At 48.3% G+C, this 72,089-nt stretch overlaps 1 protein-coding gene across 18 annotated transcripts; it reads left to right on the top strand.

Moving 5' to 3' along the window:
- Positions 1 to 3,096: 3,096 nt before the first annotated feature.
- Positions 3,097 to 52,381, top strand: LOC100281541 (light-mediated development protein DET1). 18 transcript variants are annotated; one of them, XR_004851224.1, is made up of 12 exons: positions 3,111 to 3,324; positions 4,330 to 4,754; positions 4,871 to 5,099; positions 24,944 to 25,039; positions 25,375 to 25,440; positions 33,091 to 33,147; positions 33,250 to 33,330; positions 33,407 to 33,571; positions 35,475 to 35,557; positions 50,835 to 50,931; positions 51,245 to 51,386; positions 51,498 to 51,934. XR_004851224.1 is itself a non-coding variant. In XM_008653191.3 (12 exons), exons 1-11 carry the CDS (start codon positions 3,157 to 3,159, stop codon positions 51,379 to 51,381), a joined length of 1,617 nt encoding a protein of 538 aa, XP_008651413.1. In that variant the 5' UTR covers positions 3,111 to 3,156; the 3' UTR covers positions 51,382 to 51,386; positions 52,051 to 52,381. The 18 variants fall into 18 exon arrangements, 15 of the variants coding, with proteins under 15 accessions (XP_008651418.1, XP_035816468.1, XP_008651416.1 ...); XM_008653191.3 differs by lacking the exon at positions 51,498 to 51,934 and adding an exon at positions 52,051 to 52,381 and having other exon boundaries at positions 35,475 to 35,570; XM_035960571.1 differs by having other exon boundaries at positions 33,097 to 33,147; positions 35,475 to 35,570.
- Positions 52,382 to 72,089: the final 19,708 nt, after the last annotated feature.

Consider the following 72,089-nt stretch of genomic DNA (forward strand, 5'->3'; position numbering starts at 1 on the left):
TCTCTTACTAACATCATTAATGCCCCCTCTTCTCGAAGACATTCTTTACATAAAACCATTTCTTAGTCTAGAAGTTAAGCCATTTGCTTCAATAGCCCAGGGTAGAGAAATGAACATCCTTCCAATACTGGAAATTGTAATAGTCGAAGTTGTTGTGTATTATCTCTTTCCCTGTTGCCTTCGTCTGATAATGAAGTTCATGTATTAGGCAAAAACATTCCGCACTTGGCTCAGCGCCTTGGCTTCATATTGCACAGGTAAAAAGCTCAAGCCCCATTATCGCATTGGGTGTCAACTGATGAAGGTATATCTGATACTTTTTCAGCACTTTGATAACCATTTTGTGTAATGGGAACCAAAGCCTAACCTTAAAGAAGCTTTGAAACGCCACAAGTTCATTGTTCTGCGGCTTAGGAATAGTGTCTTCCTCCCCGAGCATAATCATATCAATGTTATCAATATACTCCAACATTTTCATCACCTCAACTTGTCCTTTCTTTATCATTGATTTCCTGAAGCAAACATGGCTTGGCTTTGATGGTCGGATGTCACTATCATCTTCTTTTAAATTTGAATTCTTCACTATCCTCATTGGACTCCTATACTGCAAGATCGGCTAAAATAACTTCAATGTTACCTTCTTCGGCTAGGGCAGGAGCCTCAATCGCGGTAACTAGGGCACCACTCTCAATGATGGGGACTTCTTCCATTTTCTCAGCGACATCCGAAGATGTCACGATTGCCAGTGGAACACTCGATTTGTCTTCCACTATTAGGAGCTTCGGAGGCATATAAATTGGTGGCAGGAGCAGTAAATGTCGTGCAACACTGTCACGAACATGCCCCGTTATATAGGTAGAGGACACATGATTCGAGGAGTCAAGTAATGCTCAATCGCTGCAAGTGGGGCTTCCGTACCATCCGACCAGGAAAACGTATTTCTAAAAGTTTGTTTCAGATAACAAGCTCTAGGAAGGTGTTTCTCGGACCTTCGGCGCGAGACTTCCGTTTATTCCACAGTCTGAGTCTGTTGTAGAAAATGAACTAATACTGCGAGGGCTACTGTTGGGGTCTGCTCGAGCTGAAGGTCCTCAAAAGTATTAAATACCAATCTTCTTTGAGTTTATTTCAAGAACAATGAAGTAGTCATTGTCCAACTGATATCCATGTATATGAGACGAAGGAAAAAAACTTCGACGTTGTAGCACAAGTGAGGCGCGAAACTTACAACCAAACAGACGAAGGAAGACTCTATAAGCGTGCACAACATAACTCCAGTGAAAAAGGCGGTGTTACCTTATCAAATTTTGTAGTTTACATGTATAGGGTTGGAGGCCATAATTGTAATTCCATACGAAGTTGCATGTTATGCTGCCCTGTAAATAGGGAACAATGCTCATACACCTTTTCACCTTTTTTGACGTCTTGCACATTTGTGCAAACCTAAATTGCTCCTCATCTGAAGCTATGGGGCGCTAGCACCTTCGATCGACCTTTGAACATTTCGAAGGTACATTTGTAATCATCTGTAATCAAAAGGAAAATAATTAAAAGGGATGAACTTACGATATGTTATCATGATCCTCTTTCCTAACGACATGTTATACATTCACGTATGTTTGAACCTTCTACAGTGCTTTGCTCTTTATGTTTGGTGCCATTTATTTTCCAAGGACAATTAAGACTAGACTTGCAAAAACACTTATTCCTCTTTTTATCTGACTTCTCTGTCCCTAAAGTAAACTCCTCATTGATGGCAAATTGTCGTACTGCCATCTTGAACTCCTCCATTGTTGGATAGATTGTACCAATATCCATTATAGGGTGGTCCTTATCATACGAAATAACCATCTCACTTGGTAGAACATCACTAGTACAAATGCAATCAACATCATTATCAACCCCATGTTCAACATATTCAGATTCATTTGTAGTCCCCTCTTCTCTTAAACCTAAAAGTGCATACATCTGATTTTCGCTCAAATGTGCAATTCGACCTTCGTCATCATGTGTTTCCACTATATGTAAGCTATTCCAATCAACTCTTGGCATATTTTCCACAGGTTCAACATTGGACCTAAACAAATTTAACCTTTCATGTAATACATAACAATTGTGAAACGCTCTACATAACCTATTGATCATATACATAATATAAACATTAAAAAATGACATAGCAAAAAACAACGCTAACAATAACAATCACCTTTGGACAGGAAGTACAGGGAGATTGTATTGTACTGTCGGAGAAGAAATATTGGGGAGCAAAGATCTAACGAGAGCACCCGTAGTGGGCGACGATCCAGCATCCATGGGCGTAGTCACGTTCTCAGATACGACATCCGTGGTCGTCACAGGGAGAGCTGACGAGGTCGCACTGTCCAGCGTGACCTCCGCCACACCGGTGCTCGGCACAGCATCCATGGCTATGACAGGGAGATCGAGCGAGGCAACCCTAGCCAGTGCGGCCTCCGCCACACCAGCCATTGCTATCATAGGGAGATTAGGCGAGGCGGCCCTAGTGAGCGCGACTTCGGCTAGCACATCCTCGCCGAGCGCGACTGCCGGCGCGGCCATGGCGAACGGCGCGGCATTAGCGACCCTAGTGAGCGCGACTTCGGCTAGCAGCTCCTCGCCGAGCTTGGCGGATGGCGCAGCCTTGGCTGACGGCACGACCTTGGCGGACGGCGCAGCTTCCCTGGCAGCGGACGGCGCGACGAGGGCGTCCCTGGCGGCGGACGACGCGGCGAGGAGAAGCGGGAAGTCGATTCTGGATGGAGGTCCCTGGCCGACGGCTGTAGCGTGTGCGGGAGGAGAAGCAGGATCCATGGCGATTGGGGAAGAGAAGAGGGAAGTCAGTATGGAGGTCGAATCTGTTAGTTCGTTTATGGATCTCCAAATAATAAATATGTATAATTAATAAATGGTAAAACTGTCTTGTTAGGGAAAAAAATACATGAGATCAGATTATAAAAGAAAGGATATATGTTGAATGATAGTATAATCAATTAGAGAAGGTTTGTAGTATTTTTTTACGAATTAAATCTTTCGGATGTTATTATTGCGAAGCGTACTGTTTAGAATCCTAAATATGCAATTGTCTTGAGCCCCAGAGGCCACGAACTCCACGAGCTCTCCGCCCAGAGCTTCTGTTCGATGCCCCCTCCTTCACCACCCGCCTCGCAAGTGCGCACGTGCGATGCTGGCGCCGCGCAGTCGCCCACGCGCGGGACGGTGAGTGAGATGGCGCGATACTTCCGCAGCAGCAACCTCGCCTCTAGGGTCTTCGAGCGTCAGCTCATCTCCCCGCGCCCTGGCGCTACCGTACGTTTCCTTCTCTAACCTCTTCTCTTGCTCCTTGTTTTGTTCTTGTCGTTTCTGGTAGGGTTGTGCGATTGTGTCACGTGCGGCGGATGCGTCGAGGAGACAGGGGCGGCCGAAGTATGGCTGGCTTCCTCTCTTGGAGCGGGGCAACAGCGGTTCAGCCCCTGGAGAAGGGTAGCTAATTTTCTATTCGGATTTTGCAGCAGTTTTGTGCGATTAGCATTTGTTGTGCCTTTGTGGCGTGCTAGGGTATGCTGCGTTGATATCTATACCGTAGGACAGCGAAGCTTCAGATGACAGGACATATATACCTAGTAATTTAGTTAACTATTGGCTATTGCCGTCATGCTTGGAAAGAACGATAAGTGCTGGACAATAACTAAACCAAACCTGGCCTTCTCAGTGCTGTTTCTAGGCCATGCTACAAATGGGCATGGATTAGTTTGGATAATGTCACTTTAAACCATGCTAATTCATAATTATTCAGATCAGGCACCTTGAGAACAATTATCATACAGTTTTTCCTCATCATGATACAGGGTGGTATAAAATGTTGGAGCTCCCACATTGAGTACTTCTGCTACCTTTTTTCAATTCTAGTATATGAAAACTGAGAATATACAATTCTACCTTTTTTGAATAAATATTGAACAATCAACTGTTTAGTTTGAAACTTAATTTTTTTCAAAATATTCTTCTCCATTTTTCTTCTAAAATTTTGTGTTCTTTATCTAAGTCAGATGATGAGAAGTGAATGAACATGAATCTGGGATTGATGTAATGTATCTCATATGTTTTTTTACTTCTGCACAATTCACACTTGTTTCTGTATAGTTGGGAAATGTTTTTCATATAGATGCTTGCTTTCATGAATGATTTAACTTTTAACAACATATAATTAGGCTTGGTAGCATGCTCTTTAATGTTGAACTCAAATTCTAACCGATTCCCAGTAACTTAAGCAGATCTAAGTTGTGTTTTATTGTTCTTACATACCATTTACAGGTTAACACTATTAGACAGTTCTATGAAAATTTGGTCCCAAGCTATACTATATATGACATAGATTGCCCAGATTATTCGTTTCGCAAGTTCACTGATGATGGGAAATATTTTGTGGCCTTTAGCCGAAACCATCAAGATTTGATTGTATACCGTCCAATCTGGTTGACATATTCATGCAATGAAGAATGTGATCCTCATGAGCTTCCGCCAAAGGCAAAGAAGTTTGACAGCTTCTTTAAGCAGCTTTATTCAATTCCTCTTGCATCTGGCAATGAGTATATTTGCAAGGACTTTTTCCTGTACATGGAATGCCATCGATTTGGTTTATTTGCAACATCTACTGCACAAAGTAACGAATCAACTGCCACTGAGGGTGCAATACATGGGGTGCCATTAATTGAGAAAATAACTTTCCATCTTGTGAGGTACAAATCTTGTCTCTTGAGGAATGCATTTTTTGGGGGTTCTAAGTTACAATATATTTTGTATCCGTTGTTTCCATCGTTTGGGTGGATTAGGACATTTGTATTTGTGTTACCAGGCTAGAAGATGGTGTGATACTTGATGAAAAGGCTTTCTGCAATGATTTTATCAATCTGGCACATAGTATTGGTGCTTACATGTATGAGGACCTTCTTTGTATTGTTTCTTTGCGATACCAAACAATACATATCCTACAGATACGAGATTCAGGCAACCTTGTTGAGGTACGCAGCATTGGTGCATTCTGCCGGGAAGATGATGAGCTATTTCTTCACTCACATGTTCAGGTATATGCAAATCTTAGTACTGTGACTTTCTTGGATTTTACGTACTTGAGATTAGGTTTACATTTTTTGGGTGTACACTTGTGTCGGCGTTTCGAGACAGGGGGGTCCCTAAGCCGACGAGTGAGTGTGCTGCGTGCCCCAGCCCAGATGGGTCGAGCGCGTGGGCGAGCGCGAAGGGGGGAGAGGCGAGGCGGCCGGAGCCGAGCGTGAGAGAGGTGGAAGTCCCGCGGCCTTCGTGTTCGTCCCGCGCCCAGGTCAGGTGCGCTTGCAGTAGGGGGGTTACAAGCGTCCACGCGGGTGAGGGAAGCGAGCGGCCCCAAGAGAGCGCCTGTCCCATCCTCGGTCCCGCGCGGCCAACCTTCTCTGAGAAGGCCCTGGTCCTTCCTTTTATAGTCGTAAGGAGAGGATCCAGGTGTACAATGGGGATGTAGCAGAGTGCTACGTGTCTAGCGGAGGGAGAGCTAGCGCCCTAGGTACATGCCGATGTGGCAGCCGGAGAGATCTGGGCATCCTGCTGGCGTGATGTCGTGGCTATCGGAGGTGCGGCGGAGCCTGATGGAGGGACAGCTGTTGGGGCGGTCGAGTCCCTGCTGACGTTGTCCTGCTTCCGTAAGAGAGCTGGGGGCCGCCATCGTCATAGAGCTTGTGGAGCGCCATCATTGCCCCTCTGGCGGAGCTGGCCGGACGAGACGCCGGTCTTGTTCTCCGTGACCCGAGTCGATTCGGGGTAGGATGATGATGGCGCCTCCTGTTGACGTGGCGGTCTGTGCTCTAGGCAGGGCGACGTGGGGTTTCCTCCGAAGCCGAGGTTGAGTCTGCCTTCTGTTGCCGTGGCCGAGCCCGAGCCAGGGGGTCGGGCGAGGCGGAAGTCGTCCGGCCGAGGCCAGGGCGGAGTCCGAGCCCTGGGGTCGGGCGAGGCGGAGTTTCGTCGTCTTCCGGGTCTTAGCCCGAGTCCGAGCCCTGGGGTCGGGCGGAGCGGAGTTCGCCGTCTTCCGGGTCTTAGCCCGAGTCCGAGCCCTGGGGTCGGGCGGAGCGGAGTTCGCCGTCTTCCGGGTCTTAGCCCGAGTCCGAGCCCTGGGGTCGGGCGGAGCGTAGTTCGCCGTGGCGCCTTTGGCAAGGCCTAATTGCCTGTCAGACTCACTCTGTCGAGTGGCACTGCAGTCGGAGTGGCGCAGACGGCGCTGTCCTTCTGTCAGACTGGCCAGTGGAGCGGTGGAGTGACGGCGGTCACCTCGGCTCTGCCGGGGGCGCGTGTCAGGATAGAGGTGTCAGGCCACCTTTGCGTTAAATGCCCCTGCAATTTGGTCAGTCGGTGCGGTGATTTAGTCAAGGTTGCTTCTGAGCGAAGCCAAGGCCTTGGGCGAGCCGGTGATGTGCCCGCCATAAAAAGGGGGCCTCGGGCGAGACGGAAGTCTCTCGAGGTCGGCTGCCTTTGGCCGAGGTTAGGCTCGGGTGAAGCGTGATCGAGTCACTCGTGTGGACTGATCCCTGACTTAATCGTGCCCATCAGGCCTTTGCAGCTTTATGCTGATGGGGGTTACCAGCTGAGAATTAGGCGTCTTGAGGGTACCCCTAATTATGGTCCCCGACAGTAGCCCCCGAGCCTCGAAGGGAGTGTTAGCACTCGCTTGGAGGCTTTTGTCGCACTTTTTTGCAAGGGGACCAGCCTTTCTCGGTTGCATTTCGTTCCGGCGGGTGCGCGCGAGCGCACCCGCCGGGTGTAGCCCCCGAGGCCTCGGAGGAGTGGTTACACTCCTTCGAGGTCTTAATGCTTTGCTTTACGCTTCGGCTGGTCTGGTCGTTCCCTCATGCGAACTGGCCGTAGCCCGGGTGCACGGTCGGGGCCCAAGCTCTCGGGCTGGTATGTTGACGCTGTCAACGATTTGGCCGGAGCCGGTTTTTGCGAGAGCAGCCCCCGAGCCTCTGCACAGGGCGAGAGGACGATCAGGGACAGACTCGGCTTTTTATATACGCCCCTACGTCGCCTTTCCGCAAGGAGGAGGGGGGGAGTGCGCCATGTTACCCTCGATGGGCACCGAACATGGTGTCTCCGGTGAGCTGCAAGCGGGTAATCCGAGTGGACGTCCGTGCCCCGTTCGTTGGGGGTTGGCTAGGGGCCCAGAGGCACGCCCAAAAGTACCTGCGGGTGATTTGCCGGACCCGGTCCCCTGGCGACGGGGTCCGAGGGCTCGATGCCTCCCTCCGATGGGATTCCGTTACAAGATCGTTCCCGCTGGTCTCGGAAATGTCCTAGGGTACCTCGGGAGCGCAGCCCGAGCCTCGGTTATGTATCGAACGTACCCCTGGTCATCCCTCGCTCGGTGTCTGAGGCGACTGTGAACCCTTCGGGGGCCAGCCTTCGAACCCCTGATCAGTAATGGGCGCGGAGCCCGAGTAGCCTGAGGCGGCCATGGAGCCCTTCGGAGGGCTGGCCTTCGAACCCCTGACCAGTAGTGGGTGTCGGGCCCACGCGATCTGAGGCGGCCGTTGAACCCTCGGGGGGCCAGCCTTCGAACCCCTGATCAGTAATGGGGGGCTCGGAGCCCGGTTCCTTCGCGGAGAAGGATCCCTTTCGGGGCATCCCCCTTCCCCGGTCCCTGTTGCAAGAGATAGAGAAAGAGGAAAACGGAAAAGGATACGAAATCGGACGACGTGGCGTACCTTTTCTGACGCGGTTATTAAGGCGAAGGTGAAGCGTCGCGCGCTCCTCCTGCCAGAAGCGCCGCGTGTCCCGCCGCGGAGTTAATGCGACGGGGCGAGTGGTTGGCGGGGCGGCCGTTGCGCGCGTGCGATCTGTTCGAGGAATGGGTCACGGGTGCACCGTCTTCACGCCGTGAGAGGAGGCTCTCTTGCTGTCTCAGGATGGGACGTGAGCCTGGCTGACGACGCGATCGCTGCGCCCGCCCTTTGGTGGATCGAGGCCGGGGGTAGCGATATCAGTATGAACAGAGGCGGAGTTGGCTCGAGAATGGGGAACCTGGTTGGCCGGAGCCTAGCCGTGTTGTCCGTCAGCGGAGCCGACGCCAAAGTCGATCAGTCGAGGCCTCGGATCGGGCTAGCGCCCTTGGAAGCCGGTTGCCCGAGGCCCCAGGGGTAACCGGTTGAGCCGCCTGCTCGGGCCGGATTCCCGGAGGAGCCCCTGGACCTCGGCGCCGCCCGAGGCTGGGTCGGGCTTTGTTGTAGACGTCGTCGATGCCGAGGGTGCTACGGCTCCCTTCGGCGTGAAGACCCGAGCCTGCAGGATCAGATCGTCTTGTAGCGTGTGCTTTCTGCGGCCGCCGAGGCCAGAAGAACACGCCCTCGCCGCGCTTGCGAAGCTGCGTCTTTTTTCCTCTTGTTTCGAGCATCTGGACTCTGTCGGTAACAGGGATGTTTGTGTGAGCGAGAGTTGCTTTTCGCGGAAGGGACGAGTGAGGTATCCGTATCCCAGAGGCGTGGGAATCCCTCGGCTCGGTCGGCCTTGCCGCTTACGCGTACTTTCACCCGTCCATGAGGCCCTGTCCCCGACTTAGTCGAGAAAGCTTGAAGGACTGCTTCGGCAGGAAAGCTTCCGAACGTGATGACTCGTTCGGTCCACGAAGTCGCTTTACCCGAGCGCAAGTTACTTATCGCAGAAGGGGACGAGTGAGGTATCCGTATCTCGGAGGCGTAGGAGTCCCTCGGCTCGGTCAGCCTTGGCTGCTTACGTGTACCTCGTCGTTTCCAGGATCCGCTTTCCGAAGTAGTCAAGAAGCACGGAAGAAATCCTGCTAAAAAGAGGTCCTTTTTCGAGGAAAAAATTCGACGCAGAGGGGGTCTCCCCCCTTTTAGCCCCCGAGGGAGGGTCGGGCCTTGCCGAGGCTAGGCCGACCCTTCCTTGACAACTAAACTTTGCGTAGGTGCGAGGTATATGAACAACTTGAAAACATCTTAAGGGTAGAAGCGACGTAGCTGTTTGATGTTCCAAGCGTTGCCGTAGATCTCGCCTTGATTGCTGGCCAGCTTGTATGTTCCGGGCTTCAGAACTTTGGCGATGACGAATGGCCCTTCCCAGGGGGGCGTGAGCTTGTGCCTCCCTCGGGCGTCTTGTCGCAGCCGAAGCACCAGGTCGCCCACCTGGAGTTCTCGGGACCGGACCCCTCGGGCGTGGTGTCGTCGCAGGGACTGTTGATGCCGCGCCGAGTGTAGCAAAGCCCTGTCCCGAGCTTCCTCCAGCTGGTCCAGCGATTCCTCTCGGCTAGCTTGGTTGCTTTGTTCGGTGTAGGCCCTTGCCCTCGGGGAGCCGTATTCCAGGTCAGTGGGCAAGATAGCTTCAGCCCCGTAGACCAGGAAAAACGGCGTGAAGCCCGTGGCACGACTCGGCGTCGTCCTTAGGCTCCAGACCACCGAGGGGAGTTCCTTCATCCATCGCCTGCCGAACTTGTTGAGGTCGTTGTAGATCCGAGGCTTGAGCCCTTGTAGAATCATGCCGTTGGCACGCTCTACTTGCCCATTCGACATGGGATGAGCCACGGCGGCCCAGTCCACCCGGATATGGTGATCCTCGCAAAAATCCAAGAATTTTTTGCCGGTGAACTGGGTGCCGTTGTCGGTGATGATGGAGTTCGGGACCCCGAAGCGATGGATGATGTTGGTGAAGAATGCCACCGCCTGCTCGGACCTGATGCTGTTCAGGGGTCGGACCTCGATCCACTTGGAGAATTTGTCGATGGCGACCAGCAGGTGCGTGTAGCCCCCGGGCGCCTTCTGCAAGGGACCGACGAGGTCCAGACCCCACACAGCGAAGGGCCAGGTGATGGGTATTGTCTGCAGAGCCTGAGCGGGCAGGTGTGTCCGCTTCGCATAGAATTGGCACCCTTCGCAGGTGCGGACAATTCTAGTGGCGTCAGCCACCGCCGTTGGCCAGTAGAAGCCTTGTCGGAAAGCATTCCCAACAAGGGCTCGGGGTGCTGCGTGGTGGCCGCAAGCCCCCGAGTGTACTTCTTGCAGCAGTTCCCGACCTTCGGCGATGGAGATGCATCGCTGGAGGATGCCCGAGGGGCTGCGATGGTAGAGCTCCTCTTCGTCGCCCAGCAAGACGAATGACTTGGCGCGTCGCGCTACCCGCCGAGCCTCGACTTGGTCGAGGGGTAGCTCTCCTCGACGGAGATATTGCAGGTACGGGGCCTGCCAATCTTGGTCTGGCGTGGCCCCGCTCTGCCCTTCCTCGACGTTCAATGCCCCGCCCTCGGGGGCCGAGGGTACCTCGGGCCGGGCCGAGGTTGGCTCGGGCTGAGCCGAGGGTACCTCGGGCTGAGCCGAGGGTACCTCGGGCTCGGGCGCGTCGTCGAGCTTGACGGAGGGTTGATGCAGATCCCGGGAGAAGACGTCCGGGGGGACGGTCGTTCGTCCCGAGGCTATCTTCGCCAGCTCGTCTGCGGTTTCGTTGTAGCGCCGAGTGATGTGGTTGAGCTCGAGCCCGGAGAACTTGTCTTCCAGGCGCCGGACCTCGTCGCAGTAGGCCTCCATCTTTGGGTCGCGGCAGTGGGAGTTCTTCATGACTTGGTCGATGACGAGCTGCGAATCACCGCGGGCGTCGAGGCGTCTGACCCCTAGCTCGATGGCGATCCGCAATCCGTTGACCAGAGCTTCGTACTCGGCCACATTGTTGGACGCCGGGAAGTGGAGGCGCAGCACGTAGCGCAAGTGCTTTCCGAGGGGCGAGATGAAGAGCAGGCCCGCACCGGCCCCCGTCTTCATCAGCGACCGTCGAAAAACATGGTCCAGAGCCCCGGTTGGATCGGAGTCGTTGGTAGTTGGGTATCGACCCATTCAGCCACGAAATCCGCCAACACTTGGGACTTGATGGCCTTCCGAGGGGCGAACGAGATCGTTTCGCCCATGATCTCCACTGCCCACTTTGCGATCCTGCCCGAGGCCTCTCGGCACTGGATGATCTCCCCCAGGGGGAAGGATGACACCACAGTTACCGGATGGGACTCGAAGTAGTGTCGTAGCTTCCGCCTCGTCAGGATCACAGCATACAGCAGCTTTTGAACTTGTGGGTAGCGGATCTTAGTCTCGGACAGCACTTCGCTGATGAAGTAGACCGGCCTCTGAACGGGCAATGTATGCCCTTCCTCCTGCCTTTCGACCACAATCGCGGCGCTAACCACCTGAGTGGTCGCGGCGACGTAGACCAAGAGGGTTTCTCCGTCCGCCGGCGGCACCAAGACTGGCGCCTTTGTAAGGAGCGCCTTCAGGTTGCCGAGGGCTTCCTCGGCCTCAGGGGTCCAAACGAAACACTCGGCCTTCCTTAAGAGGCGGTACAGAGGCAGACCTCTTTCGCCGAGGCGTGAGATGAAGCGGCTCAGGGCCGCGAGGCATCCCATGACCCTCTGTACCCCTTTTAAGTCCTTGATGGGCCCCATGCTGGTGATGGCCGCAATCTTCTCCGGGTTGGCCTCGATGCCTCGCTCAGAGACGATGAACCCTAGGAGCATGCCTCGGGGCACCCCGAAGACACACTTCTCAGGATTAAGCTTGACTCCTTTCGCCTTGAGACACCGGAATGTCACTTCAAGGTCGGAGAGGAGGTTGGGAGCCTTCCGTGTCTTGACCACGATGTCATCGACGTAGGCCTCGACTGTGCGACCGATGTGTTCGCCGAACACATGGTTCATGCACCGCTGGTACGTCGCGCCTGCATTCCTCAGGCCGAACGGCATGGTGACGTAGCAGTACATGCCGAACGGCGTGATGAAAGAAGTCGCGAGCTGGTCGGACTCTTTCATCCGGATCTGGTGATACCCCGAGTAGGCATCGAGGAAGGACAGGGTTTCGCACCCAGCAGTGGAATCCACGATTTGGTCGATGCGAGGCAGAGGGTAGGGAACCTTCGGACATGCTTTGTTGAGACCAGTGTAGTCTACACACATCCGCCATTTCCCCCCTTTCTTCCTCACAAGCACAGGGTTGGCAAGCCATTCGGGATGGAATACCTCTTTGATGAACCCTGCCGCCATTAGCTTGTGGATCTCTTCGCCAATCGCTCTGCGCTTCTCCTCGTCGAATCGGCGCAGAGGCTGCCTGACGGGTCGGGCTTCGGCCCGAATATCCAGCGAGTGCTCGGCGACATCCCTCGGTATGCCGGGCATGTCCGAGGGACTCCACGCAAAGACGTCGGCGTTTGCGCGGAGAAAGTCGACGAGCACTGCTTCCTATTTGGGGTCGAGCCCGGAACCGATCCGGATCTGCTTGGTGGTGTCGCCGCTGGGGTCGAGGGGGACGACCTTGACCGTCTCCGCTGGCTCGAAGTTGCCGGCATGGCGCTTCACGTCTGGGACCTCCCTGGAGAGGTTCTCCAGGTCGGCGATGAGGGCCTCGGACTCGGCGAGGGCCTCAGCGTACTCCACGCACTCCACGTCGCATTCGAACGCGTGTTTGTACGTGGGGCCGACAGTGATGACCCCGTTGGGGCCCGGCATCTTGAGCTTCAGGTAGGTGTAGTTGGGGACGGCCATGAACTTCGCGTAGCATGGCCTCCCTAGCACGGCGTGGTAGGTTCCTCGGAACCCGACCACTTCGAACGTCAGGGTCTCCTTTCGGAAGTTGGAGGGTGTCCCGAAGCAGACTGGGAGGTCGAGTCGCCCGAGGGGCTGGACGCGCTTCCCAGGGATGATCCCGTGGAAGGGCGCAGCGCCTGCTCGGACGGAGGACGGATCGACGCGCAGAAGCTTGAGGGTCTCGGCGTAGATGATGTTGAGGCAGCTGCCCCCGTCCATCAGGACCTTGGTGAGCCTGACATCGCCGACAACGGGGTCGACGACGAGCGGGTATTTCCCCGGGCTCGGCACATGGTCGGGGTGGTCGGCCCGGTCGAAAGTGATGGGCTTGTCGGACCAGTCTAGGTAGACTGGCGCCGCCACCTTCACCGAGCAGACCTCCCGGCGCTCTTGCTTGCGGTGCCGAGCCGAGGTATTCGCCGCATGCCCTCCATAGATCATGAAGCAGTCGCGGACCTCGGGGAACCCCCCTGCTGGGTGATCTTCGTTCTTGTCGTCGTCGTGGGCCCTGCCACCCTCGGCGGGTGGCCCGGCCCTGTGGAAATGACGCCGAAGCATAACGCACTCCTCGAGGGTGTGCTTGACGGGCCCCTGATGGTAGGGGCACGGCTCCTTGAGCATCTTGTCGAAGAGGTTTGCACCTCCGGGGGGCTTCCGAGGGTTCTTATACTCGGCGGCGGCGACAAGGTCCGCGTCTGCGGCGTCGCGTTTCGATTGCGACTTCTTCTTGCCTTTCTTCTCGGCGCCGCGCGGAGCAGACGCCTCGGGGGCTTCTTCCGATGGGCGGCCCTGGGGCTGCTTGTCCTTTCGGAAGATAGCCTCGACCGCCTCCTGGCCAGAGGCGAACTTGGTGGCGATGTCCATCAGCTCGCTCGCCCTGGTGGGGGTTTTGCGACCCAGCTTGCTCACCAGGTCGCGGCAAGTGGTGCCGGCGAGGAACGCGCCGATGACATCCGAGTCGGTGATGTTGGGCAGCTCGGTGCGCTGCTTCGAGAATCGCCGGATGTAGTCCCGGAGCGACTCCCCCGGCTGTTGCCGGCAGCTTCGAAGGTCCCAGGAGTTCCCGGGGCGCACGTATGTGCCCTGGAAATTGCCAGCGAAGGCTTGGACCAAGTCGTCCCTGTTGGAAATCTGCCCCGGAGGCAGGTGCTCCAACCAGGCGCGAGCAGTGTCGGAGAGGAACAGGGGGAGGTTGCGGATGACGAGGTTGTCGTCGTCCGTTCCGCCCAGTTGGCAGGCAAGGCGGTAATCCGCGAGCCACAGTTCCGGTCTCGTTTCCCCCGAGTACTTTGTGATAGTAGTCGGGGGTCGGAACCGGGTCGGGAATGGCGCCCGTCGGATGGCCCGACTGAAAGCCTGCGGACCGGGTGGCTCGGGCGAAGGACTCCGATCCTCCCCGCTGTCGTAGCGTCCCCCACGCCTGGGGTGGTAGCCTCGGCGCACCCTTTCGTCGAGGTGAGCCCGACGGTCGCGTCGATGGTGCTCGTTGCCGAGGTGGCCCGGGGCCGCAGGCGCGGTGTTGCGCGTGCGCCCGGTGTAGACCGAGGCTTCCCGCATGAATCGGGAAGTCGCGGCATGAGGTTCCGAGGGATATCCTTGCCTCCGGGATGCAGTGCTCTCGGCCCGCCGGGCCGCAGCGCCTTCCAGGAGATTCTTGAGTCCTCCCTGGATTCGCCGACCCTCGGTGGTTGACGGCTCCGGCATCGCGCGGATGAGCATTGCTGCAGTTGCCAGGTTCTGACCGACCCCGCTGGATGCGGGCGGCGGCCTGATCCTGACGTCGTTGGCGACGCGGTGCTGGAGACCTTGGGGCAGATGACGTATTTCTCCGGCCAGGGGTTGGCCCACCCATGCCTGTCCGACGTCTCGACGGATCGGCTCAAGCGCTCCTGTTCCCTCGTTGAGCCTGGCCTGCGCCTCGCGGACTTGCTCGAGTTGTGGGTCGTAACCCCCCGCCGGAGCGGGGACCACAGCTAGCTCCCGTGGGACGTCGGCGCGAGGCACCGGCCTAGGGAGATCACCATCCTCCGGCATGCCAAGGTGGTTGCCTTCGGTGGGATCCCCTAGCTCGACGTGGAAACATTCGCGGCTTGGGCCGCAGCTCTCGTCGCCAAGGCTGCGGCTTCCATCGGAATAGTCGGACAGACAGTAGTCACATGCGGTCATGAAGTCCCGCACGGCACTGGGGTTGCCAAGTCCGGAGAAATCCCAACCGATGCTGGGATCGTCATCTTCCTCGGACCCAGAGGGCCCGTAGGTCGAGACGTCCGTCAGTCGGTCCCAAGGCGACCGCATACAGAACCTCAGTGGGGTTGCACTCGCCTCAATGAGGGCGCCCGCCAAAACGAGGTCGTTTGGCGGGTTGAGGCCGAGTCGAAATGACGCAAGATGGGAGTTAGTCGTTACCTTTTGGTCGACGAGGAGCGACGTAGTCACATCGGGGACTGGTTGCGCCGTCATCTCTGGTTCGAGGGCGACGTCCTGCAGGCTTTCCGCGAGCGCGCCGGCGTCGTCTTCTTGCTCGGGGTCATCGTGCCGCGGGGGGACGGCGCTTGCCTCCGTCTTGAACGCGAGGTCGATGTCCGGCGTGCCTTCCGTCGGGGCGTCGGGGGCGTCGATTCGCTCGACGGCCGGCGAAGCGTGGCCTCCCGTCTGGCCTTGACGGCCCCGCCTCCTCCTCCGTTGGCGGGGGAGAGAACGGAGCGAGCCCGAATGTTGCTCTTCCACCACGCGGGGTAGACGTCGTCGATTCCGCCGCCGGCGGGCGGGTTGTCGGCCGCCATTGTCGTAGTCGCGCGGCGGTGGAAGAAGTGTCATGTCGTAGCTGCCGTCGAAGGACATGAACTCAAGAGTCCCGAAACGAAGCACCGTCCCGGGCCGGAGAGGTTGCCGGAGACTGCCCATCTGGAGCTTGACGGGAAGCTGTTCGTCAGCACGCAGCAGGCCCCTACCTGGCGCGCCAACTGTCGGCGTTTCGAGACAGGGGGGTCCCTAAGCCGACGAGTGAGTGTGCTGCGTGCCCCAGCCCAGATGGGTCGAGCGCGTGGGCGAGCGCGAAGGGGGGAGAGGCGAGGCGGCCGGAGCCGAGCGTGAGAGAGGTGGAAGTCCCGCGGCCTTCGTGTTCGTCCCGCGCCCAGGTCAGGTGCGCTTGCAGTAGGGGGGTTACAAGCGTCCACGCGGGTGAGGGAAGCGAGCGGCCCCAAGAGAGCGCCTGTCCCGTCCTCGGTCCCGCGCGGCCAACCTTCTCTGAGAAGGCCCTGGTCCTTCCTTTTATAGTCGTAAGGAGAGGATCCAGGTGTACAATGGGGATGTAGCAGAGTGCTACGTGTCTAGCGGAGGGAGAGCTAGCGCCCTAGGTACATGCCGATGTGGCAGCCGGAGAGATCTGGGCATCCTGCTGGCGTGATGTCGTGGCTATCGGAGGTGCGGCGGAGCCTGATGGAGGGACAGCTGTTGGGGCGGTCGAGTCCCTGCTGACGTTGTCCTGCTTCCGTAAGAGAGCTGGGGGCCGCCATCGTCATAGAGCTTGTGGAGCGCCATCATTGCCCCTCTGGCGGAGCTGGCCGGACGAGACGCCGGTCTTGTTCTCCGTGACCCGAGTCGATTCGGGGTAGGATGATGATGGCGCCTCCTGTTGACGTGGCGGTCTGTGCTCTAGGCAGGGCGACGTGGGGTTTCCTCCGAAGCCGAGGTTGAGTCTGCCTTCTGTTGCCGTGGCCGAGCCCGAGCCAGGGGGTCGGGCGAGGCGGAAGTCGTCCGGCCGAGGCCAGGGCGGAGTCCGAGCCCTGGGGTCGGGCGAGGCGGAGTTTCGTCGTCTTCCGGGTCTTAGCCCGAGTCCGAGCCCTGGGGTCGGGCGGAGCGGAGTTCGCCGTCTTCCGGGTCTTAGCCCGAGTCCGAGCCCTGGGGTCGGGCGGAGCGGAGTTCGCCGTCTTCCGGGTCTTAGCCCGAGTCCGAGCCCTGGGGTCGGGCGGAGCGTAGTTCGCCGTGGCGCCTTTGGCAAGGCCTAATTGCCTGTCAGACTCACTCTGTCGAGTGGCACTGCAGTCGGAGTGGCGCAGACGGCGCTGTCCTTCTGTCAGACTGGCCAGTGGAGCGGTGGAGTGACGGCGGTCACCTCGGCTCTGCCGGGGGCGCGTGTCAGGATAGAGGTGTCAGGCCACCTTTGCGTTAAATGCCCCTGCAATTTGGTCAGTCGGTGCGGTGATTTAGTCAAGGTTGCTTCTGAGCGAAGCCAAGGCCTTGGGCGAGCCGGTGATGTGCCCGCCATAAAAAGGGGGCCTCGGGCGAGACGGAAGTCTCTCGAGGTCGGCTGCCTTTGGCCGAGGTTAGGCTCGGGTGAAGCGTGATCGAGTCACTCGTGTGGACTGATCCCTGACTTAATCGTGCCCATCAGGCCTTTGCAGCTTTATGCTGATGGGGGTTACCAGCTGAGAATTAGGCGTCTTGAGGGTACCCCTAATTATGGTCCCCGACAACTTGTAAATTGCACACATTGAAGTATTGAACAGTCTGTACATATTCTTTGTGCCTGTTTGCTTACACCCAGCTTGTATAAGCTCAACTGGTCAACAAATACCCTAGCTTATAAGCTCGTTTATATTTTCTAGGCACCTAGCTTATATAATCCAATAAGCTGCCCTCATTAGTTTATTTCAATTCAAGCCTCCCACACCTCCAATAAGTCAGCTTATATTTTGGTTGTCAAATAGCTCAGCTTATACAATCCAGCTTATAGCCATGAAATCAATCTTTTGCCACTTATATAATCTTGTAACTGTAAGCCATATTATACAATCTGGCCTGGGAAACAAACAGGGCCTTATTAATATGTTGATTGGGACATGTCTACATCATGTTGCATGGTCATCACCCATTAAATATCCACCCTAATATATCATTTATGTGACTGTTGTTTTAATACTGACCCACATTATAAATGTGGATTACATCAAGGAGTGTATGTGCTGGTACCTGCCCTAGTCTATGTATTAACCATGTAGCTGGTGATTGTTCATGATGTCTGTGGGTACTGGGTAGGCGTGTATGTTTTTCCTCTGAAGTATCACAAGAACACTGAATTTGGATTATTTATTTATATTTGAGATACTCAAAAAGGATGCTGTAACACAGCACCCGTTTATGTTAACTTTGAGGTTACTAGGTTAGAAGAAATAATCAAAGAATTCTAAGTGCCACTCCAGATTTGATGTTTTTTTCTTGAATACGCAGGAGGTCTGCGTATTTTTATATTAAGAAGAAAAAGGGGTTGAGCCCCATAACACAAGCAGCAGTTTTACAGACGCACACCACCATTTACAGACTCACACACCTAAGACAACTCCTCTAGATGGAAGAAAGAGAGAGTTTTAGCGCCAGCCAAACGCCAGCACATCATCTCCTCCCTAGCTGCCGAAAGGGCGACCTCAACACTCGGGCTACAACCATCAAATACACACCTATTCCTGTGTTTCCAGATCGACCACACACCCAATATGACCAGCGAATTGAAACCATTCGACAAAGGTTTGCCCACCACCTCGGCACTCTTCTCCCACCAAGAGTCAAAGCAGTCATCACCTGTAGAGGGACAGAGCACCTGGAAGTCCCCTGACCGAAGGAAAAGGAACCAAAACTGCTTCGCAAAGCTGCACTCGACCAATAAGTGATTAATAGTCTCATCAGCTTGGTCACAAAGCGGACAGCAGTCGGGATGATCCATTCCCCTCTTAGCCAACCTGTCAGCTGTCCAACATCTATCCTGCTCAACCAGCCACATAAAAATTTTGCATTTCCCTTGTGCCCAAGTCTTCCAAATCCGTTCAGCCGGCCCAAACTCAACAGCTCCAAGAAGTAGAACCTGGTAGGCAGAACTAGAGGAGTAATCCCCCGACGCGCTGAACCTCCAAATATGCTTATCAGGAATCCCAGGTTGAAGAACTAAGCCCTCCAGCAAGTCACAGAGATCCAAAACCTGCAAGCGCCCTAACTGAAAGCGCACCCCTTATATCAGCCACCCAATTCAGATTTGTTAGAGCATCTTTTACCAGCCTTTTGGAAGCGACACGCTTAGGGACATGCTCAAGGACCTCAGGTGCCATCTCACCGATGCATCTACCATTCAGCCACCGATCCTTCCAAAAAAGGATGTCATGCCCATCACCCAATTGAGACACAACTGCCACATTGATCAAGGCTTCCACCGCTCCACAGGCCTGAACAGGGAGGACCGACCAAGGCTTAGAGTGATCGGTTCTTTGGAGCCAAGGCCACCTAGCTCGAAGCGCCACGCTCAAAAGCCGAAGATCAGTGACCCCGAGCCCGCCCAGATCTTTAGGCCTAGTAACCTTACCCCACGCCACTAAACAGTGACCACCATTGGCTTGTTTTCTTCCTTTCCAAAGGAAACCTCTTCTTATCTTCTCAATAGCTTTGGTGGTCCAATTAGGGAGGTCCAAAGTCATCGCAGCATAAATCATTTTTGCTGTGAGAACAGACTGAACATAAACTGCTCTTCCCGCTTTTGTCATCTGGTCGGCCTTCCAACCCGGGAGCACATTAGCTGCTTTGTCCACCAATGCCTGTAGTTGAGCCTTTGAAAGCTTTCCCAAGGACAGGGGCAATTCAAGATATTGACACGGGAAATCTGAAATGGGGCAGGGGAGAGAAGCTTGGACCCGCATCAAATCATCTTCGGTACAACGGATGGGGAACACACTACTTTTCTGGACATTGGTCTTGACCCCGAGGCTTCCCCAAAAAACCGAAGGATCTCCAGGACCAAATTGATGTCTGAAGCCACCGGCCTAAGAAAAACCACAGCGTCATCCGCGTAGAGAGAAAGCCTGTGATGCAAAGTCCCAGATGATAGCTGCTGAAGTAACCCTTCATCGGAAGCCTTTTGAATGAGCAAGTTCAGAACATCCATAACCAAAATGAACAACATAGGGGAGAGTGGGTCGCCTTGCCTTAGACCCCTTTGGTGCGAAATGATCTCCCCAGGAACGCCATTTAGCAAGATTCTTGTGGAGGAAGTAGCCAACAACCCACTAACAACATCACACCAAATCTGCCCAAACCCCATCTTCCTCAAAACCTCAATGAGAAACGACCATGACACCGAGTCAAAAGCCTTGGATATGTCTAACTTGAAGAGGATACGAGCTTGTCTTTGTTGATGGAGATACCTGGCCGTTCGCTGCACCAATATGAAGTTGTCAAGAATGAACCTTTTTTTGATAAAAGCCGTCTGATTGGGTGGAACCATTGCATTCAAGTGCCCAGCCAGCCTATTTGCCACCATCTTTGTTACCAACTTGGCGAAGCTATGTATGAGGCTAATCGGACGGAAGTCCTTCACAAGTGCTGCACCCTCAATCTTCGGCAAAAGGGTAATGAGGGCTGAATTGAGCAGCCCAAAATTTCTGAAATTGCAATCCCAAACACGTGAGACCGCCGCCATCACATCAAGCTTGATAATAGACCAACAAGATTTATAAAAGCGACCCGTGAAACCATTCGGCCCCGGGGCTTTATCAGACGTGATTGATTTAATTGTGTCCCAAACTTCATCATTCGAGAAAGGCACATTCAACCTTCCGAGATCAAAGGATTGCAACCCCAGCTCATCAAGATTGATAGAGGCATCCCTCTGAATAGCAGTACCAAGCAAACCGTCGTAGAAGTCGAATAGGGCTGTTGCCTTGTCATCGTGTGAAGTCAAGATCTCACCCTCGGTGGAAGTTAGGGAAGCAATAAAATTCTTCTTCCTGAATCTCGCTTGAGCATGGAAGGGTGAGGTGTTGGCGTCTCCATCTCTCAACCAAGTAACACGAGACCGAAGCCGCGCCACTGATCTAGCCCAGGAGGAGAGCGCAAGAATGCGCTTCATCAAAGCACGCCGGAACCAGTCTTCCGCAGGAGACAGAACCCGAAGCTCCTGAGCCATCTCAAACATATGAAGGAGTTCCCTAGCCATCTCAAGCTGCAGCTTCAAACAGCCCACTGTTTTCACACTCCAACTTTGCAAAGCTCTAGCGGTAGCTTGCAACTTCCTGGAGAGAGTGACAAAAGGACAGGGGCCCGGCGCCACCGAACTCCAAGCCTGAGCTACAGTATCATGAAAACCTTCCAACTTGACCCAGAAAGCCTGAAAGAAGAAACGCCCTTTTGCTCTATTGACATCTTGCAAACCCAAAAGAAGAGGGCAATGATCTGAATCTTGAGAAGCAGCACTCTGAAGCAAACAACCCGGAAAAAGATCCTCCCAATCCGTAGAGCAGAACATCCTATCCAGATGTACCAAGGTGGGGTTATTTTGCCCGTTCGACCAAGTATATTTGCGACCAACCAAGGGAATTTCAATGAGAGCCAGATCATCTTTCCATCTTCTGAATCTACCCATCATAGCCCGATCAAGATTGGAGTTGTTTTTTATCTTCGTTGTTTAGGATCATGTTGAAATCACCAACCACCAACCACGCCCCCCGGGCAGTGAGCTCTAGTAGTTGTGAGTTCTTGCAAAAAGAGGGTCTTTTCAGCATTACCTTGGGGAGCATACACGCAAGACAGCCACCAAGACGCGCCATCCTCCAAACTAAAGTTCACCGAAACACAATGATCATCAATCCTCGACCCAATAGAAGTAACATGACTCCTCCAAGCAACCAGAATACCACCACTCGCGCCATTTGATGGAGAGAAAACAAAGTTACCAAAATCTGATCCCAAAACACGAAGAACCAGCCACCTAGTAACATCCGACATTTTGGTCTCTTGAATACAAACCACGTCCGCTTTGACACTGTCAACTAAACATCGAACCACATCCTGCCGGGCCGAACTATTGAGGCCCCGAACATTCCAGCAAAGAATCTTTGAAGGATCCATTGGGAAACAAAAGAAGAACGACCACAGAGGCACCAAGGCTTAGATCGCCCCCGAGGCAGGCTCCCCCAACAAATCCTCTGGGATGGACATGTTGAGAAGCAACGCCATAGATTTGAGCTGCAGATCCGAAGGCCGTTTCACGAACACCTTAGCATAATCATCCAGCACACCTGGAGACAACACTTCAACGTGATCAGCCTGCAGAAGACCCAGCTCCTTCACAATCCGCAACTTGCCCTTTGGAACACGCTGAGGGATCGACGGAGGCTCCACCCCTGCACCAACAAGGCGCCTGCTGCGGCGAGGGAGGGTACCACCAGCTTGGTTCCTGGGACGGCGCTGCCGCTTCTGAGGAACACCGAGGATGGAATCAACCGCCTTCGACATCCTTTCAATGAAACCCGCCTAAGCACGGGCTGGCGAAAGAACCCGGGAAGCAACCGCCCTTCGTCCTTTACGGGAGTAGGTGATTGGAGAATGGGGCCAAATCCTCTTGCCTGGAGCCAACACCTTCTTGAGCGACTTCACCCTGCCCTTTACCGCAGGTGGCGTGGCCGGCGACGAAGGTGGTTCCCCAAACCCGCCAACGAGCAAGGGGACCCTGGAACCGAGCCCCTGCGGTTCCCCCTCGACCGACGAAGTGACTCCACCACTCGCAGCAGCAGGGGAGGAAGAGGGGGGCCCATCCGCAGCAGGGACCATGCCGGCCTCCGCCGTCACAAGAGGAGCGCCGACAGTCGGCGATGGAGGGACCATGCCAGCATACGCATCAGGGACCAAGCCGGCATCTGCCGTCACAGGAGGAGCGTCGGCAGTCAGCGACGGAGGGATCATGCTGGCAATCGCAGCGGGGACCATGCCGGCATACGCCGTCACAGGAGGAGCGCCGGCAGTCGGCGACGGAGGGACTCCACCACCAACAAACGCGCTGCGCAGATCGCCAGAGCCCACACCGGGCCCACTCAAAGGTAACACAATCTCTGACCCACCAATCTCCAAAGGCCAAACCGGCCCGACAGACTCCAGGGATAGGTCCGGCCCACTCGGCGGGGACGCAAGACCGACCGAAGGACCCTGGCTCGATCCACCGCTGGAGCCAGGTCCCTCAGTTCGCCCGACCATAGCATCCACCTCGGGAGCCAGAATGACTCCACGAAAAAGAACACCACCATCAATGGGGTCCCGCCCACGCTCCTCAGGGCCAGCACGCGCGGTCACAGGAAACGTGCCGTCGCCGCCCTGCACACCGCCATGCAAAGGCCCCTGGCTAGAGGCCACGTGTCGGCCATGCGTAGGGGCGAGACCTAGCCGCTCATGCACGTGCCTCCGCCCGGACTGAGATGCCGCCGAAGAACCATCAAGCCTCACCGGCGCACCCCGTTCCAGCCTGCGCCGGCGAGAACCCGTCTCCCGGTCACCTCCACCGGACGTCGGCGACGAAGGGAACGAAGGCGGAACAGCAGCCTCCGCCTGGGGAACGCGAGAAACCGAGGCCGTCACCGAGTAGGACAGCAAGCGCCTCACCACGGGAGCTCCTCTCGAACCTATCACCCGCTCCGGGACGAGGAGCTCGAACGAGGCCGGAATGAGCTGCGGCCGACATCACCATCCGAAGACCTTGAACGAAGAAAAATCGAAGCGATTCACTGTGTCGGAATGAAGCTCCACATCAGAACAGAAATCACGCAACAGATTTTGCGCCGTAGCTAGCTCCCAAGCATGCACGGGAATTCCTCCGAACTCAACCATGACCAAAGAGGGGAACGAAACCACCTCCGCGTGAGCTAGCCAAGACCACCGGATGAACTTGAACGACCAGAGGGAGAATTGAACACCGAACCATTGTTGTACACCTCATTCGCTGCTTGCTCGGAGTTGAGGATCAAAACAAAATCTTCATGGGAAGAACGGTGCACTGAGAAGGAGTCTTCCAGCAATCCAAACCCAGCCGCTATCTCCGCTGCGAAAACCTCCGTAGTCACCCGAGGCCGTGATCCAGTGATCACCACAAACAAGGCACAGCGCTGCAACCTGAGCTCCTCCCTGTTGATCGCGTCCGATCGCTCCAGCACGCAACCACGAGGGGCGGACGTATTGTCTTCGACCAGGGACTGAAGGGATGCCTCCTCCTCAGCGGACATCGGAGCTTGAGGAGCAGACAACTCCGACATCAAGGGAGGGTTAGACCTTCTGCCCCTTGTGCGGTGGCGTCGCCTCTTAGCACCATCTTGTACCTGAGCCGGCGCACCGACACCCTTGACCGTCCCGGCACGGGAGGGGACCTCTCGCCAAACCTTAACAAACCGTGGCTTGGCCACAACCGACAGTGGACCGAGACGATCCCACACCGACACAGAAGCTTTGCGGAGGGGCGCTCGGTCAAGACGGGTCGGGCACCTGGCAGCACGATGCCCTAAGGACTTGCAGGTGAAGCAACGCACCGGGCGCCTACACTCAATTGCCTTGTGAGAGGGCGCCATGCAATTGAAACACCTTCCCTGGAGATCCTGGGGGATCGGTCGACGGGGAGGCGGAGACCCGCGCGGACGACGACGAGAGCGAACCTCGACCCAGCCTTCAGCGTCAGGGGAGGGCTTCGGTGCCCTACTGGACGAGGCAGGGCGGGCCACCAACTTGATCACCGGGCGGGGGGGCTCCTGCCGTGGCTCCGGCTGAGCAACACAAGGAGGCGGGAGTTGGGCCACTTCCTTGGACGAACGACGCCTGGGAGGACAGGCGACCTCACCAGAGACGTCCACCGGCGCCGTCTCAACAGAGGCCGGACTCACCTCTGCCCACCGCTGCGTCCTAGAACGGCCAGCCGACACGAAAGGATGAGCCAGAGGAGACAAGGACGAGGGGTAACCCGGCGCCACTAGGGAGGGTGAGGTGGTCGCCGGACCCGGAGTGGGCGCCGACGAGAAGCTGGTGGGAAGGGAGGGGAGGGGGCGGGCACCGGTGCGGAGGAGGAGGGAGGGGGAGGCGAAGAGCCGAAGGGGCCGCCATCGGATACCCCATGTCCTTCCAGATTTGATGTTCCAGATATGGAATTGATATTTACTCCCTCCATTCCAAATTATAAGGCGTTCTGACTTTTCTAGATACATAGTTTTTGCCATGTACTTAGATATACACTATGTCTAGATATCTAGGAAAAGTAGCACATTTCGAAAAGTCAAAACGTCTTACAATTTGGTACAGAGGGAGTAACTTATTTCGAGTTTGAACTGAAAGAAGCATGTATTTTTCGTTCTGTTTGCAAACCTCTATCACTTATTGATATTATTTGCTCTTGAAGAATATAAACATGCCTGCATCTTTCATATGTGCCTTATGCTCAAATCTTTGATTGCTACTGTTGTTGTTTATGTTCTACTGTTGATTGTGCACATGAGAAATTATCTTTGATCTTTTTAGTGGATTTGATGCATGCAGACTGGTTATGCGGGTTCCTTTCTTCCTGGCATAAAGCAACGGTTGTTGTCGTATATTTTTTGCAAGACGTGGAATGAGGTTCCAGATCAGACTTTGGTTAGCTATCTTGTTTGAACCATTTTCCAGTAGTATTTAAACTTCTATTGATTCTAGGCCATTTACATGTACTCTGAGATTAATCTATTTTTTTAAATAACTAACTAAAGCTTAAACTCTTATTTAATGTGCCCACCTATTTGTCATTTACAAAGATTGGTACTTTATCTATGCTTGTTGGTTTAGTGATTGTTGCTTCATTTGGAATGTTGAAATGAAAACATTCTTATTGCTTATTCCTTTGTTGGTGATATTACTGCCTTCTTGACATGCTTTATTAAAGTGAAAATATTTCTCTTTTTGTTTGAACTTCAAAGTAGTGAATTTGTTTGCAGAGGGTCCAACATCTAAAGAAGTTCTATTTTCACTTCCAAGATTATGTTGATCTTATCATATGGAAGGTACCATGCTACATTCTTTTCTGTTTTTCGGTTTGCATTGATGTATCATGTATGTTCCCTTTTTTGGCTAGTTGAAAAGTTCTTTAAATTTTTTACTGTCAATTACTGTACCTCTTCTTTTAGCTAAGTGCTTAGCCATAGCAATTGTCTGAGCTTGCATGCTAGTTTGAATTAGGCCCATTTGTGTGTTGATGTGAGATTTGGGTTAGACAAATTTATAAGGTTCGTAGAGTCCATGTCACTAACCCTTGGTTAGCCCTTTTATGTGAAGCAAGTACAAAAACATAAGTGGGTTGTTGGGGAGGTTTCTAGAATCCATGTCAGTAACTCCAGGTTAGCCCTTTTATGTGAAGCAAGTACGAAAGCATAGGTGGGTTGTTGGAATCCCACTTGGTTGTTGAGGGCGGGTTTGGCAAACTTATAAGGTTTCTAGAGTTCATGTCACTAACGCCAGGTTAGCCCTTTTATGTGAAGCAAGTAGGGAAACATATGTGGGTTGTTGGAAGTGTGTGGTTCACTCAGCGTGTGGAGTGTATTTGAGTCATTTTGACTCTGGGGCATTATAGCCTGATGATGTCAAGGCCTGTCTTCTTTTGCTATACAAATCATTTTCTCATAAAACGTTTTTTCAAGAGTGTTAGAGTGCTCCTGCTTGTATATAGACCTGTCCCATTAGGGCCCTTTATGTTGTACCCCTGTAGCTAGGGTTAGGGTTTACTGTTCATTGTCTCTCACATGGTATCCCAGCCAGGTTAGGATTACTCTCCCTCCTCAGCCGTCGCCATCTGCATGGCCGGCTGACCGCCGTCCCCTCCCTCCTTCCCCGCCGACGGCGACCCCTTCCCCCCTCTCCCTCTCTCCTACCGGGCGGCGCTCACCGCGCCCCTGGCGGACGCGCCCGGCACTGCGCACGCCTTCGTCGTCGTCGCCGCCGCCGCGCCGCCCACATCGACGCGCGCCTTCGCCGCCACCGCGCCGCCCCCACTGGATCCTGTGGGCAACCAGCAGGCTGCGCCGGCATGCAACAGCTCACCTCGGCCTGCCGCTGCTCCTCCTCGGCTTGACGTTTCTCCGCTTGCGCCTCCGGCCGATCCGGCCTTCCTTCCCCCCATCCGACCACCCACGCCGTCCCACCCTCTGTCCGCCAGGGCCGCGCCAGCGCCGACCCCATTCGCCCCCTGGTGGCTCCTGCTGTTTCCTTGGGCCCCCACGGATCTCATCCTGCCCCTGCTCCGGCCGTCGCAGTCATCTCCCCCGCCCCCGGCTTCCCTTCCAGCGCGCTCTCCCTGCCGGATGCCGCCCTGCTTCGCCATCGCTGTTGGCGTTGGGTTTTCCCCATGTCCCGCTCGACATGACGGTTGGGGCCCACGTGCGTGACTACCCACCGCCGATGATCGTTTACAGCCAGCCCTCCGCCATCACCTCGTCCCTGCGCTCCTTCGGATGACGCTGCCACCATCCTTGTCGCCACCCGGGCAGTCGTTACGGTAGCTCGCCAGTGGGCCCAGGACGCCGCCCGTGCTCTTGAGCAGGAGCACGCGGTTGTTGACGCCATGGAGCGCCAGTACGCTGAGACCTACCGCCGTCTTGCCGACAAGGGCGTGTCGGATGGCTCTCTCACGTCCGCTCGTCACTGCGCTGACACCTTCGAGCCCGCGTCCGCCCCAACCTCCACTCTTCGCGCCTCTCTTCACGCTCAAGCGGCGGCCCTCACCAGTATCCGGGCAACCATCACCGACATTCTCATGCCGGACTCCACTCAGTACCCTCGGTGGTGCGACCAGGTCCTGCAGACCTTCCGCCGCTACGCCCTCGCCGACCACATCCTCTCCCCGGTCACTGACCCGACGGAGGATTGGCTCCTGATGGATGAGGTGGTGCTTTCCTGGATCCATGACACCCTCACGGCTGAACTTCAAGACATCGTTCGTGTGTCGGACGATACGGCTCACCGGATTTGGGGTGCCCTTGAGGCTCAGTTTCTTGGCAACCGCCAGACTCAGATTCTGTACCTTGAGACCGCTTTCCGCCAGCTGGCTCAGGGCGATCTCTCTGTGGACGGGTACTGGCGTCAGATGAAGACGATGGTAGACACTCTCCGCACCCTCGAGGCCCCCATCACCGATGAGAGCCTCGTGCTCATCCTCCTCCGCGAATTGAGCCCTCGCTTCGATCGCGTAACGCCCATCCTTACCCGCATGAAGCCGTTTCCCACTTTCGCGGAGGCCAAGAACGATCTCCTTCTCGAGGAGCTTCGCCTCTTCGCCACTACGACCGCCGCTCCCGCCACGGCGCTCTACAGCGCGCCTCGGGCTACCCCTCTGACTCGGGGGGGTTCCCCTTCACCGCCCTTCGACCCCACGTCACCGCCCTCTGGAGCTCTTCGTCAGCCTACTGGCTCCAGGGGGGTCGCGGTCGCGGCCGCGGTCGCAAGAGTGGTCACGGTGGCATGTCGGGCGGCCAGGGTAGCTCTCTAGGTGGTTCTCAATGGCCATCCTTCTACAACCCGTGGACTGGCACATCCACATGTGGCCTGGCCATCCGCGGGTGCCTCGGCCCCTCGCCCCACCACCTCTCAGCAGGTCTTCTTTGTCGCTCCACCGCCGGCTGCGCCCTCGGCTCCTCCCCAGCCTTAGCAGGGGCTCCTTCCTCTTCCGGGGCCTTCGACCCAGCCCATGTGGGGGCCCCTGGACCAATGGGTGGGACGCGCAGTCTCTCGCCAGCTCCTTCACGATGACGCTGGCCCCACCCACCTTGGTCTCTAACTGGGTGGCTGACCGGTGCCTCCTACCACACCACCCCGGACGCAGGTATTCTGCCTTCCACCTCTCCCCCACCCCTCCCTTCTTCCATCGTTGTTGGAAACGGATCTGCCCTACCCGTCACCTCTGTCGGTGACGCGGTCCTTCCCGGTCCTTTTCGTTTAACCAACGTCCTTGTCGCCCCCCACATCATTCAAAATCTTCTTTTTGTTCGACAGTTCACTACTGACAATTCTTGTTCTATGGAGTTTGACCCGTTTGGTCTGTCTGTGAAGGAACTTGCCACCAGGACCCTTCTCGCTCGGTGTGACAGCCCCGGGCCCCTCTACACGCTTCGCCTGCCTACTTCTCCTCAAGGTTCAGCTAGGCGCTAGGCGGAATCTAGGCGGTGACCCATTGCCTAGCGCCTAGTCGGGAGTACTCGGTCTTAGGCGCTTCTAGGCGCTTTTCTAGGCGTTTTGGCAATATAGCCATAAATTATATATATATTATGTATATAACTATATATACGTATATAACTACTATATATGAGTCACAGACTCACAGTAAATATAAAAAGAAGGCCAGTAGACATATCTGATTCCTAGCTGAGCTTACTCTTGCATGTTCCTAGCTCCTGCAAGGCTGCAACACATTTTGACAGCTAGTAGTTAGTAAATTAGTCAATAGACAGCTAGCTGTTCATCAAAAAAAATAGAAAACACTAAATTGTGACTTATCTGGATGATTTCAGCAGCCTCCCATTCATGAGCAGTTGAGCACACCATATCAGCAGCTGGTAATTACAACACAAGTGGATAGGACAGTAATACAAGTGCAGAACACAATTTATAAATAAAGGACAGCACAAGGCACAAGCACATAGTTCTTAGTTCAGGTCTCACACAAAAGAAGACACACAGAAACAAAGTGACACAACTGCAGTTCATAAGACCAGGGCATCACAAAAGGCTTCACTACTAGATGGAGATGGTCCAGATCATATTTCATCTTCACTGTAGCACAAATCTTCATCTTCATACTCTTCTTCTTCAGACTCAAACTCTTCTCCTTCATAGAGCTCTCTCACTCTTGCACTTCTACGAGGCTCAAGCTGTTCTTCTGCTCTTGACCGCAGTTGCAGTTTCTGATGACATCCTTAAGTTTCAGAAGGCTATCCTTTCTCTTGACCGCAGTCCGCAGGTTCTAGAGGCTAAAACCAGGGGAGGCCAAGTTAGCAGGAGAGGCCAAGTTAGTGGATGGAGATGAGCAGGGAGGGGAGCAGCCGGCGGGGGAGGAGAACTCACCTTGGCACTGGCAGGAAGCAGGGACGGCGGGGACGAGGGAGGCCGGCGGCTGCACTTCCTCCGGCGGGGACGAGGGACGGCGGCTGGATTTTGCCGCGCTGGGAGGAGGGAGGCCGAGCGGCGGCTGCACTTCCTCCGACGGGGACGAGGGACGACGGCTGGATTTTGCCGCGCTGGGAGGAGGGAGGCCGAGCGGGATAGCGGCTGGGAGGAGGAATTTTCCGCGCGGGAGGAGCACGGCGCGCGCGCGCTAAAAACCTGGCCGCCCGCTAAAAATCTACGCGCGCTAAAATTTGGCCGCCTACGCGCCCGCCTACGGCGCCTGCGCGCCGCAAACTCGCCGCGGAGGCGCGGCTGAGCGCCGCCTAGGCGCTGCGCCCGCCTAGACGCCGCGCATCCCCCTAGGCTACGCGTTAGCCCGTCGATTAGCGCCTAGGCGCGCCTAGGCGCCGCCTAACCGCCGCCTAGCCGAACCATGCTTCTCCTACATCGACCTCTGCCCCGCCTGTTCTTGCAGCGGCCGCCTCCTCTGTGACTTGGCATCGTCGTCTCGGCCACCCCGGGCGTGATGTGATGTCCAAGCTCTCCAGTAGTACCTCTGTTTTTGGTTGTAGGGGATCTTTTGAACACCTTTGTCATGCTTGTCAGTTAGGTCGCTAGTTAGGCTCTCATTCCCTACCTCTTCTTCTTGGGCAGCAGGCACTTTTGATCTGATACATTGTGATGTATGGACATCCCCTGTAATCAGCATTTCTGGCTATAAGTATTATTTACTCATTCTTGATGACTCACTATTTGTGGACTTTTCCTTTACGTCAGAAGTAGGACACTTATCCCACCCTGTCTCACTTCTTCGCTTGGGTCTCCACTCAGTTCGGTCGCACCATTCGGAGTGTCCAGTGTGACAACGGGCGCGAGTTCTATAACAATGCATCCCATGGCTTTTTCCTCTTTCGCGGCGTCCACCTCCGTATGTCGTGCCCCTACACGTCTCCTCAGAATGGTAGGGCTGAGCGCATGATTCGCACAACGAATGACGTCATGCGCTCTTTGCTCTTTCAGGCTTCCCTTCCTCCTCACTATTGGGCCGAGGCCCTCACCACTGCCACCTACCTCCTCAACCGTCTGCCCACCAAGGCGGTTGCCCACCCCACTCCTTCGCACTTTTCGGCATCCACCCCTCCTATGATCATCTTCGTGTCTTCGGGTGCGCTTGCTACCCTAATCTCGCCTCCACTGCTCCTCATAAATCAGCGCCCCGCTCCACTCGCTGTGTCTTCCTCGGCTACTCCCCCGACCATAAGGGGTACCGATGTCTTGACCTCACCTCACACAGAGTCCTCATCTCTCGTCACGTCGTCTTTGACGAGCTGAATTTCCCCTTTTCCTCTTCTTCCCCTGCCTCTCTCACCGAGCTCGACGTGTTCATCGATCCCGCCCTTGTGTCCCCTACTGTCGTACCACCCTTCCCTGCAGGTCTGTCCACCGCGCCACCCCGCGCGGCCCCGCCTGCAACACCTTCCCCCGCACAGCCTCGTGCGGCCTCGGCGTCCCCTGCGTCGCCTCGCGCGACCCCACTGGCGCCACCCTCTCCCGCACAGCCACGTGCGGCCTCGGCGTCCCCTCCGTCGCCACGTGCGGCCCCAACATCTCCCGCCCAGCCCTGTCCGGTTCCGGCATCTCCCGCATCGTCACGTACGACCTCGTCGTCTTGCTACACCAACCCATCCAGACGTACCAGCGCCGAGGTCGTGGCGGTGCACCAATTCGCGCTCGCGCCGAGCTCCCGGCCTATCACCTCGTCATCGTCCACCGGGATCCTCGCCACATCCACCCGATGGTCACCCGGCGCGCGGCGGGTGTCCTTCGGGCCCCTGATCGTCTGATTCTCTCCGCGACCTCTTCTTCGGCCCTACCGCCGGTTCCCACGACTGTCCATGGTGCGCTTGCCGCCCCGTAGTGGCGGCGTGCCATGGAAGAGGAGTGCGATGCTCTCCAGGCTAACCACACTTGGGACCTGGTGCCTCGTCCCCATGGCGCCAACGTGGTCACCGAGAAATGGATCTTCAAACTGAAGCTGCACGCCGACGGGTCCCTTGAGCGGTACAAGGCCCGCTATGTGCTCCGAGGCTTCACCCAGCGTCTCGGGGTCGACTATGACGAGACCTTCAGTCCGGTGGTCAAGCCTACCACCATCCGGACTGTCCTGACTCTTGCTCTGTCCTGTGATTGGTCGGTCCACTAGCTCGACGTGAAGAACGCCTTCCTTCATGGCACCCTAACGGAGACGGTCTACTGCACTCAGCCCGTTGGGTCTGTTGACCCCGCTCACCCCGACATGGTCTGTAAGCTCAACAAGTCCCTCTACGGCCTCAAGCAGGCCCCCCGGGCTTGGTACAGTCGCTTCGCCACCTTCTTGTGCGTGCAGGGCTTCGTCGAAGCAAAGTCGGACACGTCCTGTTCCTCCTCCGTCGCGGCCCGGACACTGTGTACCTCCTCTACGTCGACGATATTGTGCTCACCGCCTCCTCCCCTAGGCTCCTGCGTCGCATCATCTCCTGCCTCCAGCATGAGTTTGCGATGAAGGACCTGGGGGCGCTCCACCACTTTCTGGGGGTCACCGTCGAGCGCCGTCCCCAGGGCATGTTCCTTCACCAGCGACAGTACACCGTCGACCTCCTTGAGCGCGCTGGCATGGCCGGGTGCAAGCCTTGCGCGACCCCGGTGGACACGCAGGGCAAGGCCTTCGCCGCTGCCCCCCTGTCGCTAATCCGACCGGCTACTGGAGCATTGTCGGGGCCCTTCAGTACCTCCTCTTCACCAGGCTCGACATCGCCTACGTCGTCCAGCAGATATGCCTCCACATGCACGAACCTCGGGAGCCGCACCTCACCGCGATGAAGCGGATCCTACGGTACTTGCGTGTTACCCTCGACTTCGGGCTCCATCTACGCCGGTCCTCTACCACGGAGCTTCGCGTCTACACCGATGCCGACTGGGCGGGCTGTCCCGACACGCGCCGGTCCACCTCGGGCTATGCCGTGTTCCTCAGGGACAGCCTCGTCTCCTGGTCGTCAAAGCGCCAGCCAGTCGTCTCTCGCTCTAGCGCCGAGGCCGAGTACCGCGCCATGGCAAACGACAAGGCTGAGGTGGCCTGGCTCCGCCAGCTGCTCCAAGAGCTCCATAGTCCGCTGGCCACGAGCACCCTGGTCTTCTGCGACAACGTCAGCGCCGTTTACCTCTCCACCAACCCCGTCCAGCACCAGCGCACGAAACATGTCGAGATCGATCTTCACTTCGTCCGCGAATGAGTCGCTTGTGGAGCTGTTCGCGTTCTTCACGTCCCGACCACCTCCCAGTTCGCCGACGTCTTCACCAAGGGGCTTCCGTTGATATGGTGTTTGCGGAGTTTCGGTCCAGTCTCAACATCTGCAGTGACTAGAGTTTCGACTGCCGGGGGGGGGGGGGGGTGTTAGAGTGCTCCTGCCTGTATATGGGCCTGGCCCATTAGGGCCCTTTATGTTGTACCCCTGTAGCTAGGGTTAGGGTTTACTGTTCATTGTCTCTCACAAAGAGGTCCTTACAGCATGGTAGTTGATCAGGTACAGTTTTTGGATCGCCATCACCTATTTGTCAAGTTCGGTAGTGTGGATGGAGGGGTAAGTTTTCTTTTCTGCCATCGTACCAGTAACATCAATTTCATCTAACTGCAAAAAGTCTTGGATTTCAGTTAACAGCAAATACGTTTTGGATATCTCTAGGTTTCTCGGAGTACTGACCAAAACCTAGCTTTCTTTGCCGTGTACAACATGGAGACAACGGATATCGTTTCACTTCATCAGGTATTTAGGACCAACAAGATATTAGGTATTACGCCGTGTCTTCTCATGCTGACCTTATTTTATAAATTGTTAACAGAATTCTTCGGAGGAGCTCTATGCCTTGTTTGAACAATTTTATGACCATTTTCATGCAAACCCACAAGCTTCATCACATGGAAAATTTATCTCCTCTCATTCCAATGATATTCATGCTCTGGATCAACTTCGGGTTATAAAAAATAAAGCAAGTAGCTCCTCACAGGTAATATTGGTAACCAAAGAGTATGATCCATTTTCCAGAGGGCATTTTTGCTCTTTGTTTTACAAGATATTATAACTTGCACCTGTAATCTTTGAAAAAAATTAAGACACTGCAAACTTTTTTGCAGAACAAAATACTGAACTGTGTAGATAAATGTATACAACAACACTAAATCTCCAATGTGCTTTTTAATTGCAGCAAGTGATTTGTCAGCAGATTAAGTACAAAAGGTTTATTGATGAAGTGTTACTTGTACTATTTGATAATTGAATTAAAATATCTTTCATAAATTTAAGAGTCAATTAACCTAGGATTTAATATGTTATGGACATGTTGGTTGTGACAACAAATTTTTTTTTCCGAAAGCGCAGGAAAGCTGTGCATCATTTAATTAGAGAAGAAAAGATCCAAAATGGACCAAGGTACAGAGCCTAACAGGCAAGGTAAAAACACACGTACACACACTATCCTGCAGCCAAACTACAGCCTCCACCAGAACAGAGGCCATGGCGGGACTACAGGGGGACTCCACACCCACAAAAATTATGCCATGTTCATATTAAGTGCGACCTCTAGGCCTAAGTTCTCAAGATGTTTAGCTCCAGCCTTAATCCAACACACCAACTCATCTACAAAAACACATCGGATTGTGCCCAGAGAAGGGTTCTCTCTATTGAAGACTGCCTTGTTGCGGTGAATCCATAAACACCAGGCCCCCAAAATGATGACGCTGTTCATACCCTTTCTCTTGCTCCTATGTATCTTCTTACATACCTTTCGCCACCAATCGGCAAAGGAGATCTCATCTCCAGATGGAGAGAGATTACCAAACCCCAAGGGCGAAAAGATGGTATACCAAAACTGTCTTGCAAAGACGCACGTACACAATAGATGCTTGATGGTTTCTTGTGTTTTATCACATAATAAACAAGACTCTGAGTGGTCCAAACCTCTCCTTTCCAATCTATACCTTGGAAGGAGGACCTACGTGAGGCTGTGGGGTGGAGGGGCTGAGGCGTCGGCCTGAGGGGGAAGGCTAGGAGGCAGGAGCGGAAGAGACATCCCCAATCACGTGTTGAAATCTTGTTTTTGAGCTTTGAGTGCATCTTTCAGTATATGTGAAGCTTATCACACATTGTTCGCTTGTGAATATTAATCCTATATTTGTGCAGAAAAATAAAGCTATCAAATTGATGCACATTATTTTTTATTAGCTGATTCATGTTGAGTGCTGCACTTTATAGCTGGTAGTAGACTCAGTACCCCAGGGGCCAGGTCATTGAGTTCTAGTTGCTGGAATTGGCCTATGCCACACACTTGGGTTTAACATGGTCCAACTTCCAAGCTCTTCTGCCATTTTGCATGGCCCAACTGTGCCCTCAAGTTCACTACTAGCCTGAATAAGCTACAGTATGGATCTCCTGCTCCTCTGGCCATCGTGAGTCATGGCTCATGTCGCAATAGATTTCAGCTAGATTGAGAACAACCTATATTGCCGGAGGTGGCCTTACTTGGTGGGGAGAAGAGGATGATGGATGGATGTGATGCTTTGTACCACCTTTATCAATGGTGGCAACAAAATTTAGAGGATAAGACAATCAAGGAAAGAAAATTATGACGAACAAATTTGTTGGGACAACAGGCAAAACTGACTTGTGTGAAAAAATATTATTTATTCAGTGATTTTATTTATCTTTGTTTTGGTTACCTAGTATTTAAAGAAGGTTCAATATGTAGGGCGGAGATAAATGATCCACTGCAACTGCAGCCACCACAAAAAAATCTTTAGTAGATGTAATAGATATTTTCCTTGTTGCTGAGTTGGTGCTCATGCGCATTTAAGGTGGCACTTAGTCAAGCTGTTTGTAAATGACTAAACACATGTTTGTTTAATATTTGACAGTTTGTGAAAAAGATGATGACGTCATTACCTTACACTTGCCAATCACAGAGTCCATCACCGTACTTTGACCTGTCCCTTTTTAGGTATGATGAGAAGGTATGTTCTGTGACATTTAAAATTTCTGCTATGAGCAGTGCATGTGCGCAGCTTGGCTAGTTTCTTGTTTGGATGTAACATGTAATTTTAGGTCCTATAGTCAAGCTCAAGCATATCACGAGCATTCCAGTGTATTTGCATACTTTCACCACCTTTTCCTGCTTGTCACTTATAGATGATCTGCTATACAGGGCACATGCGCCTAGGGCACTGCCATGTATAGAGTTCTCTTAGTATAGCAGGTAGGAATAATGGCTTGATTGATTGAGAGGAAATACATGTACAAATATATAGGGGAGGAGGAGGTGAGGTAAATGGAAATCTCCTAAATGGTAAGGATCATGATTGATCCTGACCAGTAATCATGTCCGCAAATCTCTCTCTATCAATCTATATCCTATCCTGAGACAACTCTACACATGGCAGTGCCCTGTATAGCAGGTCGTCTAACAGTCACATTGGGTATTATCATTTTTGAGTTGTCTATTTTTGTCAAAAATTTGTTCAGAGAGCACATATAGTTGACTGGAATTAGGGGTGGAAATAGCTTGGCTCGGCTCGCTGTGGCTCGGTCCAGTAACGTCTCGACTCGGCTCTTTGGCGAGCCTGGAAAGTCGGCTCGACTCCTTGCTTGTGAGCTGGCTCGTCGAGCCAATGAGCCTGACCATAAACGTGAACTCGTCCTCCAAATTATAATATAACATCTCAAAAACAATTTAAGTAACATATTTTAAATTAGTAAAATAAATATATTACTAATATAATATAGAAAATAGATTAATTTTGTACAGTAATCTCATACATAAACTAATTGTCTATTTGATACTAACACTATATGCTAATTAGGATTTTATATAACAAATTGTTATTTGGTTGATCCACGAGCCAACTCACGAGCCGAGCTAGCTCGCTCTTTTCTCAAGCTACAAAAACAGGCCCGGCTTGGGCTCATTCGAAGCGTCAAGACGAGCCACTGCGAGCTCGAGCTTTTTTTCCAGGCCTAACTGAAATGTATAGAGGAACATATGGACAAGTTTATTTTTATTTGCAATCTAACTTTGGAGATGGCATGCACCAAATTACTCCTTAATGCTCATCTAGAAATGTTATTTAGCCTGAATGCTATTTTTACTGTAGTCATTATATTTGCTTTATGCTCATCTCGGCGAATAGAAGTATTCAAAAGAGATATTTAACATCCGAAGCTGTAATAAAAATAACCTCACTTCTAGAATCAAGAAATGATAGTGTCAAGGGCGTCGGGGTTTAGGGAAGCAGGGCCTCGGCTACGGAATTCGTAGTCTCGGTAAGTAATAGGGCAAGGTTTTTTCCCTCGGCGGCCTATGTTGAAGGCGCCCTATGTTGAAGACGGGATTCGGGAAAAGAGGCAATTTGTTATTGCTTAATTATCATCGAATCTCATACACGAGGTAAATAGGCCCTTGGCCACTAACAAAATGGAGATGGAAGTCTCCTGAACTAGTCAGTACCGCGGGTTACTGCAGGCATGGTTTATGAGGTGTCACCTAGTCGTCATCTAGGCGACATGGCATGCTGCGTGTGCTGGGCGTCGGGGTCACCACAACCTCGGGACATATGGCGTCTATCTTATATGATTAGGTGTCAGCTATGCATCGAATGGTGTCGGGCAGATGCCTATAGGACCGCGGTGAACACCGGACATGAATCTGCGCAGGGACATGGGGAATCGAGTGGTAGGGCACCAAATTGACAGCGGGTAAGAAAATTGGGTAGGAATCCACTGCGCCACAAGGGAAAAGACAGGGCTGAGTCTGACCGCACATGTGCTCTTTGAGGGCTAGTTTGGGAGCTACAACACCGGAGGGGATTGGAGTGGTTAAAATCACCTTCTTATTCATAATTTGGGAAATCGATCGCTTGGAGCCCAGACAACTTCATGAAGAGGGGAGAGAGGAAAAGAGGAGGCAGTGGGCCTAATTGGATCTCTTGGTGGCAACAGAGACAGTGGCCCTGTATCTCCCGCTTGAGCGCTCCTCTATTGATGTCAGTCTCCTCTCTCTCACTTCTGGCTATCCGCACCTGCCGCCCTCTACCGTCAGCCACCCTCAACATGTCTGTTCGCCCGCTTTGAGTCCCGCAGGTCCATCCGCCCCACACATGTATGTCGCTTCAAGTCTGTCCACACCTGAATGTGCTGTCCTCCCCATAGGTCACAAGGAACAAACAACCGCCTCCTAACCACTATACCACTTGTTGATTTCTGCTATATAAAGGATAGGTACTATATATATATATATATAGGGTAGGTATATTAGGAGCCCTGGGCTTCAAATAGTTAGAGGAAGCCTAGGCCGACCACCCCTGCGACCTGGTCCACCCCGGCGCGCCCATCCACTCCCCAAGCCAGGCTGTCGGGTGTGCCCCCCACCCCACGTCTATGCATGCAAAAAAAAGGAAGGCATACATGAGTCAAACACGTTTCCCTGCATGCGCGCAAATTTAGGAAAGAAATGTGTGGCGGTTTCTATTTTTGAATGCTTGATTTCCTGCATAAATATAGGATCGCTGCAACAGGCATGCTACACAGTGTAGATATTTATGCAATTCGGTACACTACGTAAAAATTTGTTACATGCTGCATGCGCAATTAGGATGACAAAAATGTATGATGAAAGGAAATGTATTGTCATGTATGGAAACAAAAAATCGTATTTAGTGATTTATTTTCTCCATAAATATAGGATCGCTCCAACAGACATGTAGCTAGGCTCGTCAGGATCAGTTTATGATATATACCGATACTAATTATGCTACACGGTATAGATATTTATGCAATTCGGTACACTGCGTAAAAATCTGTTACCTGCTGCATGCGCACAAAATTAGGATGACAAACATACGATGAAAGGAAATGGATTGTCATGACTCATGCATGGAAACAAAAAATCGTATTTAATGCTTTATTTTCTCCATAAATATAGGATCGCTCCAATAACCATGCGTCTCCAGGTTCACTGGTGGACATATCTCCAGGTTCAAGCGTAAAAATCTTAAGTTTTGAGCATAAAACCCATAAGTTATAAGAGTAAATATCGAGCCAGTGTGAGATGTTGATATCTCTGATGGGTTGTATTCACGATCCTATTTTTATGGCAGTTCCGAAAAATATGGGAGTCGCATCCATGCGGTTTCTATTTTTATGCAGATCCAAAAATTATGGCAAATCGTTGGAGTTTTCATTGCATGCCTGAAAATTTTGGATGATATTTCGTTTCCACTGCACGCATGCAAAAAAATAGGATAGCATGGTTCACGCAGAGCATAAATTCTTATACAAAGTCGCATAAATACATTACACCGTGTAGCATAATTGATAAAAAACCTAATATCGGTTCAACTAACAGCCCCGCGGGAATTAGGGACAGTTTTATGGCAACATAAAATCGTATTCATCGTCGTAAAAATCATCACTGGAATGCATAAATAGTGTAAGTAGTAGGCATAAAACATAATCATCGATCGCATAAACATGGATCAAATAGTTCGTCGCCGGAGGACGATCCCGAGGCCGCTAGATCAAAGGACAGCGCCGAAGCCACCAGATCAGAGGAGTTGGTCGTTGAAGGACGCTAGAGCCACCCACGCCACGCGTGGCCGCCATCGCCAGAGACGACCGCACCTCGCGCGACCGTCGGAGCGACCCGCGTCCCTCGTGGCCACCGCCGCCGTTGCCGACGCCTACAGCGCCTCGCACAATCGCCGTTGCCACCGGGCCTGGGGTGCGCCGCCGCCGCTCGTCCGCTTCGGGAGCACCGTCACCGCTTGCCTACTCGCCTCGGGAGCGTCGCCGTCTCTTGTTCCTGGTGGAGCGCCGCCGTCGGTCGCCCGCCTCGGGGCGGCACCGCCGCCGCTCGCACGGCCGAGGGAACCGCCGTCGCGATCGCACGCCCGATGCCGCCGCCGCCACTAAAACCTAATCCCTAGCGGCGTGGGGGTGTTTTTATAGCAGCCTGAACCTGGTTCGGCTGAACCGGATGGCACCGTTGAGCCAGGGCTTCCTCTAGTTATCGGAAGCATAGGGCTCGTAATATACAATCTATATATATATATATATATATATATATATATATATATATATAATATTTGTAAAATAAAAAATCGTGCCGGACAAATCGTATCGGGCTGGGCTGTGACACTATTAAATGGGTCATGCCTTAGGCCGGCCCGCTAGGCACAATCCATTTGGTCATCTATAGTCTAGTACCTCCTCTCTCATCGTCCATGATATCGTGAGCTTAAAAAAAGCGAGAGAAAAAAACTCCATCTTGTTTGACCCCACACCACATACCTCGCCATTCGTATTCAACTAATCTATGAGTTTGGACCGTGTTTGAATAACTATCTCATTTAAGCTATGTCTGCCTATATGATATATAGAAACCGTAGCGATGCACGGACAACTAACTAGTATTTTGTGTTTTATTAAAACAAAGTCTATCCATATATTCCATATATATATATATATATATATATATAGGGACGAGCTAATGGAAGCCCAGGGCTTCCACTAGTACCGGGAAGCCCCAGTATACCCTCGCGGTGTACAGGCGCTGGTTCTGGTTCGGACAGATTTTAGCGTAAAACGTGAAACAAAACAACATAAATGAGTACTATTTTTAGCGTAAATCGTAGATCTGTTTCGTAACGACGAATGAGACCGAAAATTACGGCATGAAATCGTATATTGGTACGAATTTTAGCGTAAATTGTCGAGATGTATTGGGACTGAATTGTGGCGTGAAAATCGGACACGTACGAAAGTGCACGGGATCTGGTTCAGGCAGATTTTAGCGTAAATGAGTATAAATTTTAGCGTAAAACTGATATAGAAGAGCGTAAAATTGTGTGAATTAGCGTAAACTGTGGGCAAGGGGTCCACTATTTCAGGCGTAAAACGTGCACGATTTGGGTGGTTGCCGTGTATCTTGCTTCACACTATATTCGTCAAAAAGTATAATAAACTTGATGTACAACACAATAAGACTGCCTTTTTAGTGGAAGCGTAAAACACAAGATATGTCATCAAATTTTGTTCGAAAATGCATAAATCACTATGGTCATAGAAGGCATTTGTTTTGTACATAGTATGCCAAAATATAAAGTACAACAACGATCATATCAAATTCTGTACGTGAATTAGTCCTTCCAGATGAAAAAGTTTAGGAGCTCCTGGACAAGGGTAATGCTAATCCCGCTTTGAAAGAAGTGCGCCAGCAAACGCTCGTCGAATTGGAATGGAATCCTTATCTGTCACTGAAGTTGCTAATGCACATTTTGCCAGATGTATACACGAATATAATAATCAGGATACTGCATTTGAAAATTAAAAATGCGAGTAACATCGAGGTTGAAACGGCATGGAGGTGAATTTCTTCGCCCTAGGAGAGGAGGGATATCACATAGGATAAGGGTAAGCTTTGTTGAGAACATAAGGTGAAGGAAAAACAAAAAATACATCCACCTTAGCTTAGTGCAGTATTCCAGCTCGCAAGATATATTATCCGTGTGACCCATGTTGATATAAAAACTAAGATGCAGCAAGCACAATACGTGGTTCACTTGCATGCTTGCAGTATTCCAGCTCGCAGGATTATTCTACTAAATAATTATGCATCATTTTTGTCATTGAAAATATATGTTTATCCTCCCTGTAATCAATGACCTCCTCCCTCAACCTTTAGAATTTAATCAGTTCAAGTCCAAGTGATTCCTGGAATTATAATCAGGTGGGACACATCAGGTTCCAATTAGCCTTGGCCAAGGAAATCCTTCATAGGTTGGAGATTGCTCAGGATGACAGGATCCTTTCCATGAATGAACTTTGGTTAAAGAATAAGTTAAAGAAGCATACCCTGCTGCTTTCGTCCTTGAGAAGGACCATGGCCAGGCTGCGATCCAGAATATCGTGGCTCAAGGATGGATATGCGAACTCCAAACTATTCCATTTACATGCCAGACACCGTAAAAGGAAGAACATTGTAACCTCTCTGAGGGATGGGGATGTCACCTTAACTGGGCATGATGAGAAGGCTGCAGCAGTAGATATTTTTTTCTTCAACCTGATTGGTACAAATGTGGGCAGAGATAGAATCATTGATTTAGATGCTCTTGATATTCCCAGTCACGATCTCTCTGAGTTGGATGCACCTTTCTCTGAAAAAGAGGTATGGGACACTATTGTAAGTCTCCCCCCTGATAAGGCACCTGGACCTGATGGTTTTACTGGGCGATTCTAGTATTCTACAGAGTCTGTTGGCACATAATCAAACATGATTTCATGAAAGTGGTGTCAGCAGTTTGGGGCAGAAAATTCAACAACTTTGACAAACTCAATTCAGCTTACATCACTCTGATCCCTAAAAAGGAGGATGCTGACCAGGTTAAGGATTTTAGGCCTATTAGTTTGGTTCATAGTGTTGCTAAGCTGATAACTAAAATCCTTGCCAATCGTTTGGCGGCTAGGCTTCATGAGATGGTCTCTCCCAATCAAAGTGCTTTCATAAAGGGGCGATTTATTCAGGATAACTTCATGTTGGTACAGCAGACCTCGCGGCTACTTCATCATCAGAAAAAGGCCAGTCTTCTCTTCAAGTTGGATATCACTAAGGCTTTCGATTCGATCTCCTGGCCTTTTCTCATTGATGTCATGAAACACCTCGGATTTGGTCAAATTTGAGGGATATTATTTGTGGGCTGCTCTCCTCTTCTTCCACTCATGTGCTTCTTAACGGTTTCCCCGGAAAGTGCATTATTCATCGGAGGGGTCTTAGGCAAGGAGACCCTCTGTCTCCCATGCTTTTTATTCTTGCCATGGACATTCTGGGTTTGCTATTTGCTAGAGCAGAAGATGCAGGACTTTTACAACCTTTGTCACCATCTCAGAGATTGCACCAGGTCTCTATGTATGCTGACGATGTGGCATTATTCCTGCACCCGGTGGGGGATGATATCCTTGCAGCTTTGGAGATTTTACATTTGTTTAGTGCATCCTCGGGCCTTCAGAATAATGAAAGCAAGTCCAATGTCTATCCTATCCAATGCTCTGTGGAGGATATTACGGTTACTCAAAATCTGCTACCTTGTGCGCTGTCAGTGTTTTCCTGTCAGTATCTTGGTCTTCCTCTCTCCCTAGTCAAGCTTACTAAAGACCAAGTACAACCATTTGTGGATAAAATTGCAAGGCAGCTCCCTAACTGGAAGGCAGATCTATTGAGAAGAGCGGGTAGAAGGATCCAGGTTAAGCATGTTTTGACTGGTATGATGGTCTATTTAGCAATGGCTATCGATTTCCCTTCCTGGGCCTGGGATGCCATTGACAAAATCAGAAAAGGCTTTCTTTGGAGAGGTCGCAAAGAGGCCAAGGGTGGTCATTGTCTTGTGTCCTGGGGGAGAGTTTGTCGCCCGCTCAGGCTCGGTGGCCTGGGCATCTCCAGTCTGCCCGAGATGTGTTGGGCTCTTCGGATGAGATGGCTGTGGTTGCACAAAACTGATCCAACTCGTCCTTGGGCGCAGCTCCCTTTTCATGTGTCGTATAAGGTCCGGGCCTTCTTCTCCACTGTTCTAGTTTCAGAAGTTGGCAATGGTGCCAACACCCTTTTCTGGACTGATAAATGGATCTCAGGGCAGAGAATTTGTGATATTGCTCCAAGGATTTTTCAGTGTATTCCCAAGAGGATTACAAAAAGAACTGTGCAAGAGGCTCTGCTAAATAGAAGATGGATCTCAGATATTAAGGGGCCCTCTCAGCGGGAGTTTTGGTGGATTACCTTCAGATTTGGAACCTTATGTCTGGGATAGTGCTGCAGCCTACTATTGAAGATAAACATGTTTTTAGTATTGCCCCAGACGGTATCTATTCAGCAAAAGTGGCTTACGAGGGATTCTTCATGGGATCTACCTTTTTCAGCCACTATTCCAGGGTGTGGAGGACTTGGGCCCCGCCTAAATGCAGATTTTCTTTGGCTTGTGGCGCACAACAGGTGCTAGACCGCTGACAGATTAGCTAGAAGAGGGCTGGACCACCCTCCGTTATGCCCTCTGTGTGATCAAGAGCAGGAAACCTTAGACCATCTCCTGGTTTCCTGTGTTTTCTCAAGGATTTTCTGGTTTCAGCTTCTGAGGTCTTTCAACCTTCATAGGCTCGCCCGTCAGTTTGCTTCGACCTCCTTCATGAGCTGGTGGGAGGAAGTTTCTTCGGTCAGTGGTCTGGTTAGAAAGGGGCTGAATTCTCTGGTTGCGTTGGGTGCTTACATTATTTGGAACCACCGCAACAGATGTGTCTTTGATAACTGGATTCCTAATGTGACTTTAGCCATTAGGATGGCTATGGAGGAAAGATGGATGTGGGAAATGGCTGGAGCTAAAGGGCTTTCCTATCTGTCTGCCCCCCTTCTTGAGGTTTAGCCTCGGAGGACGTTTTTCTTCAGCAGTATGTTGTTGTTCTCAGATGGACTATTTTGGTTTTTTAGTTTTTCGACCTCCGTAAGGAAGTCGGTCATTTTGTATCTGGTCTACTTAGACCTTATTTTTTCTTCTTAATATAATGAGGCGCAGTTCTCCTTCGTTTTTCGAAAAAAGTCCAAGTGATTTCTCGCCTTCTCCTTCATTAGAGGATTCAGGAACAAAAAATATTGATCAAATGGTGCCAACACCAAGAAACTAATATTATAATATGTTGCTAAGATTATGGAATGATTGCTCTGCCAATTGCAAAAAAATGTATGTGGGAGGTTGTCCACTTCAAGGCATCTCTCAAGCAGTTTCATACAAGATTTGTTGCATAAATTGGCAACTGTCAAAAGTATAAGCAAGCATAAACAAGCTAAAAAATAAAATATGAACTATGCATGCAGTAGAGCAAAATACTTGTGGTTCTAGAGACACAAACTTTCATGTACTACTAAACAAAGATTAACACTAGTTTCCTACCAACCAACTTCTGGAGGAAATAAAATTTTCTGGTGTAGTAATCAACAAGAAGTTCCATGGCAACACACTCCTATACTTCAAAGTGCACATCCAAGTGTCACAACCTTCAATTTCTTCACATTCAAATTTTAAAACAGAAGCATTGAAGTAAATACTTCAAACCGAACGATTCTATGACAACATAACAAGCCAAGTATCACAATTCATATAAAGGCAGAAACAAATGAAATGGCTGTGATTGCTCCTCATTCTTGTTGATAGAAAATAGAAGGAACACTATCTAGTGCCCAAAGACAGAACAACCAAATACAAAGCCACACAAAATGTGAAAGATGCAAGGAAGATGGAATGAGTCATGCTAACTTTTCTCACCATCGTATTCCACTCAGTAGGTACTGATGGAAACATAAATGACCACAAAAAACCATAAATACTATACAATGGAAGATAATGCCATAAATTAAGCAAGCATAAACAAGCTAAAAAAGAGGAGTGTCCACAATGCTCTCACAACAAGGAACTGGGTGCATGACATTCGAGGTGCTATCACCCTAAATGTTCTGTATGATTTCCTCAAAGTTTGGGACCTCACCGCAGACTGGGCTTTACATCCGGACCATGAGGATAAGTACATCTGGCTGCTCTCAAGCTCAGGTCTTTATTCCACCAATTCGGCATATGCTGGTTTCTTTCTTGGAGCAACAACATTTAAACCTTGGGAGAGGATTTGGAAAGCTTGGGCACCTGGAAAATGCAAATTCTTCATGTGGCTTGTGGCTCACGGTCGCTGCTGGACAGCTGACCGTCTGGCAAGGAAGGGGCTGCCTCACCCTCCTCTTTGTGTGCTGTGTGATCAGGAGGAGGAGACCCTAAACCATCTGTTAGTTTCTTGCGTCTTCTCACGTGAAGTTTGGTTTCAGATTCTGAAATATGTTCGAATGCAGCACCTTGCTCCTAGCCATGAGACCTCTTCCTTTGAAGATTGGTGGGAAGGAATTGTCGCGGTCCCGGGTGATCCAACGCATAAGGGGCTGTCTAAGGGCCTCAATTCTTTGATCATACTTGGAGCTTGGGCCATCTGGAATCACCGCAACCGTTGTGTTTTCAATGGTGTGCAGCCTTGCTCTAGCATGGTCATCAAGTGGGTCAAGGAGTCACCTCTGGTGTAGGGCTGGAGCCAGTGGATTAGATAGCATCCTATCCGCTCCAGCGCACTAATCGACGATCTTCTGTTTTGGGCTCCCATGGTCATGAGTATAGCTGTTCATACTATATTACTATCGTTGTTTTTTCTAGCTATCCTTTAGGGTGTGTGGGTTCGTGTGGCATTGTAAGAGGTTTTTATCCTCACCTTTTCTTCTTAATATAATGATACGCAGCTCTCCTGCGTTTTCGAAAAAAATGCCATAAATTAAAGAAAAAAATACAAAGCAGAAACAGAAGCAGACAAGAAGCTTGGGGCTTACTCGTTTTGCTCTGCAAGTCCCAAATCTGTATAACTGGAAAACCCAAATCGCTCCTAATGGGGAATACAAATTTACTGGATCTATTTTTCCTAGCCAAAATGAGAAGACATTGAATCAAAATCTGGTAACCTAACATTTTACCTTCATTGTGATAATCCATTCAGGATAATTAGCACCATAGATACCACAACGACTACCCTGCAAAATTGCCATGTTGAAATTTAGTCAGCAAGAGATGCACGGGAGCCTGGATTATTTGGAATCACCGGAATCGAATTGTCTTTGATGGACTCTCCCCTAGTGTTTCTGCAGCTCTTTGTCAGGCAAGGGAGGAACAACAATTGTGGGAAATGGCAGGAGCTAAGGGTCTCTCCTTTCTTGCCGCAACCATCAGAGGCACCTAGCTGCCTGGTTTTTTCGCTGATGGGCTGGTTTTGTCTTTTAGGATCTGTCTTGCTCTTGTTTTTGTTTTTTCTCTTATTTTCTCTTTGGTTTTCTTATCCCCTCTGGGGAGGTCTTTTGTACTATGGTCTATTTTGGACCCTCTTTTCCTCTACTTAATATAATGATGCGCAGCTCTCCTGCGCTTTCGAAAAAAAAAGAGATGCACCAGTGCGTCAAACAAATGTGCCTAAGCCCTAAGGTGACCAAATGTTCCCAGTGTTCCTCCAAAGTGAGAAGTAAAACTACAACTTCTAGACGCTCAGGTAATGAGGATTGATAAATGTAACAATGATCCATCACAGGACAAGGCAGAGAAAAGCATACTTTGAAACTAAGGGAACCAAATCTCCTAAAATATATGCAAAATGCTTATATATTGTGATAGTAGTGCACAGTAACAAATCCAGGAAGTATTAGATATTTTGTATGTAAAGCCATGAATCAAAATCACAATTCAAAAATTATGTTCTGTGTATTCTGTAGTTCTTTGCTCACTCATTGCAATTGGACGCACAAACCTACGGTCAACAAACAAGAGAGGACAGAGGCCAATTTAGAAAATAATAGAAGTACAGAAATAATATCAGAACCCACTTAAGTGTACAATACGGTGTGGACCGACATATTTATATGAGGATGTGCATTAATCGTTAAATTTGAACCTTACATTCTTGAACAATCTGAGATCATACTAGCAAATCATTTATACAAAAATAAATTCATGAACTACGTGTAGTACATCTGATAATTGTGGATTGGTTCTGTACAAATAAATAGATCATAAATTGTGCAATAGTAGTCATAAATGCATGTCTATAGAAGCATATACATCTAGTAGTTGTAGACAAATTACATATATAGATAAAAAATAGCATAAATACTGCAATGTTGTCGAGATCTACATGCATATATGGCAATAGATGGAATCAGAAAACCTCATCTTCAATCGTTTGTAGCAATTGATGGGATATTAATTTTTCAACATGCTACTATTGGAACATAGATACACATAGAAATCAGCATAAAATACCTCTGTCGTGGCATAAACCTAAATAAATTTTGTCATATATGCTATGTCATGGACAGTCAGGACAGATGCAATGACATTGTATAAATCATTAATCATACATGTATAGAAACTAACTGAAGCTATCATAGAAATATTAATACTTTTCAAAATATCAAATTTGAATCAAATTATTTTAAAAACATGTTGCACATGTAAAACAAACAACTAAGGGAAGGAGCAATCCTGACCACCTAGCCTCAACAAAAATTGATTAAAGTTTATTAAGACAAGCAAATCAAGCTATTTCCAGTAGCATACCAAACCCATTGTCGCAACCACACATATGATATGTCTATTATAGAAACTCAATTACATGTTGTTCTGAGTGTAACTAATGGTGGCAATGACAAACCAGATGCAAATGCAAGCTGTAGGAGCAAGATGAGAATAAAGTATGCAATCATTTGTTTTACCCTTGGATCTAATAAGCATTTCATCCAACAATAGAGCTGCAAGCAAAAAGAGAGGCCTCACCTATCTAGACGTCAAATAACCATGCACCTGCAAGCCGGGACCAGCATGATGACCATGTCACTGGATAACTAGATCCAAGAGCTGCAGGACATATTCATCTCCACAACAATATTATTGGACTCAAACACCTATAGGTCTGTAAAAACAGAGAAAAACAAAGGAAATAAGAAAAAATAAGCATATATAGAGCGCCCCATTGCCGCATTCTCATATAATGAATTCATCAAATATTCATTGAATTTCGATCTGCATAATTTGTATTGAAAGACTACATAAATGACTATCAAATTATACTAGATTGATACAAATTTGTGAATTGAAGCATAGGAGCCTGATTTGGATAGGGGTATTGGTATTTTAATAGAATATATGGTCGACAATTCCATTTAGTGGTTCATAAATGTATCAATCACTTATTTGTACAATGATTTAATAATATATTAGTGGTTTATTTGTAGATATGTTATTTTCGGATGACAAATATTAGCTAGATCGAAACCACAAATAATGGTGGATTAAAAAAGAATGTTGCTAGTCAAAATAAACGGTCCGTCCTCCAAGTAGCATATTCCCTGTTCATCTTCTCTAGATCCCTCTGCTACTTGTCCATGCGCTGGAGGCAGAGATACATGATCGCACGCCACTAGGACATGGATGCGGCAAATTTTAAGATGATTTGGCAACAAATTCACCCATCCACTTGAGTGCACATAAACTTGTTTTGCGTCTAAGTGCATCAAAAAATTGCATAAAAATGCAGATCCGATGGAAACAAAAGACGGGGAGAGCAATGTACATACACTCTCAATCCATCGGCTTGGGGGAGTGCAGGGCCCTCACCATCGGCTTGGGGGAGCGCCTAGCCGGGATGTAGGTCGCGCCGTCAGATGCTGGGTCCAGTGGAGTCTGGCTGGGCGGTGTTCCTCGTGGGGGAAGCAGGATGGGATCCTGGGCGACGCATGCTGTATAGACGGTCTCCTCGCCTATGGCGTAGGTGCGTCGAAGCGGTGTACCGGTGGTACTCCCCTGGCGTGGGCGTGAAGTGGTGGTGCAGCAGCGCCCGCGGCCTAGCATTTTTGGCCCCGTCGTCGTCCGCCGCCGCCATGGGGATCAGAGCACACGCGGGTGCACAGATCGGAGGACCAGTGCATGAGGACGGGCGGAATGCGGTTTCTAGGCGTCGGGATCTGAGGGAGAGATGGCGGGGCCGGATGGGAGGTTAGGTTTTTGGGTGTGGGTGGGCATGTGAGCGTTTGGAGGCGTGGAATGGGGTAATCTGGTGAAATCGGTCAAATTGACCGGGTGGGCACGATCCGCTAGCGTAGATCGGGGTGTGGGGTCAGGTCAGCCTATCTGACTAGTTCAACAATATATTGCTCAGTTGCACTTCTTTGTTTCAATTAGCAGAACCGTTTAAGTATGGTATTTAGATATAGAAGACAAGCTGCATATCAATTGTCAAATTGTCATTGTCAGATGCTTAGTGGGAATTATCGCTGGAACTTCACGCGCCCTATGCTCCCCATGTAACACATCATGTAGATGTTACGGCTGCGTTGCCATGGAAGGGGTAAAGGTGAGGGCGCAGGTCCCCTGCTGCGCTGGGAGTAGCGATCGTTGGCAGGTTGTCGTTGATCAATTGTGTCAAGCAGGAGGGAGACTAGAACAGAGGAGGTAGGAAATAATAGATTGATTTCATTGTCTGCCTTAATTACTAAATCCTAAATATATAGGCCTAAGGCCAACTGACTCTTCCCCCAATAATAGGAGATAAAACTGCTAAGACTTATCCCCAATAATAGAAGATAAAACTGCTAAGACTTATCCAAACGAGATCTAGCTGCTAAGACTTATCCAAACTAAAAACCCCAATCAAAACTGATTCTATTTATTCTATCAAACTTGAAGTGATCTAATCTTAATCTCTACTCTTCCTGATTCTCCTCTGATATCTTCCAGGTTCTCCTCTGGTATTGATGTCCCCACATAACAGTAGATCACTTGCAAAGTGTTCATAGCTTCAAGATTAAATATCATTGACTCACCATCATGCATAAATAATTAGGAAATTTGTATGCCTCAGTAGTAACTGAACAATTAGAATGGTTGCATTAGGAAATAAAAAATTATACATTTCCTACCGATGCAAGGAGACCAAGAGCTTTGTTTTGGTACCGTATCATAATGAACCTAGATGATGTCTTGCTTCAGTTGTCAACTACTCCAGCAAACAATAGCCATATAAGGAATTGCTACCAAGCTGAAGTAAATAATCATGGGAAAAGTATAAACAGACTCACCAGTTCAGTGTCCAGAGAAATTCCACGAAAAAAGACTAGTAGAACTCTGGACCAAGATATTATTTGGAAAAGGTAAGCAGACTCACACAAGCTATTGTTTGCTGGAAGGTATGTGGAAGGTATCAAGAATCATAGAAAAATGTGGAAGAATCCCATGAACCAAGCCACATGGAAGGTATCAAGAATCATAAAAAAATATGCATATTCTTCTTGACAGCAGCAGAAACATAGCAGAAACATATCAGGCGGCCATATATTTGTAGCTAAATTAATTTGTATCTTCAATATATGACGTACATATCATCTAAAGTCAAACGATGTAGAACTATGCTAAACATACTAATCAATGCAGTACAAGGGATTACTTGGTACAAATGATGGCAACGGGCATTAGAAATTTCACAGTTTCCACCATTGTTTGTTTTATGCAGTTCAAGCCTTGTAATTACCTTGGTACCCATATAAGTTAAACTGTGATATACTAATATCACAGTTTATCCTTCTGATTTGACTTGTAGTTCTGTTCTTTCTTCCCTTGCAGCTGATTTCAGCAATTGATCGGCATCGACATTGCACAGAGCATCCAATAAAATTTATATCAGTGAGGCAAAATGTTGTCAAATTTAAGATCAAGCCAGGTACTGGTCCATTGGTGTGGTGACGTATTAAGATTCTAGACCGGGCTTGTGTTGCAGTATATCTACATAATCCTTAACAAGTACAATTATATAGTCAGTTAGCCAATGCCACAGTTGTACAATCATGAATCATGTGCCTTTGCCAAGCTGTGGTTTAACTTACCTTTGTGACAAATGGGAGCATGTCACCAATTTAGGGTACCACAATAAAGAAGCTATATCACTTATTTTCAGCAAGCATAAAAAACCATTTTAGTGGGTTTTAATATTATTTTTATTTGATATACTCGTATCATTTTCTTTTACTCTGTAGGTTCAGATTCTGGTGCTTCTGACAGCAGAATAAAAAGAATCTCGTCTTTCTTGTTTCACCCATTTTTCCCGCTTGCACTTTCGATTCAGCAGACTTATATGCAGCCAACTGTTCTCAACATCCATTTCAGGAGATAGAAAAGGTATAACGGTTGCCCTAGGTGTATCTATGTCATTAGTGAACTTGCAGCATTGCTCGCGGCAAAATTTTGGCCATATGTACTCTCTAGTAGATAAGCTGACAGATGTTACAGTAGGGGATAAGATCCATTGTCTGGCGGTGAGAATGGCTAGTTTGATTTCTCTTCCAAAACAAAGTACAAAATGCAAATGGGCTCAATATTCATCTATTGATGTGGCTTCATGGGCTCATCAGTCATCATTGCGGCTTCACAGTGTTGATCTATGCTTTCATATGCCTAGCTCGGAGTGTCAGATGTGCTTGTTATTGGATTTGAGGCATAAGGACACGTATATTGGATGGCATGGAGTTGGTATATTGGATGCTTCATGCTTGAGGCGAGGGTGATCTAAGCTGCGAATTTGTTTTCGAGGATATATAGGAAATATAGCATTACAAATAGTTTTGAGTTGTCATATTATGATGAAGTAACTACTATTTACTGAAACTGTTATGCAAAGATAATAATTATTTTTCTGTGTTCAATATATTACAAAAAACTTCATAATCTACAACCTTTGTTTGTCTAAACGGTTATTTAGCTTGTTCTAACATTGTCTCATGGTGACATTTTGTTTATGCTAAATCGGCTAGTCGGCTGTTTATCCTGTTTGAATGGATTTCAGATGGTTATTTGGTTCGAAACGTTTAGGGCAAGTATAATAAGAGCTACCCAAGCATCACAAGAGCTACACATCACTTCGATTCATTTGTGCAACATTGTCATTCGATTCTAGAGAGATCATAACCCTTTTGAGTTGAAATAGACATCTTTTGAGTTGTGCAAGTGTTTTTGGTGTCGTGTTGCTACGTTTTGCTCTTGTGTTGTGTTCAATTCCTCTCTTTTGTTGTTCTTAGAGATTGTGCTCCTATCAAAATTGTGTATGGCTGTAAGAGACTTTGATCTGTGGAGATCCTTGCTAGGAGAAATATAAGGAAGAACTGTGGTCTCAAGTTGATCATTGGATCATTTGAGAAGGGTTGAGTGCAACCCTCGTACTTTGGAACACCACAACGCGGAGTAGGTAAGCATTTGAGGCTTGACCAAACAACGGTAAAAATCATCTTGTCTCTTATGTATTGATCTCTTGTGATTTGCTCTCCCTCTCTTAGTCTAAGTTCTTGATTACACTTGTAATATTGCTCTAAGTTATAATCCCACATCTAAAAGAGCAATCAAGTGAAAGAACTTCTCTCCTTTCTCGTCTTAATTTGATCTATGCTTTGGCAAACATCTAAATTAGATAAAGTTTGCTTTTAAACTGTAATTTTTCAGGCGTCACCTATTCACCCCCTTTAGATGACTATCAATTGGTGTCAGAGCCTGACACTTCTTGTTGAGCCTAATCGCTCGAAGTAATGTCGAGAGAGGATCCTAAAGGAAAGGGGAAGGTGGCGAACAATCATGAGGAGGATAAAACAAAGGATGAGAAGCCCACCGACTCGAGCATAAAGAAGAAGGGTGGCAAAAAGAAGTGAATCAAGAAGATCGTCTACTACAAGGCAGACTCCTCTACATCGCCATCTCCTTCAAGTGTCGAGGAAAACACCTCCAAGCATCAAGAAAAACCGGTTAAATCTAAGTTTAACCACACTCCATTTTATTACTCTCACATTCCTCGTAATTCCAATGCCCAATGACCAAAGATAGCAAAGCATAGACATAATGTTATAAGTGGTAGACCTATCATTAGGTCCATAATGGATCATTGTTTGCACTAGATGTAAGGATGTAGATGTTGATGCTTTCCATTCTAATGTTGCTATCATTGCACCCCATTTAGGGCCTATTTGGAAGCACCTAGTTTCTAAGAAACTAGTTTATGGAAATTGAGGTGGCTCCAAATGTACCAATTTATGCCATAATTTATAGAAAATGGATTCCCATTTTCTTAAAAACCAAGAAGCTGGCCTCTCCTAGCTAAAAGATAAAAACCAATTTCTTAAAAAACCAGGTTGCTTCCAAACAGAACCTTAATTACTCTCACATCGCTTGAGGATGTATACTTAGCCGTAGTTCTAGAAAATACCTTTCTTTCTTTCGCCATTAAGCATGTGTGGCGCTTGTTGGGGAAGGGGGATGATTTGTCGAAGGTGATGGTGGCGAGGCCCTCATCTTCGGAGTTGGAGGTGCTACAGTCCGAGTTCCACTCCTTGTCGATGTGGGATTCGCCTTTCTTCTTGTAGAATTTCTTCTTTTCCACCTTCTCCTTCCCGTTCTTGTTATTTTTCTGGTCATCACTTTCACTATCTGGACAGTTAACAATGAAGTGACCAGTCTTACCGCACTTGAAGCATGCATGCTTCCCCTTTGATTTGTTGTTGTAGTCCTTGCGCCCCTTCAATGTGTGCTTCAAGCGCTTGATGACGATAGCCATTTCCTCGTCGTCGAGGTCGGCTACCTCAACTTGCACCACCTTGCTCAGGATCGCCTCATTCTCATTTGTTGCTTTGAAAGCAACAACATGCGGCTCGGTGGAGGGGTTGCTTCCATCGACAACGTCGTCGATCTACTTGGCATCCGTAACCATAATTTGTCGGCTAACCAACTTGCCAAGTACCTCCTCGAACACCATCTTTGTGTACCTGGGATTCTCACGGATCAAAGAAACAAGAGTAGGGTCTAAAACTGTAAATGACCTTAGCATGAGTTGAACGACTTAATGATTCATCCATCTATTGCTCTCGTAGTTCTGCACTTGGTTCACCAGGAACTTGAGCCTGTTGTACATTTCTTGTGTCCCTTCTCCCCACTTCATGGTGAACCTCCCAAATTCACCTTCGATGAGCTACATCTTAGTGATTTTGGTCATCGTGTTGCCCTCGTGTGCCGTCTTTAATGTGTCCCATATGTCCTTGGCATTCTACATGCCATTCACCTTGTTATATTCTTCCCTTCACAGAGAAGCAAGCAATACTGTGGTGGCTTGATAGTTGTGATGGATGAGTGTCGGGTATCGTAATTAGGGGTACCTGGATTACGCCCCTAAAATGCGATTAACCCCAAGGCTACTGTTAGACCCATTCCCCGAGGTCAAGAGAGTGTGAACCATGGTTCACCCAAGGCCCCACTCGGCAGTCACTCAAAACTCTGCCTCGCCCGAACCTGCCCTCGGATGAGTAACGTACTCGGGGAAACCCTCGTCTCGCCCGAGGTCCCCTCTCCACGGAACCGCTGTTTTCGCCATGCCCAAGCCCGTCTTAGGCGAGCAAGACAACCCCAAGCCAGGCCTCAGCCTAAGGCCGCAGAAAACATGAGCATTCAATGCGCATACCTACCCCACGCAACGTCATAGGAGAACATGAGCGATAGGACCACAGTCCTGTCCACTTTCACCAACTACGATGACGCGTGCCCGGGAATAACAACTACTGTTCCCCCACGCCGTCTGCCGATTCCAGATGGGACGTGCGTACGACAGAGCGTGGTCCGACCTTGGGAGGAAACTATGCCTCGCCTGGCACCAGCCTCATCCTCGGAACAAACTCTGCCTCGCCCGAGCCCGGCCTCGGCTACCTGCCCCCATGAATCCCGGAGAAGGTCACTCCTTTAACTGTGTCATGCACGGCTGTGAGCCCTGGAGCAGGCTCGGCCACGACCTCGGGAAGACTTCCGCCTCGCCAAAGCATGGCTTTGACGTCGACAATACCAACGAAAGAACGCTCGACGTCACCAAAAGCAGCGGAGCTGACGTATTACGTACCAAGAGCTTTTCGTCATGTTCCCTACATTGTGCAAGGGGTAAATCAACGTGTTCAAGAGAAGGTGTAATATTACTCATTTAAGGTAGAGGCAAGGAGCCTGATGGAGAGAGACCTGAGAGAGGTCTGGGACTAGAGATGCAGGTGATTGTCTCTGGTTGCATGATTTTCTCCCCTGGTTTTTATACCGCCTCCACTAATACTCTATCACTTATTTCTCATTAGTCTTAGTATCATCTATCCTCATAGTTTATCTTGATTCTCTATTGTGTAGTTTCTTGGACACGGGATTGTCCCAACAACCACCACTTCATTGTCATCATGAACATCATTCCTCTCATGTCAGCATCAGTCCTTATAACAGCCTCATCTACAAAAGATGGAATTCTTCCAACAATTGTCCCTCCTTGTGTATTACTCTCCTCGTCTTCGGAGCCACTTTTGTCTCCTATACAATTACATTCATTAGCTGAAGAGAACTCTTCAAAAAATTGATCAAGATCACACTAGTTTGTGTAGTAATGTCGGTACCCCGTAACTGGGGTACCCTCTCCTACTGTGCCAAGGTAGAAACTCGTGTGGTTACCTATAACCACGTACTAAGGAACTGAGCAACCGAGCCCATGGACCTAGACCCATCCTTCGGGACCACCAGCCTATGGACTTGCACCCCACACGGGGACGGGTCCGGTATTGCCACGTGTCCCAGGGGTGAAAATGCTCAGGGACTACTCCCTTGAGTTTAGACCCCTCAGGTGAGACCCAGAACCCCACATATGCCATTTGGACCCCTATAGATGGGTCTCGAACCTCCACGTGTACCATCCGGACCCCCGCAAAAGGGTCATAGACCTCCATATATGCCATCTAGGCCCCCGCTAAGGGGGGCCCATCACTTCAAGCCAACATGCACGCTTGGTCCCCGCTCTCCGCCAAGGAGGGGGTCTGGCGTCGCCACGTGGTCCCTGGGTGTGTGGCACAAGCCTTCGGTTGGAAACAAGTCCTCTGCCCACATTTCATGTAAAGCGGCTGAGGCATGACCTACTGTGCGCAGGGCATAGACAAACTTTTGACAGGTAATGTAGGCTCAAATAACTACCCCATGCGGTACCGAGGCACACGACAGTGTGGTAGCGTCGCCGCATTAAATGCTCGCTCAACTGTGTCGTGAGTTACTGAGGCGGTTGTACCTCCGTGCCGTATGTGTGGGCAGTTCCCATCACGTTACCCTCTACTTTTTTATCTATTATGCATTCATTCACCTTCCATATTTCAGTTGTTCGTTCTAGTCTGATATTATATTGGTTAACTTAGATCATGAGTCATGACCATCTCTTTAGCTTTTTTCATGAACACACATGTAATTAGATCTAGATGGCTAGGGGGAGGGGTGAATAATCTATAAAAAAATCTCAAATAAAGCTTCACAGAAGAACTAAGATAAATACTTATATGCAGAAGCGTAACAAGTGATAGAGAATTCTACACAACATTCTTATGAGAAACTGAAAGGGAAATAGGCTCACACCTTTTCCTAAATGATTTTGGTGGTTGAATTGCCCAACACAAATTATTGGACTAACTAGTTTGTTCTAGAATATATGTTCCTCAGGTGCCAAAGGTTCACAACAAATTAATACAAATATAAAAGAAAGGGTTCAAATCAAAAGGAGCAAAGAAAACCGAAGGCTGCCCTGGTCTGGCGCACCGGACTGTCCGGTGCACCAGGGAGAATCACTCCGAACTTGCCACCTTCGGGTTTCTGGAATTGCCCTCCGCTATAATTCACCGGACTGTCCGGTGTAGCACCGGACTGTCCGGTGTGCCAAGCGGAGTAACGGCTACAGCGCCAACGGTTGTCTGCAAAAGGTGAACAGTGAGCTACAGCGCGCGGACAGCGCGCGCAGAAGTCAGAGCAGGCGCAGATGGCGCACCGGACAGTGAAACGGACCTGTCCGGTGCACCACCGACTGCCCGGTGGCCCCACATGTTCGAGCTCCAACGGTCGAACCCTAACGGTTGGGTGACGTGGCTGGCGCACCGGACTGTCCGGTGCGCCCGTCGACAACAGACTTCCCCAACGGCCACTTTGGTGGTTGGGGCTATAGATACCCCCAACCACCAACACTTCAAGTCATCCAAGTTTTCAGCCAACACATTCAATACAAGATCTAGTGCATTCAATACAAGACACAAATAGAGTGAATCAAAATCTCTCCAAGTCCCAATTCCACTCAAAGCATTAGTGACTAGAAGAGAGAGTTTTGTTGTGTTCTTTTGAGCTCTTGCGCTTGGATCACTTTTCTTCTTCCTCTATTCTTGCTTCCAAGTTCTTTGTAATCAAAGCAAGAGACACCAATTGTGTGGTGGTCCTTACGGGGACTAAGTGTCCCAATTGATTGAGAAGAGAAGCTCACTCGGCCTAGGTGACCGTTTGAGAGAGGAAAAGAGTTGAAAGAGACCCAGTCTTTGTGACCACCTCAACGGGGAGTAGGTTTGCAAGAACCGAACCTCGGTAAAACAAATCACCGTGTCATCCGCTCTTATTTTCTTGTGATTTGTTTTTGCCCTCTCTCTCGGACTCGATTATATTTCTAACGCTAACCCCGACTTGCAGTTGTGCTTAAACTTTATAAATTTTAGATTTGCCTATTCATCCCCCCTCTAGGCGACTTTCAATTGGTATCAGAGCCCGGTACTTCATTAGAGCCTAACCGCTCGAAGTTATGTCGGGAGCTCACGCCAAGAAGGAGATGGTGACCGGCGAGAAGCCCGCCACAAGCCATGGGAAAGCTCCATTGGGAGAGTCCGGCAACAAGAAGAGGGAGGAATCACCTCCCTGCATCAAGTCGCACTGGAGTGGCGACAAGAAGAAGAAAATGAAGAAAGTGGTCTACTACGAGACCGATTCTTCGTCGCCATCCACCTCCGGCTCTGACACGCCGTCCGTCACTTCTAAGCGCCATGAGCGCAAGAAGTTTAGTAAGATACCCTTACGCTATCCTCGCATTTCCAAACGCAGTCCTTTACTTTTCGTCCCACTAGGCAAACCACTGATTTTTGACAGTAAAGATTATTGTATGTGGAGTGATAAATTGAGGCACCACCTAACCTCACTCCACGCTAGCATTTGGGACATTGTTGGGTTTGGTGCGCAGGAACCATCCGTGGGGGATGAAGGCTATGACTCGGACGAGGTAGCCCAAATCCGGCACTTCAACTCCCAAGCCACTACTATACTCCTCGCCTCTCTAAGTCAAGAGGAGTATAATAAAGTGCAAGGGTTGAAGAGTGCCAAAGAAATTTGGGACGTGCTCAAGACCGCGCACGAAGGAGATGAGGTGACCAAGATCACCAAGCGAGAAACGATCAAGGGGGAGCTCGGTCGCTTCATGCTTCATCAAGGGGAGGAGCCACAAGCGATGTACAACTGACTCAAAACCTTGGTGAACCAAGTGCGCAACCTCGGGAGCACCAAATGGGATGACCATGAAATGGTCAAGGTTATTCTTAGATCACTCATTTTTCTTAACCCTACTCAAGTTCAATTAATTCGTGGTGATCCTAGATATAAACTAATGTCTCCCGAGGAAGTGATAGGAAAGTTTGTGAGCTTTGAATTGATGATCAAAGGCTCCAAACAAATCATTGAGCGAGACGCCACCTCCACACCCGAGGTGCAACCCGTCGCATTTAAAGCGACGGAGGAGAAGAAAGAAGAGTCTCCGTCAAGTAGGCTCCCCATCGACGCCTTCAAGCTCAATAATGAGGAGATGGCTTTAATCATCAAAAGCTTTCGCCAAATCCTCAAGCAAATGAAGGGGAAAGACTACAAGCCCCGTTCCAAGAAGATTTGCGACAAGTGTGGTAAGCCCGGTCACTTTATAGCAAAATGTCCTATTTCTAGTGACAGTGACAGGGGCAACGACAAGAGAGGGAAGAAGAAGGAGAAGAAGAGGTACTACAAGAAGAAGGGCGGCGATGCCCATGTTTGTCGGGAGTGGGACTCCGACGAGAGCTCCACCGACTCCTTCGACGAGGACGCCGCCAACATCGCCGTCAACAAGGGTCTCCTCTTTCCCAACGTCGGCCACAAGTGCCTCATGGCAAGGGACGACAAAAAGAAGGTAAAATCTAGAGCCTCCACTAAATATGCAACATCTAGTGATGATGAGGATAATTTGGTTGCTCTTTTTGCCAACCTCAACATGCAACAAAAGGAAAAATTAAATAAACTAATAGGAGCTATTCATGAGAAGGATGAACTCTTGGATAGCCAAGAGGACTTCCTAATTAAAGAAAATAAGAAGCATGTTAAGGTTAAAAATGCTTATGCTCAGAAAGTAGAAAAATGTGAAAAATTAACTAGTGAGCTAAGCACTTGCCATGATGTTATCTCAAACCTTAGAAATGAAAATGCCAAATTAATTGCTAAGGTTGAGAAGTTAGATGTTTGTGATGATTCAATTGTTAATCTTAGAAATGATAATACTAGTTTGTTAACTAAGATTGATAAATTGAATACATCTCTCTCTAGCCTTAAAATTGAGAATGAAAAATTAATTGCTAAGGCTAAAGATTTAAATGTTTGCAATGATGTCATTTCCAATCTTAAGAATGAGAATGCTATTTTACATGCTAAAATTGATGAACTAAATATTTGCAAACCCTCTACATCTACCATTGAGCATGTTACTATTTATACTAGATGTAGAGATATTAATGTTGATGCTATTCATGATCACCTAGCTTTAATTAAACAACAAAATGGTCACATAGCTCAACTTAGTGCTAAGATTAATGGGCATGACTTAGAAAATGAAAAATTTAAATTTGCTAGAAGCATGCTCTATAGTGGGAGAAGCCCTGGCATTAAGGATGGCATTGGCTTCCAAAAGGGAAACAATGTCAAGCTTAATGCCCCTAAGAAATTGTCTAATTTTGTTAAGGGTAAGGCTCCCATGGTTCAGGATAACGAGGGTTACATTTTATACCCTGCCGGTTATCCCGAACACAAAATTAGGAGAATTCATTCTAGGAAGTCTCACTCTAGCTGTCATCATGCTTTTATGTATAAGAGTGAGACATCTAGTTCTAGGCAATCCACTCATGCTAAATTGCCTAAAAAGAAATCTTCTATTGCATCAAATGAGCCTAACATTTCGTTTAAGACTTTTGATGCTTCATTTGTTTTAACTAACAAATCAGGCAAAGTAGTCGCCAAATATGTTGGGGGCAAACACAAGGGATCAAAGACTTGTGTTTGGGTACCCAAGGTGCTTGTTTCTAATGTCAAAGGACCCAAGACCGTTTGGGTACCTAAGAACAAGGCCTAAATTTGTTTTGTAGGTTTATGCATCCGGGGGTTCAAGTTGGATAATTGATAGCGGGTGCACAAACCACATGACTCGGGAGAAAAGGATGTTCTCCTCCTATGAGAAAAACCATGATCTTCAAAGAGCTATCACATTCGGGGATGGAAATCAAGGTTTGGTCAAAGGACTTGGTAAAATTGCTATATCTCCTGACCATTCTATTTCCAATGTTTTTCTTGTAGATTCTTTAGACTATAACTTGCTTTCAGTTTCTCAATTATGTAAAATGGGCCACAATTGTCTTTTTACGGATATAGGTGTTACTGTCTTTAGAAGAAGTGATGATTCAGTAGCATTTAAGGGAGTATTAGAGGGTCAGCTATACTTAGTTGATTTTAATAGAGCTGAACTCGATACTTGCTTAATTGCTAATACTAACATGGGTTGGCTCTGGCACCGCCGACTAGCCCACGTTGGGATGAAGAATCTACACAAGCTTCTAAAGGGAGAACACATTTTGAGACTAACAAATGTTCATTTTGAGAAAGACAGGGTTTGTAGCGCATGTCAAGCAGGGAAGCAAGTTGGTGTTCATCATCCACACAAGAACATCAAGATGACTGACAGGCCGCTTGAGCTACTGCACATGGATCTATTCGGCCCGATTGCTTACATAAGCATCGGCAGGAGTAAGTACTGTCTAGTTATTATGGATGATTATTCTCGCTTCACTTGGGTGTTCTTTTTGCAGGATAAATCTCAAACCCAAGAGACCTTAAAGGGATTCTTGAGACGGGCTTAAAATGAGTTCGGCTTAAGGATCAAAAAGATTAGAAACGACAATGGAACGGAGTTCAAGAACTCTCAAATTGAAGGCTTTCTTGAGGATGAGGGCATCAAGCATGAGTTCTCTTCTCCCTACACGCCACAACAAAATGGTGTAGTGGAGAGGAAGAATAGAACTCTACTTGACATGGCGAGGACCATGCTTGATGAGTACAAGACTTCGGACCGGTTTTGGGCAGAAGCAATCAACACCGCTTGCTACGCCATCAACCGTCTCTACCTTCACCGAATCCTCAAGAAGACATCGTATGAACTCCTCACCGGTAAAAAACCCAATGTTTCATATTTTAGAGTCTTTGGTAGCAAATGCTTTATTCTTGTTAAAAGAGGTAGAAAATCTAAATTTGCTCCTAAGGCTGTAGAAGGCTTTTTACTTGGTTATGATTCAAACACAAGGGCATATAGAGTCTTTAACAAGTCCACTGGACTAGTTGAAGTTTCTTGTGACATTGTGTTTGATGAGACTAACGACTCTCAAGTAGAGCAAGTTGATCTTGATGAGCTAGATGATGAAGAGGCTCCATGCGTCGCGCTAAGGAACATGTCCATTGGGGCTGTGTGTCCTAAGGAATCCGAAGAGCCTCCACATGCACAAGATCAACCATCTTCCTCCATGCAAGCATATCCACCAACTAAAGATGAGGATCAAGCTCATGATGATGAAAATGAGGATCAAGAAGAGCCACCTCAAGAGGAGGACAATGATCAAGGGGGAAATGCCAATAATCAAAACAAGGAAGATGATGAGGGTCCAAGACCGCCACACCCAAGAGTCCACCAAGCAATACAACGAGATCACCCCGTGAACTCCATCCTTGGCGATATTCATAAGGGGGTAACCACTCGATCTCGTGTTGCTCATTTTTGTGAACATTACTCCTTTGTGTCTTCTATTGAGCCATATAGGGTGGAAGACGCATTAAGAGATTCGGACTAGGTGTTGGCAATGCAAGAGGAACTCAACAACTTCACGAGAAATGAGGTATGACATCTTGTTCCACGTCCTAATCAAAATGTTGTAGGAACTAAGTGGGTCTTCCGCAACAAGCAAGATGAGCATGGTGTGGTGACAAGGAACAAAGCCCGACTTGTGGCCAAGGGATATTCACAAGTCGAAGGTTTGGATTTCGGTGAAACCTATGCACCCGTAGCTAGGCTTGAGTCAATTCACATATTACTTGCCTATGCTACTTACCATGGCTTTAAGCTTTACCAAATGGACGTGAAAAGTGTCTTCCTCAATGGACCAATCAAGGAAGAGGTCTATGTTGAGCAACCTCTCGGCTTTGAAGATAGTGAGTACCCTAATCACGTTTATAAACTCTCTAAGGCGCTTTATGGGCTCAAGCAAGCCCCAAGAGCATGGTATGAATGCCTAAGAGATTTTCTTATCGCTAATGGCTTCAAAGTCGGAAAAGCCGATCCTACTCTCTTTACTAAAACTATTGCTAATGATTTGTTTGTATGCCAAATTTATGTTGATGATATCATATTTGGGTCTACTAACAAATCTACTTGTGAAGAGTTTAGTAGGATCATGATACAGAAATTCGAGATGTCTATGATGGGGGAGTTGAAGTATTTCCTGGGATTTCAAGTCAAGCAACTCCAAGAGGGCACCTTCATTAGCCAAACAAAGTACATTCAAGACATACTCACCAAGTTTGGGATGAAGGATGCCAAGCCCATCAAGACACCCATGGGAACTAATGTGCATCTCGACCTCGACACGGGAGGTAAATCCGTAGATCAAAAGGTATACCGGTCGACGATAAGATCTTTACTTTATTTATGTGCATCTCGACCGGATATTATGCTTTCCGTATGCATGTGTGCAAGATTCCAAGCCAATCCTAAGGAAGTTCACCTTAGGGCCGTAAAACGAATCTTGAGATATTTAGTTCATACACCTAAGTTTGGCCTTTGGTACCCCAAGGGATCTACTTTTGATTTAATTGGATATTCAGATGCTGATTGGGCAGGGTGTAAGATTGATAGAAAGAGCACATCAGGGACTTGCTAGTTCTTGGGAAGATCCCTGGTGTCTTGGGCTTCTAAGAAACAAAATTATGTAGCTCTTTCTACCACCGAAGCCGAGTACATTGCCGCAGGCCATTGTTGCGCGCAATTGCTTTGGATGAGGCAAACCCTTAGGGACTATGGTTACGAATTAACCAAAGTCCCTCTCCTATGTGATAATGAGAGTGCAATCCACAAGGCGTATAATCCCGTTGAGCACAGTCGCACTAAGCACATAGCCATTCGGTATCACTTTTTGAGGGATCACCAACAAGGGGGGATATCGAGATTGCATATGTTAGCACCAAAGAACAATTAGCCGATATCTTCACCAAGCCATTAGATGAGAAAACCTTTACCAAACTTAGGCATGAGCTAAACATTCTTGATTCTAGTAATTTTGATTGATATTTTGCACACATAGCTCATTTATCTCCTTCATATGCTATGACTAATATGGTTTTCAAGTGTATTTCATGCTAAGCCATAGATTGAAAGGGAAATGGAGTCCTCGGCGAAGAAAAGGCTTCCACTCCACTCCATCAAATTATTCATCCTTCGCCGACACTCCGCATCGCTCTCCAATTTGGTATAATCTTCACTCATATATTGTTTGCCAAAGGGGGAGAGAAAGTAAAAGGGCTTATATTTCACTCACAAAGTATTCGTTTTTGGCGATTCATGCCAAAGGGGGAGAAAGTATTAGCCCAAAGCAAAAGGACCGCACCACCACCAATTTCAAAAATGTGTTCTTTCAATTTGTATTAAAGAAGTTTTCAAATTGGTATCTTATTTTTTATATAATTTCAAAATTAGTATGGCCCCTTTCAAAACTAACATCTAAAACCCTCTTCAACACTAAGAGGAGAATTTCATTGAGGGGAGTTTTGTTTAGTCAAAGGAAAAGCATTTAAAACAGGGGGAGAAAATTTCAAATCTTGAAAATGCTTCTCAAAATCTTATTCATATACCTTTGACTATTTGCAAAAGACTTTGAATTTTTTTTCCAAAACATTTGCAAAAACAAAACAAGTGGTGCAAGCGTGGTCCAAAATGTTAAAATTAGAAGAAAGCATTTATACATATCTTTTGTATATTGGTTTAATTCCAAGTAACCTTTGCACTTACCTTTTGCAAACTAGTTCAATTACTGCACTTGTATATTTGCTTTGGTTTGTATTGGTATCAATCACCAAAAAGGGGGAGATTGAAAGGGAAATAGGCTCACACCTTTTCCTAAATGATTTTGGTGGTTGAATTTCCCAACACAAATTATTGGACTAACTAGTTTGTTCTAGAATCACTACAACACATGTGACCTTCTATGACGAATATGGGATGACACTAGTGGGAATCGTCATTAGATCGCTCTGTTTATGACAATGTCAATGAGACGTTTAAGTTTAATGACAAAAAATTAACCATCGTCATTAAAACTGTCATAACTCATTGTAACATACTTTTGGTGATGATGATCCATGACATTATGGGTTCGTCATGAGAATAAATCGTCATATTTTGCTCTACATCAGACTTGTGACAATTGTATGACAAGCTCATTAATCGATATATGTGATAGAATATTTAAAATGAAATATCATATAATCGATGTAATGAGAGGTCCACCATCAAGGCTAAATGGGTTCTGCATGAGGTGCTTATTGATGTTACACATTAAATTACTTTTTAATTTTTCATCTATTTATATTAAAGTGCCTCTAGTATATAGCTAATCTATAGGATTTTGCCTCATATCACCTTGTTTTTACCCCATAATATATTAACTTACCCACGATGACAAATCTATAGCACCTACCCATATGGTCAAGCCACTGTTTTATAGACGTGGAGAGGCAAGGCCAACTTTTTTACGCATCTTTTAATTCTTGAGCCATCTAGCGTCTTTGACTAAGAGCCCACTTCAATTGAAGAGTATTCAATTGAGTCCTATTATTTTTTCCGACAATAGTTGCATATATTTATTGCATAATTTATGTCTATCAAGATTTTTATGAATTTCGATTCAGCTCAAAAATAAATATAATGATGAAGAATAATTATAATATATAATATAAACATGAATAATAAATATAATATATAATATAATGTCTAGATCCATATATGTCTAGACCCATGTCATGTTGAAATCTATTTTGCCCAAAAAAGCCCACATCGACCAGGTCCATACACACGTGAGGTACAAATCAGCATGGTACAGCCCACCGACTAACATCAATTTAGGTCCTAGTACAGCCGCCGCCTAGTCCAGCAGGGTACAGCCGCCGCCTGAATCCAGCATGGTACAGCCGTACATGCTGACTCCAGCCTTTTACAGCCGCAACAGCCAAACACCGGAAACACAAGTAGGAGCTTGAAGCCATCGACGACTGTTCTGGCGCTATTACTGTGGCAAGGTGTTTCCTGCCGTACAAGAGAGAAGAAACATCAAAAGGTTTGTAGATCATAAGTACCATCTGCCACAATGAAAACTGTCCTAGGTATTACTCCTAATGGATATTATGATCCGTGATCCATCCATCTAGGTGCAGGAACAGAACTTGTGGCCTAATGTTGGGGCTGAAACCATTAATCTTACCATTCTTTTGATTGTTCTTCCAAGATTCGCCATCTTCCAAGTCTCCAAGATAGAGCACTCGCCATCTTCCAGGATTAACCGTCAAGTTTTCTTCCCTTGCTGCTGATAGAGACAACCTCATATTCAGTTTGAAATCTGTCCAGCCAAGGGGAACCAGTGTCTGCACAAGTTGACAGGTTAGTGACTAATATAGTACATGTTTCAGATTTCACATTAGTTTACAGGTTACACATAAAAACTTAACATGTTTCACAGACAGAACAATAGTTCAAAGGTTTCAGATTTCACATAGGTCTCACATATTCACGCCCAAGTTCACAGGTACACAGATTCATAGAATTTACACATAAGTTCATAGGTTTCTGTGATGTTCACTGGTACACACACAAAAGTTAACAGGTTTCACAGACTCAAAATTGGTTTAGTTCACACACAAGTTCATAAAAGAAGCTTCAGTTCACACAAGTTCATAGGTTTCCGTGATGCTCACATGAGCAGCCCCTCACCAATACAGGTTTCACAGATTTAACACTGGTTCAGTTCACACACAAGTTCACAAAACAAGCTTTAGTTCACACAAGTTCATAGGTTTCCCTGATGGTCACAGTGAGCAGCCCCTCACCAATACAGGTTTCACAGACTGAACACTGGTTCAGATCATACACAAGTTCACAAAACAAGCTTTAGTTCAGTAGTTCAGACAACTATTTTGAAGAGCGGCTCTAGAGTGACCCATTTTGCCAATTGTGTCACTTGCAAATAAATCAAACGTGAGTCACAATTGAGTATTCATTCTGTTTTTAGTACCATTTTAGTTATTTAAAAGGAGAAGAGAACATTGACCTACCATTCTAACAGTGAACTATATGTATTTGTTTAACTAGAGCTACATATATCAAGTTTGCTAGCGTTGAGCATATTGTAGTGTCAAGTAATGGTTTTTATGATTTTTTTATTTGTTTCACCTGTAGTGTTTTATTATTTCAATATCTGACAGATGGACAGATCTTGGATCAATTCTAGGCTTTTCAGCAACAACTATCTAGCCGGGGTGGATGAGTTCATGAAGTTTGTTGAAGAGCGGTTTCCTGATGTCACAGAGATCTTATGTCCATGTCGACAGTGCTTGAATCAAATTTCTAAACATAAATCACAAGTAGAGGATGACTTATATATTAATGGGATGGCGAGCACATACACAACATGGATACATCATGGAGAGCTACTATTGACAGGTAGATTACATGAAAATGTTGTCCATCTGAATGAACCACCTAATTTGAATGAGGATGCTAGTATGAATGAGTATGAACAAGATAACCCTGATGATAGATTACCAGAAATGGTGCATGAGTTATTCACATCTGAAGAAGGTATAGGGAAGTCCATGTTTGCAGTTGTGTTAGATGAGATGAAGCAGACACTTCACCCAGGTTCACCATTCACGAAATTTTCTTTTGTGGTTCGGTTACCGCATATCAAGTCATTTTATCGGATCAGCAATGTGGCATTCAATGCAATTTTGAAGTTATTATCATTGTCATTCCCACAATGTTGCCTTCCAACATCTTATAATGAAGCAAAGAAACTTATTCGTGTATTAGGACTCAGATATGAGTCAATCCATGTGTGCCGAAATAATTGTGTTTTGTTTCGGAAGGATTATGCAAAAAAAGATGAATGCCCAGTGTGTGGAGAATCTAGATGGAAAGATGGTGAAGGTATAAATAAGAGTCCTCAAAAGGTACTTTGGTATTTTCCTTTGATTCCTAGGTTGAAAAGGATGTTTTCCTCAAAAAAAATATCTGAGGAGGCACAATGGCATAAGTTGAAGAGGAAAGTTATGGAAAATGAGCTCAACCATCCCGCGGATGGTAAGGCATGGAAGGACTTTGATAAGCAACATGGTTGGTTTGCAGAAGATCCTAGGAATATCAGGCTTGGGCTTGCAACAGATGGTTTCAATCCATTTGGGAAAATGAGCTCCTCTTATAGTATGTGGCCTATTTTTGTTATCCCATACAACTTTCCTCCAAGGGTATGTGTCGAGCAATCAAACTTCATGATGTGTCTACTTATCCCTGACAAAGAATGCCCAAGAAAGGATTTTGATGTATTTTTAGATCCACTAATTGACGAGTTGCAAGATCTTTGGTTGGGTGTCAATACTATTGATGCAAGAGCTAGAAAAGAGTTTATTCTACATGCTGCGGTGCTATGGTGCATACATGATTATCTAGCGCTAAGCACATTGTCTGGTAGAGTCACCAGAGGGTATTATGCTTGTTTGCATTGTGACAAAAATCCATGCTCTAGGAGAATACGGAATAAGATTTGCTATATTGGGCATCGACGATTCCTTGAAAAGGATCATCCATGGAGAAAAAAGAAAGACTTTGATGGGAAAGTTGAAAACTGTGACAAGCCAGAAGCATTTAGTGAGGTTGAATTGAAGCAACAGTTGGACAATGTCAAGGATGTTAGACCAGGAAAACATACTCAAAACAAGAAGAGAAAGCAGGATGCAAATGATGGCCAATGTTGGAAGAAAAGGTCGTGTTTGTGGGATTTGCCTTACTGGACAGGGTTGAAGCTGCGACATAACCTTGATGTGATGCACATCGAAAAAAAATATATGTGAGTCAATTCTTGGTACATTACTAGGTATACCCGGGAAGTCAAAGGATAGTACCAATGCTAGGCTTGATATGGAAGACATGGGCATACAAAAATCTTTGCACTTGAAGCGTGATGGAGATTCATATAGCGCTCCACCTGCTCCATACACAATGGATAAAAAGCAAAAGCTTGATTTCTATGACTTTCTAAGAAGTGTAAAGTTTCCAGATGGATATGCTTATAACCTAGCAACATGTATTACAGCTAATGGTTGCAACCTCCAAGGGTTAAAAACTCATGATTGTCATATAATACTGCAACGCATTTTACCTGCCGCTCTTCGAGGAATCATGGATAATGACATGTACATAGCAATTGCTGAACTAGGTAAATTTTTCAGCAATTATGTGCTAGGACATTGAAGTTAAATGTTTTGCATAGAATGAAATATGAAATCCCAATTGTTCTATGCAAGCTTGAGAAAATATTTCCTCCTGCATTTTTCGATGTCATGGTTCACTTGACTGTCCATTTACCTGATGAAGCTATCCTAAGAGGCCCAGTGCAATATGGTTGGATGTACCCCGTCGAAAGACGGTTATATACTTTAAAGCATTCTGTGAGGAACATGGCACGTCCTGAAGGCTCAATTGCTGAAGCATATGTTTCTAATGAATGCTTGACTGCTTGTTCACGGTATTTTGATGATCTCGACACACGACATAATTGGGAGGGTAGGAACAGAGAGCGTGTTGATATGAGCACGGGTGATTTATCTGTTTTCCAACATGGAGTCGATTTACTCGGAGGGCATTGGATTACATACCAAGAAAAAATATATGAAAAGATGGTTTGGTATGTGTTAAACAATTGTGCGGAGGTTGAACAATATATAGAGTATGTCTTCATATCCACAATTTTGCTTCATTTGACTACAAACCTACTAATTTGATGTGCTAATTGTTTGTTTAAAAATGCTTTCCAGGTTATACAGAAAGGAGCTACATAATGAAGGAAATCAAGATATTGAAAAAACCATTGAGAAACAATTTGGTACCTGGTTTAAGAACCATGTGAGTTGTTCTTGTATATTTTCTTAAACCATTTTTAGTGGTTGAAGTTGTTTTAACCATTTTGGGGAATTTTGTGTACAGATTGCAACTCTACAATTTGTGAATGGTAAAGATGTAAGTGGTGACCTATACGCTTTGTCATGTCAGCCAGATCTGCGAGTAAGAATATTTTCAGCATTGTATTGTTGGTGGTGTAAGATTCCACACTATTGAGCGTGAGAGAAATAGAAGGACGCAGAATAGTGGAGTTATGGTTGATGGCACACATAATGGAAAAGATATTGAATTTTATGGTTGCTTGAAAGAAATAATTCAGCTGCAGTACAATGCAGACTCTAGCGGATATCGGTCAGTGGTTCTATTTCGGTGTGATAGGATTGATACATGTAGTAACAGGGCAAGGATGAAAGATGATGGATTCTTTAGAAGCATCAACCATGCATGTATTTGGTACAAGGATGATCCTTTTATTCTATCCACGCAGGCGACAAAGGTGTTTTACTTGGAAGATACCAAATATCGTGGAGACTGGCGAGTTGTTCAAAAATTCTCACATAGACATTTGTGGAATGTGGATGAAATTTCAAGTGATGAAATATCAAAGGGTGTGGAACTGTCATACCAAGATGATGAGTGTGTTGATTTTCATATTCAAGATTATGATGTCAATATGGACATTGATGCGTTGGGCGGTGAAAATTCTTTTACTGTTCATGCAAGTATAGTTGAAGACCTTCATAGACAAAGGGAGGATGAACCTGAAGATTTATTTGAAGATGAAGAAGATGAAACATTTCTGCAATATGCTAGTGATAATGAAGAGAGAACAATCCATAACGGCGAAGATGATGATAGCGACGATGAGTAGCATGATGAATAATCAACACAGATTCCAACAAAACAATCTGGTTGCTACTGCTACTAAGTGGTCACTAACATTACTTAAGAGACCAATATAGGCAAAGTTTTTATAAAGGCCTAATAAATATAGGGGAAAATCTCTTTAGATGCTTGTGGTGATAGAATTTGCTTAAAATAGGCCGGCAACCAGTGAATCTAGAGAGAGCATATGCAGTTGTGTATGTAAATATTCATTATTGGATTTATGATACATATATGTCATATATATAAATATTCAACACATTCGACACTAACCATGTTTGACTTTGAATCCTATAAACAAATTGGATTTCTTATAAATATATCCATATATATATATACCCAACGCATTCAACACTACCTATATTTGACTTTGAATCCCAGAAACAAACGACTAGTGTTTGTGTATTTTGCTGGCAGCTACAAGTTACTGTGGTTATGCAAATGACAGAAATCGAGACTAACCTGTCCATCAAGGGTACCACTTCCATCAATACCCCGCTGCCTCCTCCACGGACGCTCCGCCTGCGAACGTAAGAAGAAGCGCCCCAGGAACAGGAACCCAACTCTGAACGGTGACTCACCAGATCTAGTAACCTACAGTGCACCAACAGAAGGGTGAGCGGAGGTCCTTTGCGGTGGACACCAAGGACGGGGGAGAGATGTCGAGTACCTTGAGCAGCGCGTTACCAGGAGGAGGCGGGATGGTAGAGGGCGCTCACGAGAAAAGTGCGCGGAGGTGGAACATGGCACGGTCTCGCTTGCAGCACCTAGCCAGATCCGACTGCTCACCTCCTCAAGCGACGTGAACGTGGATGCAGTGCCTACGGGGGGGTGAGGGGGCGGTGGAGGGGGACAGAAGTGCTTCTGGGTGGATGTGAGCGGAGATTGAGCGGCAAGGGCGCGCGACAGTGGATCTGGGGAACAACTCGCATCGGTCCAGTGAAGAAGAAGGTTCCTGAATCCTATAGGGGGCGGTGGGGGACAGAAGTGCTTCTCGTAATCTCGTTGACGTGTGGGCCAGCCACAGACAGCGGCTGTTTACTGCGTCTACTCTCCCATAGGTGTCATCTTGCGCCACTTTTTTTAGGAAGAAAAACTAATGGGCCAGCCACGGACAGCGGCTGATTACTTCGAAATTAATTTGTATTGGTTTTGGGATACATTATGCACTTTTGTATAATCCTCATATTTTTATGGCAAACAACTAAGACCAGATTAAGGCTCCAGGCAAAGTTTCACTATTTTTTACCACCTTTGGTATTTATTTATTTTTCTCGGATTGGAAAGTCATTAAATCATAGAAATCAATAAATAATCCGAGAAGGGAGATCTTCAGTGGAAGTAAGTTTACAGCGGTTAGAAGAAACAAATGCTACACTTTTGAAGAAAAAAACAAACAAGAGTATGAAATATGTCTCAAATCGTGAAATCCTACTCCAATGCTATGAATCTTAATGAGAGAGATGAGCATCTGTGCACAATCTACAAACTAACTTTTGTATAATCCTTTGATTTTTTATCGCAATCAACTACAACCAAATTAAGCCTCCATGCCAAGTTTCACTATTTTTTGACCACCTTTGGTATTTATTTATTTTTCTCGGATTGGAAAG

Source organism: Zea mays, chromosome 7 (assembly GCF_902167145.1).
Source record: "Zea mays cultivar B73 chromosome 7, Zm-B73-REFERENCE-NAM-5.0, whole genome shotgun sequence".
NCBI lineage: Eukaryota > Viridiplantae > Streptophyta > Magnoliopsida > Poales > Poaceae > Zea > Zea mays.

What these genes read in the sequence shown, in the direction of transcription:
- LOC100281541 (XM_008653191.3), top strand. Translation starts at nt 3,157, where the DNA reads ATGCCCCCTCCTTCACCACCCGCCTCGCAAGTGCGCACGTGCGATGCT. An exon ending in CCCCGCGCCCTGGCGCTACC is followed by an intron (nt 3,325 to 4,329) that starts GTACGTTTCCTT and finishes TACCATTTACAG; the next exon opens with GTTAACACTATTAGACAGTT. An exon ending in AAGCAAGTAGCTCCTCACAG is followed by an intron (nt 33,572 to 35,474) that starts GTAATATTGGTA and finishes AATATTTGACAG; the next exon opens with TTTGTGAAAAAGATGATGAC.